Raw genomic sequence first — 60,948 nt, 5'->3', positions numbered from 1 at the left:
TCAAGGTGATGGTCAACGCGTGTGCAATTTGCAACAAAATTAAAAGGTAATGTATTCTGAGGCTATTTTTGAAGGTCATGTGCAATTTGCAAATTCCGTGATAGTTCGTGTATTTTTCGGCTATTAACCCTTCTTAAAAAAATTCAATCATATTTTATATTTATCTTTATATATATAATATGATGTGTTAATAGGTAAAAATGTCGAATCATCTTAATTTATATGTTAAAAATGTCTCATTTTATAACAATGACTAGACTCTTCAAATTGTTGGTAGTTGGTACTTAAAGTTTGAGGATCGAGTCGGTGTGAAATAAACCAAGGCTATGTTTTTATTTGTATTTAAGTACAAATATCTAATTTGTAATATAAATTTGTCTACTATCCGTATTTCATTGATTTTGGTTGACCGAATCTAATTTATTTTTGGATGTGGTTATGTAGATAATTTTATATTATTTATTTCTTAATCATTCCTCTATTTTTTATTATGTAACCATTTTTTTTGTTTCTTGTTACCCTAAAACTCGATAATAGTCAACCTTGTAAAGTTTTTGAAGCTTTCAATTTTTCTGTCGTTGATAATGGAAGAAGAAGGTAATGATTTTCGTTTTTTTTTTTATTCGCCTGTTGTAGGTTTTTATTTTTGTATAGTTTTTGCTTATTGTTTGTTTTATATTGTGATTTTACGTTGTTTTATATATATATATATATATATATATATATATATATATATATATCGGATCACTGACATGATGATAATTGATGATGAAATTATATGAAGCCATTTATGCTGCTCAGAACTACATCCAAAAATTTGAAGAGTTAATATATGTGAAAACTAGAAGAAGTTAATTTATGGAGTCATTTATTTGCTATTTTGTTCTTTTCCTTTTATGTGGATTTGATATGTTTGGAAATTGGAGGTATTGAATACACTTAGCCATTATAAAATATATGCCAAAAATATTTAAAGGGACATTTTAGTCATAAATAGTTTCCATAAAATTTCAAGGGTATTATGGCAGCCATAATTATGGCTCCATATAATTTCCCTTTTAATAATATTCGAAATGCAGAAAGTAAGTAATAAACCTTGAGTCATTTAATAAATGAGGCCTAACTCAAGTGGTAAAGCTGATATACTTAAAGTCTCTTCTTTGTGAGAGGTCTTGGGTTCAATCCCACCTACAAACGGTATAGTTCATTTCTTAAATTCTATTTAATTTTAATATTTTTTTTCCTTCTTATTTTTCTAAATCTGCAATCCCATATCGATTTTATTTAAAATTTTATCAAATGAAAATCTATATTATTTTTGGTGGTCCCCTACTACACTTTATACAAACCTCCTTAACTATTTATCAAAATTCGTGTCATCCAAAGTATATTGCAATTTTTATGAACGGTGGAAATATTAATTTTATTGAAGATATTACCTTGTACAATATTAAATTCTTTAAATTTTGATGCCTACTTCTTAGAAAATAAATAAATTTGTGAATTTGATTAGTCAAAACTCACTTTATCTTGATTTTGCTTCTTTACGAACTCACGGTTATACTTTTTTTATGTGTTTTCAAAATAAATTCTGGAATTTATAAAAAGAAAAAATAATTAAAAAATTAGATTGAGAAAATAATCCAAGAGTCAAATAAATATAGAAAATTAATACAACAAAAGAAATCATTGTTCTTAGGTGATTTTAATGATACTCTAGCACGTACGAACTATTACTACGAGGACTCTTTATTTTGTGATTTTTTGCCTTAAATAAAAATATTGCCTCCTAATTAGTACGAACTATTACTACGAGGACTCTTTGTTTTGTGATTTTTTGTCTTAAATAAAAATATTACCTCCTAATTAGTTAAAAGCACATTTAACCAATTAAGGTTCATCAGAAAATTAAAAAAACAAATACAATAACAAGTTTCCTTATATACTTTTTGTCCATGAAGGATGTTTCTATCATCATCGATTCATCATCATCATCTTATAATTGTTTTTAATAGAAATTAATTGTCCGACAATAATTATGTTTCGTCATCTTTCATTTTATTTTTACTATTAATGTGGGGGTATATATGTATATGTATAAAAAATTCTTATGAATTTCGTAAACCTATATAAGTGCGGCGTTGGTGAACATCGCCGGGCGGGTCGCTCGGGGTCATCTCGATGATCACGGTGGCGCTATGGATCCCCGTGTACGACCGGGTGGTGGTGCCGTCCGTGAGGAAGGTCACCAAGGTGGAAGGTGGCATCACCTTGCTCCAGAGGATGGGGATCGGGCTGGTGTTCTCCATCCTCTCGATGGTAGTGTCCGGCCTGGTCGAGCGGATGAGAAGGGCCTCTGCCCTAGCTCACGCTGGACCAGTCGGGACCACTACCCTAACGGTCTTCTGGCTGGCCCCGCAGCTGATGCTGATGGGGTTCGCCGAGGCATTCAATATCATTGGACAGATTGAGTTTTATAATAAAGAATTCCCGGAAAATATGACTAGTTTGGCAAACTCGTTGTTCTCGTGCACAATGGCGGGGGCGAGCTATATAAGTGCGGCGTTGGTGAACATCGTGCACCACACAACTGCCAAGCGCGCCCATCCCGATTGGTTGACCAAAGATATTAACCAGGGAAGGCTCGAGAACTTGTATGTCATGACTATTCTACCCTTCTCTTTCTCTCCTCTCTCTTTCTCATCTCCCTCTCTCTCCAGCGGCTGCGCGGCAGCGGCGCCAAGCTTGGAGAATTCGTCGGAGCTCTCGCGGCTTGGGCAGAATTCGTCGGAGTAGAGGATGAGGCGGCGGCGGTGGAGGAGATCCGGTCCTCTGAAATCGGCGGTGTGGAGGAGGGACTGGTCAGGTGGCGGAGGATGAGGCGGCGGCGGTGGATCTGATCTGATCGTTGCGCCGCCTCCTCCATCGACAGATCTGATCTCTACCTCATTCGATTTCAGCCATCGACAGATCTGATCTGATTTGTATTTATGCTGCACGTATGGTACTTATGGCACTAATAAGTGCACACTTCCCCTAGGGTTTAGATATTCCATTTAGGGTTTATATTATCCATTTGGGGTTTAGATGTTCCATTTAGGGTTTAGATTATCCATTTGTGTTTTATGCTTCATTTTGGCTACTTCAAAATTTTACTCATTAAATATCCTTATATATTCAATAATTTCCTTATACATTATTTAATTCTATTGGTTAACAGAACTTAACACTGTAAAATTTCAATCTCTAAACTAATCGTGCACTCTTATATAAAGAAAAATGTTATATTGTGGACACAAATTTTAATAAAATTTGAGTGAAATTTTTAGTGGATTTAAAATTTCACTTTTAATATGAGTAGAGTTGTATGAATCTTATTACTATAAACATAAGTGACAAATTTTTTATGGTCGAACTAAAAGGAAAATTATAGTAATTTTTTTTGGACAAAGAAAGTAAATGCAAAAATGAACCACAATTAAATATTAATTTCGCCTCAATTCAAAAGGTTATAATGTTAAGATTTCTCACTTGAAGTGTCTTATTTCTTTTGAATACGATAATTTAGTTGTAGGTTAATTAAATTATTAAGTGATATTGTGTAAAGTTAAAAAAAAATGGAAGAAAAACAAAACAGTTGAAATGAGACGGAATTAGCTATTTATAATAAAATAAGAGAGAAAAATTACTTTTTTTAGGATAGGAGAGATAAATAATTTTTTTTAAATAAGAAAAAATATAATTATATATGATCACAATAGCATATCATGTAAATAATGACTTATACAAGATTGTTTATTACTCTCTTCATCCACAAAAATAATTTAGTTTTACAATGTCCACAAAAATTAATCTTTTTTTATTTTTGAAAACTTTATATCACATGATGAACTCTTATCTTATCTCTACTAAAAATATAATTAATTATTATTATGTCATGAACTTGGGTAATTCCGAGATTAAAGGAGAGGAAAGGGAAGTTGGGGAAGCTGTGATGTCGAGGAGAGAGACGGCGGCGGCGACAAAGGTTGGGAAGTCGGAGAAGAGTGAGAAGAAGAAAGGGGAAGAAACGAGTTTGACTATGCAAGGAAGAGGGACTAGTTCGTGTGAGGAAGATTTGACTGAAAAGGAGAACATCAAAAGTGGCTAAGACTATTTTTATCAATAACCTTCATCAACCCAACTTTTTAATAAAAAAATATTTCTCTCTCTTCCACATATACAACCTATAATTCAATCCAATTTTATAACTTTTTTACTTTATCAATAACCCACACCAACCTAAATATAATTTATTCTTTTATTATTTTTTATTATACTTTTTGATGACAAAATGCCAAATGGCATAACCTCATTTGACAAATGAGATTATCAAATAAGTCGGTCATTGCCCAAAACTTATGACCGGTTATGGGGTTTAGAATATTTTATTATTACTTTTGCAATCATTCATTTTGTTTTATTTGATGACCCGTCGGTGAGGTCATTAGTAAATGTAGTCTAAGAGAGCAATGGTCCAAATGCAAGATCTGGTGACATGTGGCAGTGGCACACTTGTTACCATTTATTCTTATTTGATTTTCAGTACTTATATTTTTGCATTTAGCAACTTTAGTCCAAAGTGTACTAGCATGAAATGAAAAACCTAAGCAATGAAATTATCTTTTCTCTCTTTCGCCTCCTCCCAAATTCTATCTTACTTCTCTGTTCTCTCGATCTTTTATCCAAAATTCCTTCAAATCACATTATAATTTTCAGAAAATTACAAGTAATAGCCTAGATCTATTACATACTTACTTAAGTGAAACTATATATATATTCGATCGTAATAAATTCAACTATTTAAACAAAAATTCATCTTGTTCTTTGCTATGTCTTTTTTGGGGAGGAATATGGCACACAGAGAGAGAGAGAAAAAATAAGACTTTTGTACTTGCTGGTGGAGGAGGTGAGAACAATTGTTTTCTTTTCAAGAATCTACTTTTGGGATCGTCTGCATTTTTACCGCTTGTGGGTTTTCAGGCGTATCAAAGACTTTAATTTCTTGCTGCTTTTTCTGAAAAATTTAACTTCCCCTATACGCAATTCTCTTCGTTCCAGTCAGATCAGACTATCTTTACTCATGGCAACACCAAATATCCCAAAGATTACTGAGGAGCTTTGGGTGTCAGAAATTACTTCTGTAAAATCCCATGCTTGTTTGCTGCTATCTCTCATTATCTCAATACGTTACTCTCTAATTTTACTCTGAAACTCTTATGCTGGTTACAGAGAAATGGAATTGAATTCATCAATGCCTTCCTCGAGCCTTATTGATCAACAAGTGGTAAGTGTGCCAAACTCTGTTTTCTTATAATTATTTTTGCTTATTTAGTTTATCAATTTATTGATAGTGTATTTCGGTATATGTATTTGTTTTTGTATTGGAATTTTGTTGTTCAGTTTTGACATTTTTAAGCGTAATGACTTGCTTTGTGAGAAATAGAAGGAAATTGTTTAAAAAAAGTTAATCCATCGGCAGCTGATAGTTGTGACATTTTCTGGAGGAATGTGTTAATAGTATTATTTAGTCCTAAATTTGAAAGAGTGTGCATCTTCTGTCTTAATTGTATTGCACTACTTGCCTTCTTTTCTGGTAGTTATGGGATAAATATATGTGCACTTGGATCTTCTAATTTTGTTATTTGACTGATTATCTCTCCAAATGATTTCGTGCTAATTCTAGGGTAAGTTGTAAGTCGCTTCTGGTCATCACTCATCAGCCACGGCCAACACTCGATCTCGTTGTTGTGGGCTGCTATCTCTCAACACATTACTTTCCTACTTGAAATTACATCTTAGAAAGTTGGTCTTTTTGAGTGCACAGTTAAAGTAGTAATGGATTTGTGGCAGTCTTATGGTCACTGTGATCGACTAAGTGCGTTTCCCGACTCCTTAATCCTTATGATTCTTTCACTGTTGGAGACGCGGTATGTTGTTAGGACAACACTACTGTCCAAACGTTGGAGAGATCTTTGGACCACTGTGCCCCGCTTGAAATTTGTACGTGATAATCAACATTTTATTTGTGGTGTTCTTGCAAATTGGAGAGGTGCAAAGATCGTGAGCTTCTACATTTCTTTGATTATTTATTCGGCTCGTGCAAGTGATCTTGATTCGTGGCTGCTTTTTGCGGTCGAAAAACAAGTAGAAGAGCTATACGTAGATTTTGGGACCAATGTCCGTTACCGACCACCTCAGCGTTTGTATTCATGCTCATCCATTACAGAATTACACCTTGCTTGTTCTTTGTTGGAGATTGAGGGGAGTGTGCAGTGGAATCGTCTCAAGAGTTTATTTATTGAAGTTCCGAATTCCTCGTGTGCTGATGCCATGAACAAAATTCTCTTGGGTGCCCCTCACTTGGAAAAGATGATATTGTCTATTGGTAAAATTACTGAAAACTTCAGTATCCGATCTACTAGTTTGAAGAAGCTCATAATCCACAACCGCCATTGGCGGGTTGATGTTGACATAATGGCATTGCTGAGAATTTGGGCCCCTAATCTCTTAACTCTACGAATTTGGAGAGCAAATGTTGTTAATGGTGGTAGTTGTTTGTTTAATGTTCCATCTTTGACTAGAGCTTCTTTTAGTCGATTTTGTGAGGTGTATGATCCCCCTCTTGAAACGTTTTATTACCTCCTCCGAAGCATCTGCCATGTTAAGAAGCTCAAATTATCGGCTTTGATCCTTAAGGTTTGATTTCTTATTCCCATTATTGGCTTATGATATGATTAATACAATTAAAAAGTTGAACTGGACTAGTTAGTGCAATTTAACTTTCGTGCTCTGCTTTTGTTATTAATTTGCATGTTGTACCTGCAGTTGCTTCTCGCCTCGAAGAAGAAAGATATGGTTGTTCAATTTCCGAATGCTGAGTATCTAAGACACCAGGGCATGGATGCACGTGGTCATCTTGATCTTCTAGAGCTTCTTGATCTTCTTGAGATGTTTCCTAAGCTGAAGATGTTATTTATTTTTCAATTCCGGGTTAGTTTCTCTTTTATTCACTTATATGGTATATTTATCATGCACTTGAAGCTCTTTCTACTTAGCTGCTTCTCTTGCTTTAATTCAATTTTGGGGGTTGGGGGTTTTTGGATTAATAACATCTTCGTGAGTAATTAAATTCATTTCTTTCATAGCTTTTGCAGGATTTTAATCCCATTGTTGAGACGACATTCCCCCGTCCCTCGCTGCTCCATCTAAATACAATTGTGATTATTTGGTCCGCAAAAGACCCCTCAATAATTCCATTTATTGAAATTCTCTTGCAAAATGCTCCCTTTCTTCACACGCTCGTGCTTCGTCTTATAAAGTCTGAAGATGATCGTCGCTCCTTTTTAATGGTAGAAGAGAAGGTGCGAAGCATGCCAAGATCCTCCCCAGCTGCTGAGGTTGTTGTGGTTGAGCTCAATTAATCAAAGAGGTTATTAGAAAGGAAGTCACATTTGTTCTTATGTAGTTGTTTATTTTATGTACTTGTTTCTTGTTTGCTTTATTGTGTATGCTATGGCATGTTTTTAAGTAGCAACATAATTAACTATTTTGACGCAATTTGCTATAAATTAGTTTTCAGTTTATCTTTACTTCGTTATGTTGATTTGTGCATAAATGAGCAGCCCACACTTTAGCTCGTCTAGCAAAAGCTATTAATGATAGTATTGCGTGGTATAAGAATTAGCCCTCCTTCTCCTAGCTCTTTGACATTGAAAACTCTAATTCTAGTTAATTATTCTGGTTTAATTTGTTTCCAGATATAAACATAAAATGTATCGACATATATAAGGTTTATATAAGATCAAACAAATCTATTACTCCCTCCGTCCCACTCCAATAGACTCATTTGAGTCTATTGGGCACGGAGATTAAGAAAACTTACTAAAACTCCAATAGACTCATTTTTTTTTGACACAGAGATTAAGAAAACTTACTTTTTAGTAGGAAAGTGGTGTGGTTCACACCAATTAAGTACAACTTTTTTATCCAAAAAAGAAAGTGAGCTTATTGAAGTGAGACATTCCAAAAAGGAAAATGAGCTTATTGGAATGGGACGGAGGGAGTATATAAAAGATGAGTTTTTTTCCTCCATTTTTTCCCTTTCTTTTTCTCTCTTCTTCCACAAAATTTTTCACTATTTTTTTCTTTTTCCTTTTTTATATTGAATAGTTATTTTCTAAACGTCATCAAATTTGATCATGAAAAAATAATCAATATGCAGTATAGTATAAAAATCATCAAAAATAAATTTAGAATGAATAAGTTATGAAAGATTTTAAATATTTTATTTGCTTTCTCTTTATTAAAAATTTATAACTTTTTATTTATATTTGTGTATAAAATTACTATTTATTATGATGAATAATATATGCATAATGTAAATTTTTATTATTGAATAATTTTTAAATTTATTTAATACCTATAATTATCATTACACTTTTTATAAATTGAAAATTTACATTTTTAAATTCAAGATTTTATTAAGTAATTGATGTGAATTATTATATTTTATTAAAAGATAATATTTTGATTTTTTTTTATTATTTATTTAAATTTATCGTTAAATTTTGACGTCCGTCGTGCATCGCACTAATGGGCGTATACTAGTTGTATTTTAAAATACAGATATGAGTAACTTCTAAACTCGAGAGATTGGGACCCAAATTCTAAGAATATCCTTATTTACAAAAGAAACGTGAGGATTAACGAGTCCGGTGACTCATTGAGTCGATTTCAACATGAACGAGTCTGCGTGATGCATGGAGTCGATTTCAACATGAGTCGATTGGAATACTAGTGAACCGAAAAAGGTAACTTTAACATGATCTCACATAAATTTTTTTGGTCAATTTCATCGTAATAAAGTATACAAGTTTCGTTTTATTCGAAACATGAAAAAATGTTGCTTCTTTTCCGTTATCCCATAATATAGTATGTACTATTATGTACCACTGTTATTATGTTATAATTTTTAATTATTTTTTTATTTAATTTAAATTTATTATGCTTTAAAATAATATAAAAATAATTATCAAGGGTTCACTCGTCTACTTAGGGTTTATAATTATTTTTTTATATTTATTTAAATTAATAATAGATTATTTGGGTTCATTAATTCAAAGTTAGAGTATATAATTTTGTAAATTTCAATTTTTTAGTGATAAGTATTTATTAGAGTTTATAATATAATAATAAAATTTATTTTTACAAAAAATAATTATAAAATGAAAAAATTAAAAATGATACATACTATAGTATGGGACAGATGATCTCATCTGATTTAACAAGAGAAATTAAATGTTGCGAGGAAATGGAATGGGAGAGAAATGCGCTTGGGAAGTGTAGAGAAAATGCGTTGATATTGTCATATTGTGTGCCTACAAGTGAGAAAATGCGACTAATTTAGACGGTATTTGGGTGAGTTTATAAATTCTTTCAAACCGTTTGATAAAATAAATTTTAAAAAATTTATAAATTATAAAAATAAGTTTCCAAAAAATAATTTTTTTTTATATAAATTATAGTATTAAAGGACCTTTGACATTAGACATTAACCTCTTACCACTTGGCCAACACACGCACACAAAAATAAGTTACTCTATTCTAATTTATTTTCTTATTAACCGATAAGCAACACCCATTTTACAAAAATAAATTAATTAGTATAATTTTTTATTTTCATCACTATCATTTTAATTTCATTTTTCTTTGATTTTGTCGCTGTAATTAAAATTTTTATCTATAGCTTATAAATTCAATTATTTTAATTCAATAAATTATAAAAATTATTTATAAATTTTAAGGGGTTATAAACTCTTTAAAATAAATTTAAGCCAAATACCCTATCAACAAAATGAAAGATAGATAAATTCGCTTGAAATAAGTTGGTAGGAGTTGGGAATTCAATGAAGTCGATGAGAAAATCTTTGTGAAATTAAATTCAATCAAATTTGTACCTGAAATGCCTTAAAAAAATTACACCTAAAAAATTAACTGCAAATCTGAATTATTCCCATGTGTGTACCCAAACAATTAGTTAAATAATGAAATGAATATATAATGTAGTTGTTTAAGAAAGTTGATAATTTTGATAGATAATTTTGAATAATTGGATAGTTTTTAGTATATATTACCACCAAAAGTAACTTCTACATACTTCCACATTAAAATTTGAAGACATCAATTTCGTCATATTATATATATATATATATAGAAAAATCAATTAAATAAAAAAAATCATTTAAATAACATATTTTAAAGAAAAGAAAATACAAATATTGATGTTTGATATAGTATATATTAAATTAAATATTTTATTATTAATTAAATTATGTAAATATAAAAAAAATCAAAACAATAAAATAGTAGAAAGATAATATGAAAAAAAAAAGTAAAACCTTCACAATTAAATCCAATAGAAATTAATAGGTATGAATTTGAGCGGTATAAATCCATAGTTCCAACCACCGAGACAGATTCATTTAGAGAAAAAGATGCTTTTGAATTTCTGAAAACGTAGATTTTTGAAGAAGAAAAATCCAGTTATACACGTAATAAATAATGAAATAATTAAATAATTTATTTTCTGAAAACGGACTTTTGTTAGCCAATGCAGTACTATAAATTGAATTCTTTTTCTCCCCTTTCAGAAAACCCTAGCTCCTCCCCCAATTATCTTCTTAACTTCTTCTCCTTTTCTCTTTCCTTCTCACAATGGCTTCCTCGCACTTTCCTCGGATTCCCGACAGCTACGATCGACTCAGTGAGTTACCCGATTCCTTAATACTTTCGATTCTTTCGTTGTTGCCGTCGACGAGAGATGTTGTTAGGACAACCATTCTGTCGAAACGCTGGAAAGATCTGTGGACCACCGTCCCCTGCCTTGTGTTCAGAAACGAAAATCCAGAGTTTATTTGTGGGGTTGTTGCACAATGGCGAGGTGCCAAGCTCCTGAGGTTTCATCTCCGCTGTTGGGATTCTTTATCTACTAGTAGCGACGTTGAATCGTGGCTGCTTTTTGCGGTGGAGAAACAAGTGGAAGAGCTAACTTTATATACCAATTATATCCCATACTACCGACCTCAGAGTTTGTATTCATGCTCCTCCATTACAACACTACACCTTCAATATTGTTCCTTGGAAATCGAGGGGAGCGTGCAGTTGAATCAACTCGAGACTTTATCAATTCTTGCTCCGTTTCCCTCGTGGGCTGACGGCATAAACAAAATTCTCTTGGGCGCCCCTCGCTTGGAAAATATGAGTTTGAGTTCCGTTGAAATTGATGGAAACTTCAATATCACATCTCGCAGTTTGGAGACGCTCATAATCCGCTATGCTAAAATAAAGGGAGTGATCACGATTTCGGCTCCTAATCTTTTGACTTTACGAATTCACGTATACACTTATAATGGTGCTAGTTTTCTGTGCAATGTCCCTTCTTTGACTGAAGCTTGTTTCGAGAAATATTATGGTGCGGATGATCGGCATTTTGATCCTTTTTATCAACTTTTGAGAAGCGTCTGCCATGTCAAGAAGGTCACATTAACGTTGTTGAACATTAAGGTTTGATTTCTTGTTCGCATTAATATAATGAAAGAGTCGAATTGGACAAATTATGCATATTCATGTCTTTATATATAAATTCCGCTTCTCTTTTCATAGTACTATTTCATTTTCTATGCACTAGCTAGCTTAGTAACATGAATTGGTGATCTCCTCATGTTGTATTGTATCTGCAGTTGCTTCTCTCCCTGAAGAAGAAGAAAGATATGGTTGTTCTGTTTCCAAATGCTGAGGTTCTAAAACACACAAGCTTAACAAATGCTGAGGTTCTAAAACACACAAGCTTAAGCAATCATGTTGGTCTTCTTGATGTCCTTGATCTTCTTGAGTTGTTCCCAAAGTTGAAGATGTTAAGTTTTCATCGACTACAACAGGTTTCTCTTTTATTCACTTTTAAGAATAAAGTCATATCCTAAAAGGAAAATTAATACACTCTGTGTCGACGTGGAATAAGCCAATATTATGTTTACCATATTAATTTCTCTTTTTTCTTTTTTTGAGGTAAACCATAATACTATTAATTTCTAAGCTTCCTCTTTTGCTTTTCTTAGTCATTTTATTCAGTTTGGCTTGACATCTTTTTTAGTACTAAATTAATTTCCTTTATAGGGGTTGAAGGATTTTAATACCATCAATGCTGAGACGGCATTCCCCATCTCCTCACTGATTCATCTAAAGAGAGTTGATATGACTTGGGATGCAGACGACCCCTCAATTATTCCATTTATAGAGATTCTCCTGGAAAACGCACCCTCTCTCGACGAGATGGTGTTTCGTCTTAGAAAGTGTAGAGATGCTCGTAAGGTGTTGTTGATGGTAGAAGAGAAGGTGCGAGGAATGCCAAGATCCTCCCCAACTGCAAAGGTTATTATATTGGAAAAATTATCTATTAATCAAACGAGGCTTTAAGGATGTGAGGTTATGTTGATTTGATATACGTGTTGTGTTACTCACTTTGCTTCTTTACTTTATTTGACTAGCTCTCTCTATTTCGTTTGGAATTTCGCATTATTAATTGTTTTTATTGTGTACGTACGTATGTTATATATGTTTTTATGCAGCATCCCAGCTGCTGTTCATAGCATAATTTATTTGCTATTGACTCAATTTACCATATAGTTCTTTTTAATTTGTATTAACTTCATTGTGTTTGATATGTATATATATATGTATGGTATCTTCACTTCTAGTTAAGCCTTGTCATGTGCTCATAAATTAGGTTTACTCTAGACCTCATTGTTCACATACAGAAGTTCGCACTGAATACTTTTGTCAATAAGTAAAAAAAAAATCCATTGAATTGAATGATTTTAGTTATCGTGCAAGAATAAAATGTTATCAAGATATAATTAGTAAAAAGTTATATAGATTCAACTAGATAATCCACTCAAAAGAATTTAGTAGAATGATATTTATCCACTAATACACACAAATGACTAAATGGGAGTGAATTTCATAGAATGATATTTGTCCACCAATGCACCATTTCACACGAGATTTGTAAAAAAAAAATAGTTTGAAAAATGGAAGAATGGACATCTATCTATATCTATATCTATACTATATTAAAACAGCAGTTTTCAATTAGAAATTGATTTCAAATCAATTTGAAATTGATTTCAATGGCAATTTTGAAAATACTTTTAATATGAAGGTTATAAATATATTATTCACGTCCCATTCATTTCACACGTTCACTAATTAAACCAAATCTATTATCTATTAATTAATTAGACAAAAAACCATTAAAATGAATTTATACAATCCCACGTTCACTAATTAAACCAAATCTATTATCTATTAATTAATTAGACAAAAAACCATTCAAATGAATTTATACAATCCACGGTCAACTGAACAAATAAACTACTAATATGTTGTTATAAAATAAAATTAAATAAAAAGTAGTTATAATAAAATTAAAAGTTTATGTTTAAACTATAATTTTCTTTTTATTTTTCATCTCTTTAACTTATTATTTGTTGTTTTATTTCTTACCAAAATTGTGAAATTCGATTAATTATAAAATATTTAATATGCATATCAAATTAAAGATCACGATAAGAGTTTTAATTTGATATGTTTTATGTAAATATTTGATTTAAAATGTAAAAATTAAATTTGTTTAAATATTAAAATTTTATAATTTTCTCTCGCATTTCTCATCTTTTTGAGAAAAAAAATATATTTTTAATTTTTTTATTAGTATTTTTTTAAACTTTTTTTGCTTTCATAATATCAAATTTTATAATTGTAAATTCTTATTATTTTTAAATTTTTTAATATTCAATTCAAATATATTTAGTTAAAATTAAATTTTATTATATTTATGAGTATGATAATTAAATTAGTATTAATTTTTATATAAATATAAAAAATAAAAAATATTTTCCCGTGCATTGCACGGGATGCAAATGCTAGTTATATTAAAAAGGGAGTTTTCAATTTTAAATTAATTTCAAAATTGAGTGGCAAATTTGTGATTATAATAAAATTAATGGTTTATTTATAAGTTATACATCTTTTTTTTCTTTAACTTCTTATTTTTCTATTTTATTTCTTTTCTAAAATTGTGAAATTCGACTAATTATAAAATATTTGATATGCATATCAAATTAAAGATTATCACGAATTTCATAATTTTTAGGAAAAAAATAAAATAGAAAAATAAGAAATTAAAGAAAAAGAAAATAAAAAATATATATATTATAAATAAATCTTAATTTTTACTATAATCACAAATTTGCCACTCAATTATGAAATTGATTTTCAATTGAATGTTGACTTTTCAATATATTATAGATAAGATCAAACCAAGTCAAGAGACTAGAAGCCCAAATTCTATGGGCATGTTAGGTTCACCTAATAAAAGCCCATGATTTACTGAAGCTCGTGTTCGGTTGATAGTATCAGATCCATAACTTAATTCAAGATATTATTCATGATGATTAGTCTCCAGTTTTTTAGTAGGAGCCTCGCCCCTTCGATTAATTTAATCATTCTCGTTGGTTACTGTTTTGCCCTTCACTTTTTTGGTATAAATTAGTGCAATGTATGAAATAATTGTACATTTGTGAATGTTTTATTTGCATTATGATCTGAGTATTTACTACTCATTATTAGGCTTTGAATAAATTGCATTTCTTTCTAAAATATAAATTCATGCGTGTTGATTAAATTATGTATATGACATTTTGGAGGATATTTTATTAATTGTGTGATAGAGTTGTGATAATACGAAACTCTAATTGCTTTTTACTTGAACTGTTAAGAGCATCCGCATTGGGGTTACATGATAGCCTACTTTATAAGGGGAGACCACATGGTGTAAAGATGCTGCAGTGGGGTTACATGATAGCTTACATGATAGTTTTAGTTTTGATTTTTATGCTTTTTACTTAAATTTAATTGCTCAAATTTAAATAACACATTTTACTAATAATTAAAATTTCATTAAAATAAAAAACCAAAAAATTACATTAAAAAATTAAAAACATAATTTAAATTACATAAATTAAAATCCTAGTCTAGATAAGTCCACGACGCTTGAGCATTTCTTGAACCATGTGCTCGTGGGCCATCATTTGTGCATCGCTCATATGCGTCGTATCCAGACTGAGGAGTTGCATATCGGGCTCCCTCTCCTTGAGCTCGTTCTTTTTGGCATACTCGGCGGTGATTTTTTTCAAGTTATGGTCGGACCGCTCCAATGCCTCTTTGTACTCCGATGATTGCTCGGAGCTTGACGCCTTCCCCTTCCCCTTCACTTTCACCGCCTTCGCCGCCTTGTTCCCAATCGACCGGGCAGACGAGATCTCCTCGCCCGACGCCGAGCTGGTGAAGGCGCCCTCCTCTGTCGTCTTTGGCCTCTTGGAGGAATGCACGTCTCCCTCGAGGTACATCGACTTGAACTTGTGATTGTTCCGGAGAATTTTCCACTTATTCCAGTAGTTGAAGGAGGCGTTATTTGCGCTCCGACTTTTGAAAAGAGTTTGGGCCTTGTCCTAGAGCATATCGTCAGAATGGCCGGACGACCACCGGCTGCGCGCCTCCACCCAAATACTCTCCCACAGCCGCACCTCTTGGGCCACTCGGGTCCAGTGCCCTTGAATCTGGCGGTGCTTGAGGTTGGCGCCGATGATGGGGTTGACACGGGCGACGATCCTCTTCCAGTAATCGTACCCCTTTTGATTTGTCCCACGGATGGCGTCGTTTGTCTCCTCCATCCAAATTTGGACGATGATGTCCGTCTCCTCAGGGGTGTAGGTATGACGGACAGTCTTTCCTCCGTCATCCTCCGCCCACTCCTCCTCCGCCACCGACGCCTGCCTGTCTTGCCGGATCTTGTGGGCGACTTCTTTCATCCAGCTACCTTTCTTCGGTTTGGCGGCACTATGGGCTGCCGAAGGCATCTCCTCGCCGGATGGAGATGATATTCGTCGGATAGATCGGGACACCAATTTAGGTCATAGTAAGCTGGGTTGTGTGGATCCATGGAAGGTGTAGAGAGATGATGAAAAAAGAAGTGAGGAAGATGAAGAAAATGGTGGAAGAAAGAAAGTGAGGAAGAAGAAGAAGAAAAAGAGAATAAAAAGAAGAGGAAAAATAAAAATAAAAAAATCGATCAACAAAACACGCAAAACGAGGCAGTCAAATTCAATTTCTCATTTTTTTTAAATGGCGCGTGTTTTACACGCGCCAAGATTAACGGTCGAAAAGGGCTACACGATAGAACATATAGCCCTCGTGTAACAATGGGCTGCATCGGTTACACGATAGCAGCCTTACACGAGTAAGCCGCTATCGTGTAACCGATGCGGATGCTCTAAACAAATTCTCATTCCATAATAGGAAATAAATAAGATAAAAAAAAATATTGTAGTAATAATTTGTAACAACAATTTTAAACTAACATATATATATATGCTCTTTTTTAAAACAGATGTTTTAGGGGTGTATTAGTAAATTTGCAAACCAAACATGTGTTCAATTATATAAGCGTTAACCATCCAACCAAACATCTTTTTTTGGCCAAGATTCAATCATGACTTACCCATATTATATCTCCCTATTATTTTGTTTAAGGCACCGAACACCACCTATGAATATCCATGTTTACAAAAGAAATGTAAGGGTAGTTGGAACACTAGTGAACCCAAAAAGGTGACTTCAGCATAATCTCCCATTAAAAATTTGATCAATATTGTCGTGAATCGTATATTTTGGGTTCACGAAAAAAAAAATTCTACTTATCCTTTTCTTAATTCACCAAAAGTAGTTTCATTTATTTTTGGAATCTTCACATCATATCTGATCTCCTATATTTAACTATAAATTGAACTTTTATTCTATTTTTTTTATCTAATAATATATTTTTATTCTACTTTTTTTTATTTATTTTTGTACTAATATTGTCCCTACAAATTATAAATTTATTATACTTATAACAATTTTATTGAAACTCGTGTTCATTCTCTAATATAATTATATTTCATGAACAAAGAAAGTAATAAAGTACTCCTATATACTAGTTTAGCTTGATTCGAAACATGAAAATAAATGTTTTTTTCCCCTTTCCCCTTGTCCTATTGAACAAGAGAAATTAAAATGTCGCGAGGAGATCATGAAACGAGAGAGAAATGCGCTCGGGAAGTATAGAAAAATGTGCTGATATTGTGCCTACAACTTAGGGTGTGTTTACTTTGATGGATAAATTTGTCCATGGAAAATGATGGATAACAATAATTTGTACCTTGAAATGTCTCCTTTCTTTTCCCACATTTGACACAAGAGCATTTTTTCTTCCTTATTTTCACTTCAAGGATGGATAATATTATCACACAGAAAATGGATGGATAATATTATCCACCCTTGAAGTGAAAATAAAGAAGGAAAAATGTTTTTATGTCAAATGTTGGAAAAGAAAGGAGACATTTAAAGGCATAAATTTTTGTTATCCATCATTTTTCATGGATAAATTTATCCATCAAAGTAAACGCAGCCTTATAGAAAATGCAGTGGGGATAAAAAGAGATAAATAAATGCGCCTGAAACTTAGGTTGGTGTAGAAGTTAGGAATTCAATGAAGTTGGTGGAAAAATCGTTATCAAATTAAATTCAATCAAATTTGTACCTAAAATGCCAAAAAAAAAAGTTGGACCTGAAAAATGTATTGCAAATCTGAATTATTCTCATACGTGTACCCATACAATTAATTATAACAAAATGAATATACAATATAGGTGTTCGAGAAAGTGGATAATTTTGATAGATTGTTTTGAATAATTAATTGGGTGGTTTTATACAGTGTTAAAGTACCAAATTTCCCCCTTCGGTGGCAACTCTATCGTCTATAGAACCATATAATCAGGATCAGAGTTGTTTACTACCTCAATATGATAAAATCGCATCATATATCCCCTTGCTACTTAACGAAGCTTAACACCATTAGAATTTTTTTTTATTATTTTTATTTTTTAATTAAGGTGGACCCCAGTTCGTTTGAGTTTCATTAATCGAAAAGCAAAAAAAATGAAATCGTTTAAATCTTTTAATTAATTAAAACTGAAATGACATAATTGACACCTAAATGGATAAAACTAATTAAATAATTATAATTATAGAAAAATCGTTTAAATCAAATATTTTAAAGAAAAGAAAAATCGAAATGATGATGTTTGAAATTAAAAAAAAAAAAAAAACACTTGGGATTGGCTTTAATAAAATGATCAACGAAAATAATTTGAGGTGGTCTTGTATACAATCGAGTTGCACCTACATCTAGACCATGACCCGTACTCTGATCCGAACTCGCATCCTGACTTGAACTGTATAAATAATATTATTATGGGTGTAGATCAATTCGATTGTACGGTACACACGATTGTACACAAGTTTTTATAAAACATAATTAAAAAACAAAGATAAAAAATTAAAATGGAATATTGAATTAAACATTACAAAACAGATTAAAGAAAATTTTAAAAATTGATTTATTGAAAAATTAAGAAATAGAAGTGTGAGAAATATTTTAAATTTTAAAGTGTTTTTTTTTGAAAAATTTAATTTTAAACTTTAAGTCACAATAACTTTCACATTCTAAATCTAGTATATATTAAATTAAATATTTTATTATTAATTAAATTATATAAATTAAAAAGAAAAAAAAAATAGTGATAAGGAGTAATATGTGCAGAGCAGAGAAATGACATAAATCAGAGAGACGGGCTTCACCAGCGGAACGGATGCATCAGAGAAGTGGACTATGCCAGAGGAACCACCTTTGTCAGAGGAACCACCTTCGCCAGAGAAACGAACTTCACCAGAGTAACGGGCTCTCGCAGAGGAGTCAGAGGAATGGACCTTATCAAAGGAACGACCTGCACCAGAGAAGCCGCTCTCGCCAGAGGAATCACCAGAAACGCGGGAGATTTTCCCGCGTGAGAGCAATTGTACTATTATGCCCTTGACCATGCAAGGCGCATGTTCCAGCGATGAATTTACCATTTTACCCTTTACGTGTAAGCTATAAATAGCTACCTACGTGCACTTTGTAATCTGACGTTATCTCTCTTAGCAATACAACAGTACTCAGTCTTCGAACTCTCAATTTCACTTTCTTCTCTCGACTTTCGACAACAATAGGTATAGTTCATTGTTTCACCCTAATTCACCGATAAAATCCATCTCCGTTTAATCATACTTCACCAAATAGAAAGATAAAATTAGAAAAAAAATTGAAAGATAAAATGAGAGAAAGCAAAACCTTCACCACAATTAAATCTGAGTGAAAATTTAAAATGTTCATTTCCTTATCTTTTTTTGTAAAAATGCTCTCTCTTATCATACAAAGCATTCTATGCCCTATTCTTTAAATACCCCTTGATTTGATGGGTTTGCTTAGTTTTTTGTGAAAGTCTTACACATTTGACCGATTTGACAGCCATCGGCCATAAAAGTCAACGATTTGACAGCTATCAGTCAAGAGTACATATGATCGGGGGTGGCTAACACATGATTTTACCGGCCGGCCGGACACATGATGTTTTCACCGGCCGAACACATGATTTTATCGGTCGGATCATGTGTCCGACCGATAAAAACATGTGTCCGGCCGGTAAAATCATGTGTCTGGCCGACCGGACACATGATCTAGCCACCCCCGGTCATATATACTCTTGACTGATAGCTGTCAAATCGTTGACTTTTATGATCGATGGCTGCCAAATCGGTCAAATGTGTAAGACTTTCATAAAAATTCAAGCAAACCCATCAACATCGAAAGGTAAATTAGGCGATTCACATAATTAGGGCATAGAATACTTTGTATTATAAGAGATGACATTTTTATAAAAAAACTTAAGGAAGTGGGCATTTTTGCCTATTAACTCATTAAATCCGATAGAAATTAATTGGTTGGAATTTGAGTGGTATAAATTTATAATCCCAACTACCCTAATAAAAAAAAAAGGAGGTAAAGGACATTTAAAGCAGGATGGAATAGCTATAGTTCAGAAATGATGAAAGCCTAAAACCGAAGACAGCATATTTCTGCAAAAGATGCTTTCGAATATCTGAAAAAGTAGATTTTTGAAGAAGAAAAATCTAGTTCTACACGTAACAAATATTGAAAAATAATTAAATAATTTATTTCGAACTTTCTGACTTTTGGACTTTACTGAAAGGTAAGAATTTTTTTTCTTCAAGAATTTGCGTTTGAGGTAAGTCTGCATTTTCACCCTAGTGGGTTTTCTCTTCATTCCGAAAATCACTTTCATTTCTTGCGCTTTCAGAAAACAAAACAGAAAAATTACTTCATTTTCTTGTTCCTTTGGAGAGTGGAGTCCTTTTCTCTTTCCTTCCTCACAATGGCTTGCTCTCACTTTCCTCAGCTTCATGGTTACGAACATAACGAGGTTTCCGATAGCCTCGATCGACTGAGTGAGTTACCCGATTCCATAATCCTTTTAATTCTTTCGTTGTTGTCGTCGACGAGAGATGCTGTTAGAACAACCATTCTGTCGAATCGCTGGAAAGATCTGTGGACCACCGTCCCCTGCCTTCACTTCGAAGAGGAAAATCCAGAGTTTATTTATGGGGTTGTTGCACGATGGAGAGGTGCCAAGATTCAGAGATTCTACCTTTTGTTCTTGTTGGATGATGATCAGGTGCCTTGCCCTACTAGTAGCGATCTTGAATCGTGGCTGCATTTTGCGGTGGAGAAACAAGTGGAAGAGCTATATGCGTATACCCATATCCCATACTGCCCACCTCAGAGTTTGTATTCATGCTCCTCCATTACAACACTACACCTTCAATATTGTTCCTTGGAAATCGAGGGGAATGTGCAGTTGAATCAACTCGTCACTTTATCAGTTTACATTCCAGATTTCTCGTGGGTTGAAGTCATAAACAAACTTCTCTCGGGTGCCCCTCGCTTGGAAAATATGACTTTGAGTGCGATTGCAAGTAATTTAAATTTCAACATCATATCTCTCAGTTTGAAGACGCTCATAATCGAAAACTCTGAAATAAACGGAGTGCTCGCGATTTCGGCTCCTAATCTCTTGACTTTACGAATTGGCGCATGCATTTATAATGGTGCTAATCTTTTGTTCCATGTCCCATCTTTGACTGAAGCTTGTTTTGAAGGATGGGGTGATGATGTGTATGATCCGCCCCTTGAAACGTTTTATCAACTTTTGCGCAGCATCTGCCATGCTAAGAAGTTCACATTAACGTTGTTGAACATTAAGGTTTGATTTCTTGTTCGCATTAATATAATGGAAGAGTCGAATTGGACAAATTATGCATATTCATGTCTTTATATATAAATTCCGCTTCTCTTTTCATAGTATTTCATTTTCTATGCACTAGCTAGTGCAATTAATTAACTTTGGTGTGGTGTTTGATCTAATTAAGCTTATTTTACCTAATGTATCTATATTGTTGTGTTGTCTTAGTAACTTGAATTGGTGATCTCCTCATGTTGTATTGTATCTGCAGTTGCTTCTCTCCCTGAAGAAGAAGAAAGATATGGTTGTTCGGTTTCCAAATGCTGAGGTTCTAAAATATGAAAGCTGGAACTATATTGATCTTCTTGATCTCCTTGATCTTCTTGAGTTGTTTCCAAAGCTGAAAATGTTAAGTTTTCATCGAAACCGCCAGGTTTCTCTTTTATTCACGCTCTTTTAAGTACTCCCGTAGTCCATTAGGACTCTCGTATATTGTTGTCTGCACGTACGAGTTTGAGTTTTACTAAAATGATTAGTAGATGTCTTTTTAGGTGGATAAATAGTCTTACCATGTAGGATAATGAGTTATTGAAATTGAATTATAAGAATGGATTGTGAGTTAGGGTGGTGTTTATTAGTGTTTGTAACGTTGAATTATAAGAATAAAGTCATTCTTTGAAGGAAATTGATACAGTCGTTGCGGATGTTCTATAAGGCAATTATGTTTATGGTGTGTTTTCGAATTTGCAGTATTTTAAGCCCATCGCTGAGAAGACGACATTCCCCAGTTGCTCACTGCTCCATCTAGACAGAGTTCATATGACTTGGCCTGCACGCGACCCCTCAATAATTCCATTTATACAGATTCTCCTCCAAAATTCTCCCTCGCTCAACAAGTTGGTGTTTCGTCTTAAAAAGTATAGAAATAATCGCGGGGTGGTGTTGATGGTAGAAGAGAAGGTGCGAAGCATGCCAAGATCCTCCCCAACTGCTGAGGTTACTATAATCGATTGTTGATCAATTAATTAAAGCTAGGTTATTAGGATGTGAGTGCTTGCTTTTATGTAGTTGTGTATGTTATGTTTATGCAGAATCTTATCCGTGCTGCTCTGTTCATAGCATGATTAGGCAGTTTGTCATATACTCCTAGTTGTTTTCAATTTATCTCTACTTCATTGTGTTGATGTGTATGATATCTTCACTTCCACTAAAGCCTCTTCATATAACCAATTCGATGAACTAAATATAAGAGGTAAAATAGTTTAATCACAAAATGTTTTTAGTTGTGTGTGTGTTATGTTTTTATATATGCAGCATGCCTGCTGCTGTTCATAGCATAATTCACTCACTATTTTGACACAGTTTGACGTATAGTTGTTTCCAATTTATCTTTACTTCATTGTCTTGATGTGTGTATATGCATGATATCTTCACTTCTAGTTAAGCCTAGACATATAATCAATTCAATGAAATAAATATAAGAGGTAAAATTTGGTTCAAAGTTCAAATATAAGAGGTATAACCACAAAAACAGTACTGAGGGACAAAGTTTAACAACCTACAATCTAAGCACAAATTTGGTTCAAAATGTCATACATTCCATATTGGCAACTACTTTGTCGACAACAACAATGGACAATCAAAGCACAATACATGCAAAACAATGAACAACGGTGGCGGTTATGGTCGTCGTGAGGGCGGCAGCGGCAGATATGGTGGTCGCAACGGTGGATATAGTGGTGGCGACCGTGCTTACTCCAGGAACAGTGGATCTGATGGAAACTAGAGGGAATAGTTATTAGGTGTTACTCCCTCCGTCCCACTCTAATAGCCCAATTTTCCTTTTTGGGACGTCCACTAGAATAGTCATGTTTCTATGTTTGATAATAATTTTATACTACAAACAATGTGACCTCACTCACATTTACATACTTTTACACTTAAAAAACAAGTTTCTTAATCTCAGTGCCGAAAAGAAACAGGAATATTCTACTGGTACAGAGGGAGTGATTTTGTCCTTGGGTCTTTGGTTACTTGTTGCGGTGTTGCGCTATGAGTGACATAACTAGTTTGTTGCCCGTCGAATTTCGACATAATTAATTATTATATATAAATTTTGTTAATAGTTTTAAGTATAAATTTGATAATTATGTAATGTGCAAATTATGAAATTTATTTATGTATTCGTATTTGTCTCGAACTTAATAAAAAATAATTTTACAATTTTTCTCAATCCATATTAATAATAATAATTTCCACTAATTATCAGAATATATTTAAATTTATTAAATATCTAAATAATCAAATACAAGTTGTTATAATAGTTAGTTATCCATCTCAATAAAAATTAAGAACATTTCAAAATAAACATTAACAATAAATAGTAAATAATAAAAGATTAATAAATAGATAAAATTTGACGTTAGCATATAGATAAAATTTTATTTAGATACTAAAATTAGTGAAGTCTCCCACAAAAAAATATCTATATGTGTGTGTTAATAATAAAAAGTACAAATAATAAAATCATCGGCAAAAACAAAATTAAAAAACAAAGACATGGAAAATTGAATTAAAAATTACTAAACAAGATTAAAGAAAACTTTTAAAACTAATTTATTGAAAAAGTAAGAAATATTTAAATTTTAAACTTTAAGCCACAATAACATTCTAAATCTAGTATATATTGAATTAAATATTTTATTACTATTAATTAATTTATATATATATATAAAAGAAAAACAAAAAAAAAATAGAAAGATAAAATGCGAAAAAGTAAAACCTTCACCACAATTTAAATCGGATAGTAACTGGTTGGAATTTGAGTGGTATAAATTCATTCATAATAAAAAGTAGGATGGAATAGCTATAGTTCAGTAATGATGAAAGCCTAATTTTTAAATTGAAGACCGCATATTTCTGGAAAAGATGATTTGGAATATCTGAAAAAGTAGATTTTAGAAGAAGAAAAATCTAGTTCTACACGTAATAAATAATGAAAATTAATTAAATAATTTATTTTGAACTTTCAGAATTTTGGACTTTATCGGAAGGTGAGAAAAATTTTTCTTTTCAAGGATTTACTTTTGAAATCGTCTGTATTTTCACCCTTTGTGGGTTTTCTCTTCATTTCATGAGATTTCAGAAAAAAAAAAAAAAAATCAAGTACTTCATTTCCGTGTTCCTTTGGAGAGTGAAGTCCTTTTCTCTCTCCTTCCTCACAATGGCTTCCTCGCACTTTCCACGGCTTCATCTCTCCGAACGCAACGATGTTTCCGACAGCTACGATCGACTGAGTGAGTTACCCGATTCCTTATTACTTTTGATTCTTTCGTTTTTGTTTTCGACGAGATTTGCTGTTAGGACAACCATTCTCTCCAAACGCTGGAAAGATCTGTGGACCACCGTCCCCTGCCTTCACTTCGATGACGAAAATCCAGAGTTTATTTATGGGGTTATTGCACAATGGAGAGGTGCCAAGATTCAGAGATTCTACCTTTCTTTGTCTGATGAGGTGCCTCTGCCTCCTACGAGTAGCGATATCGAATCGTGGCTGCTTTTTGCGGCGGAGAAACAAGTGGAAGAGCTCCATGTGTATTTGGGATTTGATATGCCTTCCTGCTGCCCACCTCAGAGTTTGTTTTCATGCTCCTCCATTACAACACTACACCTTGAAGATTGTTCGTTTAAAATCGAGGGGAGTGTGCAGTTGAATCAACTCGTGACTTTATCAGTCTTTTACATTCTAGATTCCTCGTGGGTTGAAGCCATAAACAAAATTCTCTCGGGCACCCCTCGCTTGGAAAATATGAGTTTGACTGCTGTTGCAACTGATGGAAACTTCAATATCCTATCTAGCAGTTTGAAGACGCTCATAATCGAGGATGCTAAAATAAAGGGGGTGCTCACGATTTGGGCTCCTAATCTTTTGACTTTAGAAATTCGCAAATCCTTTTCTAATGGTGCTAGTATTTGGTGCCATGTCCCATCTTTGACTGAAGCTTGTTTTGTTGACCATAACAATCGTGTTGGTGATTGGCCTCTTGAACCGTGTTATCAACTATTGAGAAGCATCTGCCATGTTAAGAAGGTCACTTTATCGTCGTTATTGCACATTAAGGTTTGATTTCTTGTGCCATGTCTTTATATATAAATTTCGCTTCTCTTTTCATATGCTAGTGCAATTTTAACTTTGGTGTGGTATTTGATCTAATTAAGCTTATTTTACCTAATAATTAGTTAGTAATATTGTTGTGTTGTCTTAGTAACTTGAATTGGTGATCTCCTCATGTTGTATTGTACCTGCAGATGCTTCTCTCCCTGAAGAAGAAGAAAGATATGGTTGTTCGGTTTCCAAATGCTGAGGTTCTAAAATATGAAAGCTGGAACTATATTGATCCTCTTGATCTCCTTGATCTTCTTGAGTTGTTTCCAAAGCTGATGATGTTAAGTTTTCATCAAACACGCATGCAGGTTTCTCTTTTATTCGCGCTCTTTTAAGTACTTTCGCACATTCTTGTCATTTTTAGATGTCGTTTTTACCATATAGGATAATGAGTTATTGAAACTGAATTATAAGAATAAAGTAATTCTAAGAATTTGCAGGATTCTAATCCCATCGCTGAGACGACATTCCCCAGTTGCTTACTGCTCCATCTAAAGAGAGTTGATATGACTTGGCCTGCACGCGACCCCTCAATAATTCCATTTATAGAGATTCTCCTGCAAAATTCTCCCTCGCTTGAGAAGATGGTGTTTCGTCTTATAAAGTGTAGATGTAATCGTGAGATGTTGTTGATCAAAGAGAAGGTGCCAAGCATGCCAAGATCCTCCCCAACTGCTGAGGTTATTATAATCTATTGTTGATCAATAAATTAAAGCGAGGTTATTAGGATGTGAGTGCTTGCTTTTATGTAGTTGTGTTGTTAATTTGATGTACCTTTGTGTTGTTAATTTGATGTGTTGTTTATTAGGCTAACTATTTCGTTTCGATTATTCCCATTATTTGTTTTTAGTTGTGCATGTTATGTTTTTATGCAGACTGCTGCTCTGTTCATAGCATGATTCGCCTACTATTTTGAGGCAGTTTGCCATATAGTTGTTTTCAATTTATCTATATACTTCATTGTGTTGATGTATATATAGATATCAACGTAAGCCTCTTCGTATAACCAATTCAATGAAATAAATATAGAGGAAAAATAGTTTAATCACAAAAACAGTTTTAGGGACAAGTGTGGCATTCCTCGTTGAGGCGAATGAATCACCTTTCTGCAATAATATTAATCAATCAACAAGATGCATAGAATTAATCCAAATCAAAATCAAAATCCATATAACAATCGAATTAAAACACACCTAAGCACATTGAAGTTCAGCAGTAAAAAATTAGATAAGATTAGGGATGTCAATCGGGCCAGTCCACCAGATTTTCGGGCTAGTCCTATCGGATTCAGGATTAATCGGGTGTGGGCTAATCGGGCTGAAGATTTTTTCGGGTTATAAATCTTCAACCCTAACCCTAAACGTTCGGGTTTCGGGCTAGCTCACCTGGCTAATCAAGTTAAAGGCATAAAACTAAAATTATCATTTGTATTTTATTATTCTTAATGATCTAATGTATAATGAATAAAATATAAATAGATATTAAAGATATAAATTATATAGCAAAGCATGAAATGCAAAAATATACATATTCAAGATTACATAATATATAAAATACGTTTTTTTTAGACTATATAAAATAAGTTAATAACAATAAAATGTTCAACTTTGTTAGAAAAATAAAAATAAAATATTCAACAATAGTTTGAAATTAAAAAAAAAAAAACTCTCAAACCCTAAAAGCCTAAACTCTAATGTATTTTAGAATTCAATTTTAAAAAAAAAAAAAAACAGTAGCCCAACGGGCTGGCCCGTTTCAACCCGCCAGCCCGAACAGGCTAGCCCGATTAGCCCGATTTATAATCGGGTTGCGATTTTTCAACCATAACCCTCTAATTTTGTCGAGTTATTCGGGTCGGCCCACGGGTTTCGGATTGGATTAACATCCCTCGATAAGATCATAAGAGGATACAGAATTATAACAAATTTATAAAAGATATGAATTTAATTGGATATACCGTAAATAACATAATCACAAAGATTTGTTAACAAATATAATCGGATGCATAGAATTAATCCAAATCAAAATCAAAATCCATATAACAATCGAATTAAAAGACACCTAAGCACATTGAAGTTCAGCACTAAAAAATTAGATAAGATCATAAGAGGATACAGAATTATAACAAACTTATAAAAGATATGAATCTAATTGGATATACCGTAAATAACATAATCACAAAGATTTGTTAACAAATATAATCGGATATGGAAAAGATTATAATCATCATTTTAACCTTTACATAAATAAATAATAAAAAAATCACAAAATATTTTAAACATAGGATTCAATAAATCTACGCATAAGAATGAATCCAAGATTTCACTAAATATATGTGATCTCATCAGATCGCTCACATATATAACTACTTTATTTCCTTGTTCCTTTGAAATTTGGAGTCCTTCGCTCTTTCCTTCCTCGCAATGGCTTGCTCCCACTTTCCTCAGCTTCATGGTTCCGAACATAACGAGGTTTCCGATAAGCTCGATCGACTGAGTGAGTTGCCCGATTCCTTAATCCTTTCGATTCTTTCGTGCTTGTGGTCGACGAGAGATGTTGTTAGGACAACCATTCTGTCGAAACGCTGGAAAGATCTGTGGACCACAGTCCCCTGCCTTGAGTTCGATGACGAAAATCAAGAGTTTATTAGTGGGGTTCTTGCACAATGGAGAGGTGCCAAGATTGAGAGATTTTGCTTCCTTTGTTTGTCTGATGAGGTGCCTCCTCCTACCAGGAGCGATGTTGAATCGTGGCTGCTTTTTGCGATGGAGAAGCAAGTGGAAGATCTACATATATATACCAATGTCCCATACTGCCCACCTCAGAGTTTGTATTCATGCTCCTCCATTACAACACTCGACCTTCAATATTGTTCCTTGGAAATCGATGGGAGTGTGCAGTGGAATCAACTCAAGAATTTATCAATTCAAAATCCGTATTCCTTGTCTGCTGACGCCATAAGCAAACTTCTCTCCGGTGCCCCTCACTTGGAATATTTGACTTTGACTACGCTTGATATTGATGGAAACTTCGATATCGTCTCTCCCAGATTGAAGACGCTCCTAATCGAAGAGGCTGGAATATATGGAGAGCTCACGATTCGGGCGCCTAATCTCTTGACTTTAGAAATTCTCGCATCCATTTACAATGGTTCCAGTGTTTTGTGCCATGTCCCATCTTTGACTAAAGCTTGTATTGAAGCTCGTGATTGGGATGCGTATGATCCGCCTCCTGAAATGTATGATCCGCCTCTTGAAACGTTTTATCAGCTTTTAAGATGCATCTGCCATGTTAAGAAGGTTGAATTATCCGAGTTGAGCACTGAGGTTTGATTTCTTATCCGCATTAATACAATAAAGGAGTCAGAATTGGACAAATAGTGCATATTCATGTCTTTAATATGTGTATAGATAAATTCTGCTTCTCTTTTCATAGTATTTCATTTTCTATGCACTAGCTAGTGCAATATAACTTTGGTTTGGTATTTGATCTAATTAAGCTTATTTTACCTAATTTATTAGTTAGCTATAATGTCGTGTTGTCTTAGTAACTTGAATTGGTGATCTCCTCATGTTGTATTGTATCTGCAGTTGCTTCTCACCATGAAGAATAAAGATATGGTTGTTGGGTTTCCAAATGCGGAGGTTCTAAATCACACAGGCTTACTACGATATATTGGCCTTCTTCATTTCCTTGATCTTCTTGAGTTGTTTCCAAAGCTGAAGATGTTAAGTTTTCATCAAACACAGGCTTACCAGGTTTCTCTTTTATTCACTTCGTTTTCCATAATTGATTAAAGCTCTTTTAAGTACTCCCTCAGTCCATTACGAGTATCTCTAATTGTTGTTGTCTGCACGAGTTTGAGTTTTACTTAAATGATTGTTTGATGTGTTTTTAGCGGTTAAATAGTCTTACTATGTAGAATAATGAGCTATTGAAATTGAATTATAAGAGCGTGAGTTGGGGTGGTTTTTATTAGTGTTTGTAACGTTGAACAGTAAGAATAAAGTCACATCTTAAAAAGAAAATTGATACGCTCTTTGTGGATTAGTGTTTCCAAGATTTTCATGATCTTCCAAATTAGATCCTAATTTTGTGAGATTATGTTTATTCAAAATTAAATCTTCCCCAAAAATCGTTGATATCTCGGCCCCTCTCAAATCTTCTCAAAACAATGAAAAATCTTGGGCCCTCTTATCTCCAATTTCTTCACCAAAACATTGGACGCCAACTGTTAAACGAATTTTGTATAAAGTTTCCCAAGATTTTCATGATCTTTCAAATTAAATCCTTTTTTTGTGGGATTTTTGAATCAACTACGACTTCAACCTTAGGAATTAACTCCTATTTTTGTGGAATTTTTGAATCAACTACAAAATCATAGTGTAAATATCGATTTTAATTTTGTATAAAATGAGATAACAAACTCCTATGGATCTGATTTCTTCCAAATTCAAAAAACCCTAAAAAACCCATACAGATTCGAAATAAAATATTTCATGTTATAGGGTTTCCTCCTTATTTATACTCCATTTATCTGATTCCTTTTCACGTCGTTCCTGTTCTTCTCATTTACTCTTTGTTCTTCTCATTTCTTCATTGTTTTCAACGCATCTCACAAATGGCCATCGAAAAAAACAATGCCTAACAAGAAAAAGAAGAAATCATCCTAAGTGAAAACACCCAAATCCACCAACAAAACACCAACACCTCTGAAAATCGGTTCATCCAAAAAACTTTTTCCAAACACCCCATCTCCTTGAACCAAGTCAAACAATTCCCCCAATTGCATTATTATCGGTTTTGGCGGTTCTTATGAGACACTATATAGGAACATGCGTACCGAACACCACAAACTAAAGGCTGAGATATATCAGCTATTTAGTTGTCTTATGCGCGTGGGCGGGTCTGCGAAGAAGTACCTTCATGATATTTGCATGGAGGATAAATCTCTTGATTCTCTGTTTGACATCCTTATGAGAATCTATAGGGATAGCCTGCAGAATGTGGAGTTTGTGGGAGGTAGCTCCAAGCAAGCGGCAGCAGTATCCCTCCACGATTCATAAAGCGAGAAGTTTGGTTTATGTTTTTTTTTCCCCAACATTTTGTGTAGAATTATTTTGTTGAATCTTATTTGTTTAGAATTATTTGTTTAAAATTAATACGATTCAACAAATAATTAAACCTAAACAAATAAGACTCAACAAAATAATTCTAAACAAAATGTTGGGAAAAAAAAAATATAAACCAAACTTAAAGATTAAAAACTATCCCGACGTCTCGCTTTCTGAATCGTCGAGGGATACTGCTTCCGCTTGCTTGGAGCTACCTCCCACAAACTCCATATTCTGCAGGCTATCCTTATAGATTCTCATAAGGATGTCAAACAGAGAATAATCAAGAGGTTTATCTTCCATGCAAATATCATGAAGGTACTCCTTCGCAGACCCGCCCACGCGCAAAAGACAACTAAATAGTTGATATATCTCAGCCTTTAGTTTGTGGTGTTCGGTACGCATATTCCTATATAGTGTCTCATAAATACCGCCAGAACCGATAATAATGCAATCGGGGGAATTGTTTGACTTGGTTGAAGGAGATGGGGTGTTTGGAAAAAGCTTTTTGGATGAACCAATTTTTAGGGGTGTTGGTGGATTTGGGTGTTTTCACTTTGGACGATTTCTTCTTTTTTCCTTGTCAGGCATTGGTTTTTTTTTATGGCCATTTGTGAGATGCGTTGAAAACAATGAAGAAATGAGAATAACAAAGAGTAAATGAAAAGAACAGGAATGACGTGAAAATGAATCAGATAAATGGAATATAAATATGGAGGAAACCCTACAATGTGAAATATTTTTATTTCGAATTTGTATGGGTTTTTTAGGGTTTTTGAATTTGGAAGAAATCCGATTCATAAATATAGGTGTTTGTTATCTCATTTTATACAAAATTAAAATCGATATTTAATCATTTCGTTTACCATAATTGAATATTAAAGCTCTTTTAAGTACTCCCTTAGTCCATTACGAGTATCTTTCATTTTTGTTGTTTGCACGAGTTTGAGTTTTACTTAAATGATTGTTTGAAGTGTTTTTAGTGGTTAAATAGTGTTACCATGTAGAATGGAGTTATAAGAATGGAGTGTGAGTTAGGGTGGTTTTTATTAGTCTTTGTAACGTTGAAATATATATAAGAATAAAGTCATATCCTAAAAAGAAAATTGATACACTACTCTTTGTGGACGATTCAATAACGCAATTACGTTTATGGTGTGTTTTCGACTTGGTAGTTTCCTTAATTTGTACCCATTTCAAAATTTTGAATTTTGATTCAGATCTATTATTTGAATTTCGAATAATTTGCTCACTCTTAAATTGTGCCACACTCTTGGTCCTCGACAAAGTGATTAATAATTAAGGAGTAGATGTAGATTAGTCTTTTATCAATATCCTAACTCTTTCGAAGCTTTTCTTTTACTTTCCTTATTCATTATAATTCGATTTTTGGGGTGCAGGATTTTAGATTAACAACATCCTCTTGAGTACTAAATTAATTTCTTTCATATACTTTTCAGGATTTTAATCCCATTGTTGTGACGCCATTTCCCTGTCCCTCAGTGCTCCATCTAAATACAGTTGAGATTTCTTGGTCTGCAGAAGACCCCTCAATAATTCCATTTATAGAATTTATCTTGCAAAATGCTCCCTTGCTCCACAAACTTGTGTTTTCTCTTTTACCGTTAAGTTGTAATCGTAAGCGTTTCCTAATGATAGAAGAGAAGGTGCAAAGTATGCCAAGATCCTCCCCAACTGCTGAGGTTATTATAGTAAGGAAGTAGCATTTGTTCTAATTATTTACTTGTTTCTCAGCTTGCTTTACTATGTATGGTATGTTTTTAAGCAACATCATCTCCCTGCTGATGTTCATAGCATAATTAACTATTTTGATGCAGTTTGCCATGAATTAGTTTTCTATTTATCTTTGCTTCGTTGTGTTGATGTGTGTATAAATGAGCAGCCCACACTTTAGCTGGTCTAGCAAAAGCTGTTAATTGAGACTGTAAACTCTAATTATAGTTAATTATTCTAGTTTAATTGGTTTCCAATTATAATAAGAGAACGTAAATGTATATCTATCTATATATTATATGAAAACACCAGTTGTATATTTCCCGGCAATATTTATAAAATCAGTTATTCATCACGTTGATCATTAAAATAAGTGTTAATTAATACCATCAGCCCATGTTCTGTCCATTAATTCTTTAGAACTTTGTTATGCATTTTCTCTACCTTTTATACACGTCCACTCCAAATCTGTGTAAACTGCATGTGACAACACATGGTAGCAGCTAAATGGAATTTCATAAAACACTTGCAAAATCTTGGATACCCAATAGGTGAATCAAAAGCAAAGAGAAGGCTATTTGCTTCTGTTTTATTCTCAGGAATGACCAATTGGATTAAAAAATGTCTTTCTCTCTCTAATCCTCTATTTTATTATTCTTTATAATATTAATCATCATCGTATCACAATATATAACTACTCTGTTGTTGCAATTTTACGTGACCTTTCGAGAGTTGCAATGAAAACACGAATATAATAAATCACAAAACAAATGTATGTGGATAATCAAATAAAATCATTTTTCTTTGAGTTGATTATTAATAAACTTGGATCATCATTGATTTGAATAGAAACTTGTGTAATGATAATGAAGAGCCGTGTTTTTTCAAAGAAACACGGACGATGGAAAACAAATAAGATAAGAGGAGAGAGAATTACAACAAATTTATAAAAGATATGAATCTAATTGAATATACCCTAAATAAAATAATGACGAAGATTCGGTAACAAATATAATCGGATATGGAAAAAAATTTAATTACCAATTTAAACTACATAAATAAATAATGAAAAAAATCACAAAATATTCTAACCACAGGATTCATTTAAATTAAAAGAACCCTAAATACTCAAATATCCTACTTTCATCAATGTAAATAATGAAAAATAATTAAATAATTTATTTTCAAAACATAATACTCATTCCGTCTTACTTTTGGAGTTTATTATGGGAAGGTGATAACTTTTTTTTTCATTCTTAAGAATTTTGCTTTTGAGATCGTCTGAATTTTCATTTTTTGTGGGTTTTTCCTTTTCTAAGAATATACTTTTCAGAGGCCTATAATTTGGGTGTATTTTTCGTAATTCTTGGTGCTTGCTACTTTTTCAGAAATCATTAACTTCCCCTATATATACCCCTTGCTTCATTCCAAAATCACTTGTAAAAAAGTAGCAGATCTTTTCACATTTGAAATTTGGAGTCCTTTTCTCTTTCCTTCCTCACTTTGAACAATGGCTTCCTCGCACTTTCTTCAGCTTCATGGTTCCGATGTTTCCGACAGCCTCGATCGACTGAGTGAGTTGCCCGATTCCTTAATCCTTTCGATTCTTTCGTTGTTGTCATCGACGAGAGATGTTGTTAGGACAACCGTTCTCTCCAAACGCTGGAAAGATCTGTGGACCACCGTCCCCTACCTTGAGCTCGATGACGAAAATCCAGAGTTTATTTGTGGGGTTGTTTCACAATGGAGAGGTGCCAAGATTCAGAGATTCTACCTTTGTTTGTCGCCTCCTCCTACTAGTACCGATCTTGATTCGTGGCTGCTTTTTGCGGTGGAGAAACAATTGGGAGAGCTACATCTATATGCCGATATCCCATACTGCCCACCTCAGAGTTTGTATTCATGCTCCTCCATTACAACACTCCACCTTCATGATTGTTCCTTGGAAATCGAGGGGAGTGTGCAGTTGAATCAACTCGTGACTTTATCAGTTCATCACATTCGAAATTCCTCGTGGGTTGAAGCCATAAACAAACTTCTCTTGGGTGCCCCTCGCTTGGAAAATATGAGTTTGAGTGTGCCTGAAATTAATGGAAACTTCAACATCGTATCTCTCAGTTTGAAGACGCTCATAATCGAAGAGGCTGAAATAAAGGGAGTGCTCGCGATTTCGGCTCCTAATCTCTTGACTTTACGAATTCACGCCTCCATTTTTAATGGTGCTAGGTTTTTGTGCCATGTCCCATCTTTGACTGAAGCTTGTTTTGTAGCATGGGGATTGGGTTCTTCTGCTGTGTATGATCCGCCCCTTGAAACGTTTTATCAACTTTTGAGAAGTATCTGCCATGTTAAGAAGGTCGATTCATCATTGTTGAACATTAAGGTTTGATTTCTTATTAAGCTTATTTTACCTAATGTATTAGTTAGCTATATTAATGTTGTGTTGTGTTAGTAACTTGATTTGGTGATCACCTCATGTTGTATTGTATCTGCAGTTGCTTCTCTCCCTGAAGAAGAAGAAGAAAGATATGGTTGTTCGGTTTCCAAATGCTGAGGTTCTAAAACACACAAGCATGGGCCGCCAATACAATGTTCTTCTTGATCTCGTTGATGTTCTTGATCTTCTTGAGTTGTTTCCAGAGCTGAAGATGTTAAGTTTTCATCAAATACACCAGGTTTCTCTTTTAAATTGTGCCACACTATCAATTGCTTCCTCTTCTTCTTCTTTTTTTAGTCATTTAATTCGATTTTTGGGGGTGAGGTCTTTGCCTTTGGATTGACATCTTAAGTTTTTAGTACTAAATTAATTTCCTTGATATAATTTGCAGGAATATTTTAATTCCATCGCTGAGACGACATTCCCCAATTGCTCACTGCTCCATCTAGAGAGAGTTGATATGACTTGGTCTGCACACGACCCCTCAATAATTCCATTTATACAGATTCTCCTGCAAATTTCTCCCTCGCTCGAGAAGATGGTGTTTCGTCTTAGAAAGTGTAGAGATAACCTTGAGGAGGTGTTGATGGTCGAAGAGAAGGTGCGAAGCATGCCAAGATCCTCCCCAACTGCTGAGGTTATTATAATCGATTGTTGATCAATAAATTAAAGCGAGGTTATTAGGATGTGAGTGCTTCCTTTTATGCAGCTGTCTTGTAAATTTGATGTGCTTTGCTTCTTTACTTTATTCGACTGAATATTTCATTTCGATTATTTGTTTTTAATTGTGTATGTTATGTTTTTATGCATCATCTTATAGAGGAAAAATAACCAATTCGATTAAATAAATATAGAGGAAAAGTAGTTTAATCACAAAAACAGTATTAGGGATAAGTCTAAGCACAAATTTGGTTCAAAATGCCATGTAGTCCATATTGACAACTTCTACAATGAACAATCAAAACACAAATAATTACAACTACATAGATAGCAAATGTCACTTCCCCACAAAAGCATATATACTCAAATTCATCAATCTTGGATCATAATCACCTCCACAGTTGGAGAGGATCTTGGCAATCTCAACACCTTCTCTTGTGCTAAGATCAAAGGCTGATCAAGATCAATACTTCTCTTGTGCTAAGAAAGTTTCAATCACTCGAAATATTGAGGCATCGTTTACAGACCACATAATCTCAACCCTCTTGAGTTAGAAAAGTGTAGCATTCCTTGTTGAGGCGAATGAATCACCTTTCTGCAATAATATTAATCAATCAACAAGATGCATAGAATTAATCCAAACCAAAATCCATACAACAATCGAATTAGAAGGCACCTGAGCACATTGAAGTTGAGCAGTAAAAAACATGAGCATAGGGCACATCTCAAGAACATCAAGCATCTCGTCGGCCGGCTCATCGGGGAAGAGATGCAGAGACATCATTCATGTTCATAAACAGAAGAAACAGCAGCCACACACAAAACATCGATCGCATTAATCAATTAGCGATGCACAGAGTCTTCAAACTAGTAGATTGGATCGCAAATCTTCCACCAATTTCCCTAATGCACAAATTCAGCTCTTCCAATCGAGGGGCGCCGCAGAGAATTCGGTTAATCGCGTATGCACTCAACGAATTTGAACCTACAATCGTTAAGCTCTTGAGTTGATCCCACTGCACATTATTCCCCTCGATTTGCAGCCTCAAATGAGAAAGTGATAGTTTCCGAAAGGAGGAGCATGAATAGAAGCGCTGAGGTGGGGAGTATGGAGTAGCAGAAGCACCGATTCTGAGAAACCCCAAATCTATAGATAGCTCTTCCACTTGCTTTGCGATCGCAGGTGTTGGACTCTGCAACTGCAACCTCGTTGTGTTCTGAATCATCAAGTTGAGGAAACTGCGAGTAAGCCATTATTGGACTCAAAGCTCAAACTATCTTTATTTATATAACAATATATTCTTGGAATTGAAATAGAGCCAGGAAGAAATGTAAAGTGTGAGAAAAGAGTGATAGCTAATTAGCTATGCAGACAGACAGGACGCTCCGGCTAGTTAATTTAAAAATTACTTTAAATAGGAAAAAAAATCAATTTATTAATTATTAGTTTAAAAATAAAAAAAATAGTTATTTTATCATATTGTTTACATTGTGTAATTATTTATTTTTATTTTTTATAATTTTTGTATGTTTTTAAAAATAAAATTAAAACAAAAAATTCTAAAAATTAAAAAATATATATATAATATATAAAAATGTAGTAAAATAACAATATTTTATTGAGTAAATTTTGAAAATAGCCACTTTTATATAGTAAAAATAAATTTTAACCACTAATATAAAAACTTAAAAAAATACTCACATTTACCATTTTACCCTTACATATAAATTTTTTACAAATACACACGAATTCACAACCAAAATAAATTTTGGTTGTGAATTCAAGCTTTAAAACCCGAATTCACAACTGAATAACAAGTATTGGTTGTGAATTCAAGTTTTAAAGTTTGAATTCACAACTATAAATAGTGTTAGTTGTGAATTCGCGTGAATTCACAACCAACACTATTTCTAGTTATGAATTCACAACCAACAAAACTTGAATTCACAACCAACACTATTTAAAGTTGTGAATTCACAACCAATAAAACTTGAATTCACAACCAATACTATTTCTAATTGCGAATTCACAACCAACGTTGAAAATTTAGTTGTGAATTCAAGAACATTTGTACAAAATTGCGTGATTTTCATCAATTTCTTCATTACTTGTAATTTTTTATTATTAAAATCAAATTGAATTCAATTTTTCTTCAAATAATCTAACTTCCGTGTTGAAATCAACATAAAAGAATATCAAATATAATTAAAAAAAATCAATTTTTTCCCACTAATTCACTGATCCATCAACTCGAAGAAATTGTTGGTCAAGTCAATCTGCAACAATTCGTTGATCCTCTAATTCACCAAATTCACCAAAACCCCCCTCAAATTCAACAATTTTAAAATAAGTCACATGGAAATTATACACATTCGCCCCATTCGTTAAGTAAACTGGAAATTGATGGCAGAGGAAGATCGACGGCAGCGCATGCGTTTCTCGCCGGCCGTCGCAGGAGAGAGAGAGCGAGAGAGAGTGGAGAGAGAGAGAAGAGAAAGAGCGAGGCGGCGGCGACCGCGATGCGGGCGAACGACGCGGCGGAGACGTCGAACTTGTGAGCGTCGAGATCTGATCGCCGAGCTTCTGATTGTCAGCAATGGTGAGGCTCGAGATCTGATCGCCGAGATCGATGACCTTTTCTGGAGCCTCGACCGCGGCGAGGGGGCGGACGGCGGCGGAGGTGCGTGTAGACAGAGGAAGAAGGTGAGAGAGACGCCGAGATTGGAGATGAAGAGAGGAACGCACGGCGGCAACGCCGATGTCGCCATGGCCGCCCTCGGCTGCCACCGTCGTGCTCCAGTCGATCCGCTGCCTCAATCGTCTCTGAGAGAGAGAGCGCTGGTGGGAGGACGAATGAGATAAAGAGAGAGGAGAGAGCGTGTAGAGAGAGAGAGAGAAATGAGAGAATGAGAGGAGGCTAGGGTTTGCTCATTTATATAGAAGGGTAATTTAGTCCTTTAACACAAAAGTGGTATTTTTTATGTTTTTATTTGAGTGAGTAAAATTTATTTTTTACTATATAAAAGTGGGTACTCTTATATATTAACACTATTTTATTTATAATATAAATTAATAAATCAAGCTTTTTTCTATCGTACTTCTCCATTTTCTATGTTCATGAAACATTTTTTTTATTTCTTTTAATTTCGTCTGTCCAAAAAATATTTTCTTACTCTATTTTTGAAAATAATTTTATTAATTATCATCTTTAGAATTCTCATCTATTTACGTATTTTTCTTTAGCTTTGGGAAAGGGGGAGTGATGGGATTTTGATCTCTAGACCTCACTATTCGTAGACATGAGTCGTACCGCTTGGTGTTATCTTTGGGACTATTTACGTATATTATTACTATTATTATCAATAATATAATGACCAATTTTAAAAATAATTCCGTTAACAAATGTACATACCGGCTTAGGCCATCCACTATGCTAGGAAGTTAGAAGGTAGTTGGAGGATAGTACCATAGTGGGGGCTTAAAATTTGGGGTAGCAAAAAATTGAGGTAGCAATGTTGCTACAAGGTTCCTTGTGTCATAAATGGGTCCTATGCTAATTTTTTATAATTTTGGTATGTTATTGTTTTAATTTTTTCTTTCTCTTTTTGCTTCTTTCTTTTTGTGCAGGCTTTTTATTTATTTTGTTTCAGTTTTTAGTTTTTTTTACCTTTATTTTAAAATTCTAAACCCTTTTCTATTTTGCTTTTGAGTTGCCTTTTGTTATTTATTTTTCTGAGTTTCTATTCTTTTTCTCGTTAATTATTTTAATTTTTTTTATTTTTTTTTATTTTACAATTTTAGGTTCTGTTTTATTTTCCTTTTCATTTTTTAGCATAACTATAATTTGATTTGATTTTTTGTGTGCTGAATGAATTTGATTTTCAATAATATACGTGTTTTGATTTTTTTGACATAATTATATTAATTTTTAAATTATATTTCATCATTTAAAAATTTAATTTATTTGTGTAATTACATAAATTTTATTTAAGTAAAATATTATACAAAAAATAAAATACATAAATAATATATATATATATATGTGTGTGTGTGTGTATAGTGATAAATATAATAATAATGATAGTGGGGTCATGAATGGTTAAATATGAGGTAGGGGCACAGTAAATAAAATATGAGGTAATTGAAAAATGAGGTAGTTGTTGAAGTGGCACACATGTGATACCATTATTGGGGGATGCTCTTATATAAAGGAGATGTTTCATGAGACTATAGCTACTGACGGTGATATGTAGATTTAATGAATCAAAGAACATTTCCTTTGGAAATTCAAAATATCTGAAAAACTAGATTCTTGAAGAAGAAAAATCTAGCTTTGCACGTTATATCTCATATTTAGGGCTCGTTTGGTTTTCAGTAAATGATTATGTAGGATAATTTGTAACCATGATATTTAGTGTGGATAATGACAGGTTATTAATACTGAATTGGTGTTTGCTATCATAGCTAAATACAAAATATTCTGATTTAAGTTAATCCTAATGGGAGGTGGTATTATTAATTCTAAGAAATCTGGATTAATAATACTGGGTCGTGGGATTAAACCAGATCATCCGTATTATTACTAAATAATACTCCCTCCGTCCCATTATTGATGGCACGTATTCCTCTTTGGGCCGTCCCAGGTTACATGGTCTGTTTCCCTTTTAGGCTAAAATTAGGCCATAATTAAGAGCTTAATCACCCCAACATAAAACTCTAATCCAAACCCTAAATTCACTTCTTCCCAGATTTTTTTCTCTCTCAGATTACCGCACTCATCTCTCTCTCTCTCTCTCAGATTTCTTTCCCCTTATTTCTTCTCTGCCTCACGCCGCTAGCCTCCCTCACGTCGCCCCGCCAGCCACCGCCCAGCTGCGCCTCCCCTCTCCTCTTTTCCTCGCAGCGCCTCGACCTCCCACCTCTCCCTCGAGCCGCCGCCGCCTCCTTCACTCTCATCCGTCCGCCGTCCATCCCATCCGCCAGATCCAGCCGCCGTTCACTCTCACACCACCGCCTCCCTCTTAATCTTCGGCGAACTGCAACTAGAAGCCGCCTCCGCCGCCTCCCCCTTCAAACCTTAACCCCCAAAGTTTTGCGCCGCCTTTTCCAAACCCTAGCTCTCGTTCTATCTGTCTGATACTTTCTTCTCTGCCTCCCTTCACTGTTCTCATCATCTTCAATTTCGATTTAATTTGATGTTTCTTCAATTATGTTTTAATGTTTTTTTATTAAGTATCTTGTTTCTTGGTGATTGATGGTAGATTGATCTCATTTTTGTTTATTCATATTTGTTGCTTTGTTGATTGGGAGGGGGGAAGATGTTTTTTGGTGGAGGGAGACGAAGAATTTGGGTCAGAATCTTGATCTTGTTGAGACGAAGAATTTGGGGCAGATGTTGAGCCTCTGTTGATCTTGTTGCAGCAGTAAAATTTTGAGGCCAAAAATTTGCAGCAAAAGATTGTGTTGCTTTTGATAATTTTGCAGTAAAAAATTGTGTTCTTTTGATCTTGTTGCACCAGAAAGAACCACCGAAAATTTTGAATAAAATTTTAATTAATCTCTTGATGAAACACCTTTCTCCTTAATGAAAAACCTTTCTCCCTAATTTTGTTGTTCTTAATCTTCGTGTCGAAAATGTATAGGCCATAAATACTGGGACGGAGTGAGTACCAAATATTAAACTGATCTATACTAAATTAGCTAATACAGTGTATTAGTCAATATCAAACGCTCCCTTAGATTATTATTCTCTCCCTTGGAATAATAGAGTTGCAAAAAATGGTCTTTTACTTTCATACTTTTGGAGTTTATGGGAAGGTGGTAACTTTTTTTATCTTTTTAAGAATTTACTTTTGAGATCGTCTGCATTTTCATCTTTTGGGGGTTTTCTTTTTTCTGAATTCTTGGTGCTTGCTACTTTTCAGAAATCATTAACTTCTCCTATACGCCTTGCTTCATTCCAAAAATCACTTCTAATAAAGTAGCAGATCTTTTACACTTTTGGAGTTCTTTTCTCTTTCCTTCCTAACTTTTGAGCTTTCCTTCCTCACAATGGCTTCTTCGCACTTTCCTCGGATTCGTCTTTCCGAACATAACGAGGTTTCCGATAGCCTCGATCGACTGAGTGAGTTGCCCGATTCCTTAATCCTTTCGATTCTTTCGTTGTTGTCGTCGACGAGAGATGTTGTTAGGACAACCATTCTCTCCAAACGCTGGAAAGATCTCTGGACCACCGTCCCCTGCCTTGAGTTCGAAGACGAAAATCCTGAGTTTATTTGTAGGGTTCTTGCACAATGGCGAGGTGCCAAGATTTGGATATTCTACCTTTCTTTGTCTGATGAGGTGCCTCATCTGCCTCCTCCTACTAGTAGCGATGTTGAATCGTGGCTGCTTTTTGCGGTGGAGAAACAAGTGGAAGCGCACATGTATGTGTTCATATCCCATACTGCCCACCTCAGAGTTTGTATTCATGCCCCTCCATTACAACACTACACCTTCAATATTGTTCCTTGGAAATCAAGGGGTCTGTGCAGTTGAATCAACTCAAGATTTTATCAATTCAAAATTCGGATTCTTTGTCTGCTGACGCCATAAACAAACTTCTCTCGGGTGCCCCTCGCTTGGAATATTTTAATTTGACTAGGCTTGATATTGATGGAAACTTCGATATCGTCTCTCCCACATTGAAGACGCTCATAATCGAAGAGGCTGGAATAAATGGAGAGCTCACGATTCGGGCGCCTAAATGGATGGGACATGGCACAAAAAACTAGCACCACTGTAAATGGATGTGTGAATTTCTAAAGTCAAGAGATTAGGCGCCCGAATCGTGAGCTCTCCATTTATTCCAGCCTCTTCGATTATGAGCGTCTTCAATGTGGGAGAGACGATATCGAAGTTTCCATCAATATCAAGCCTAGTCAAATTAAAATATTCCAAGCGAGGGGCACCCGAGAGAAGTTTGTTTATGGCGTCAGCAGACAAAGAATCCGAATTTTGAATTGATAAAATCTTGAGTTAATTCAACTGCACAGACCCCTCGATTTCCAAGGAACAATATTGAAGGTGTAGTGTTGTAATGGAGGGGCATGAATACAAACTCTGAGGTGGGCAGTATGGGATATGAACACATACATGTAGCGCTTCCACTTGTTTCTCCACCGCAAAAAGCAGCCACAATTCAACATCGCTACTAGTAGGAGGAGGCAGATCAGGCACCTCATCAGACAAAGAATCATCAGACAAAGAAAGGTATAATATCCAAATCTTGGCACCTCGCCATTGTGCAAGAACCCTACAAATAAACTCAGGATTTTCGTCTTCGAACTCAAGGCAGGGGACGGTGGTCCAGAGATCTTTCCAGCGTTTGGAGAGAATGGTTGTCCTAACAACATCTCTCGTCGACGACAACAACGAAAGAATCGAAAGGATTAAGGAATCGGGCAACTCACTCAGTCGATCGAGGCTATCGGAAACCTCGTTATGTTCCAAAAGACGAATCCGAGGAAGCCATTGTGAGGAAGGAAAGCTCAAAAGTTAGGAAGGAAAGAGAAAAGGACTCCAAAAGTGTAAAAGATCTGCTACTTTATTAGAAGTGATTTTTGGAATGAAGCAAGGCGTATAGGAGAAGTTAATGATTTCTGAAAAGTAGCAAGCACCAAGAATTCAGAAAAAAGAAAACCCCCAAAAGATGAAAATGCAGACGATCTCAAAAGTAAATTCTTAAAAAGATAAAAAAGTTACCACCTTCCCATAAACTCCAAAAGTATGAAAGTAAAAGACCATTTTTTTGCAACTCTATTATTCCAAGGGAGAGAATAATAATCTAAGGGCGCGCTTGATATTGGCTAATACATTGTATTAGCTAATTTAGTATAGATCAGTTTAGTATTTGGTATTATTTAGTAATAATACGGATGATTTGGTTTAATCCCACGACCCAGTATTATTAATCCAGATTTCTTAGAATTAATAATACCACTTCCACTGAAGCCTCTTCATATTTGGTTCAAAATGCCATACAGTCCATATCGACAACTACTACAATGAACAATCAAAACACAAATAAGTACAACTACATAGATAGCAAATGTTAACTTCCCCACAAAAGCATATATACTAAAATTCATCAATCTTGGATCGTAATGTTTTTAGTTGTGTGCGTTACGTTTTTATGCAGCATGCATGCTACTGTTCATAGCATAATTCACTTATTATTTTGACGCAGTTTGACGTATAGTTGTTTCCAATTTATCTTTAGTCTTGATGTGTATATATGTATGATATCTTCACTTCCAGTTAAGCCTCAGACATATAATCGATTCGATGAAATAAATATACGACGTAAAATTTGGTTCAAAGTTCAAATATAAGAGGTAAAATCACAAAAACATTACCAGGGACAAAGTTCAACAACCTACAATCCAAAAGCGCAACTTTGGTTCAAAATGTCATACATTCCATATTGGCAACTACTTAGACAACAGCTACAATGAACATCAAAACACAATACATGCCATACATACACAAACAACTACAATCAAAATATAAATAGTAGAACTACATAGATAGCAAATGTTACTTCCCCACAAAAGCATATACTAAAAATCATCAATCTTGGATAATAATTACCTCCACAGTTGGAGAGGATCTCGGCATTCTCAGCACCTTCTCATGTGCCAAGATCAAGGGCTCACCACCATCAACTCCAGTCCCCCTCACTCGAAGAACCATCTTTTCTAGCATGTAAGCATTCTCCAAAATAGTTTCAATCACTCGAAATACTGAGGCATCGTTTACAGACCACCTAATCTCAACCCTCTTGAGAGAGACAAGTGTAGCATTCCTCGTTGAGGCAAATGAATCACCTTTCTGCAATATTAATATTAATCAATCAACAAGATGCATAGAATTAATCCAAACCAAAATCCATACAACAATCGAATTAGAAGGCACCTGAGCACATTGAAGTTGAGCAGTAAAAAACATGAGCATAGGGCACATCTCAAGAACATCAAGCATCTCGTCGGCCGGCTCATCGGGGAAGAGATGCAGAGACTTCACATTTGGGAACTCCACCAACACATCATTCATCTTCATAAACAGAAGAAACTGCAGCCACACACACAACATCGATCACATTAATCAATTAGCGACATGAATCATAATATGAATGAATTAAATCAGACCTTAATGCACCAATTCGACAGTGTGAGGCTCTCAACATGGCGGACGCTTTGAAAGACACGATTAAACATTTGAATACGCGAGAGGTCGCTGGGATCCATATCGTCCCCACACCAGAAGAAGCTAAGAACTGCGTTGCTCAAAGACGGGACATTCAACAAGCACCTTCCGTAGCATCGGCTTAAAATCACCAAACTTGAGAGATTGGGAGCATCGATTACGAGAATCGAACCTAAATACACTTCGACGATCTCGAAACAATCATCTTGCCTGCCGATGCACAGAGTCTTCAAACTAGTAGATTGGATCGTGAATCTTCCACCAATTTCCCTAATGCACAAATTCAGCTCTTCCAATCGAGGGGCGCCGCAGAGAATTCGGTTAATCGCGTATGCACTCAATGAATTTGAACCTACAATTGTTAAGCTCTTGAGTTGACCCCACTGCACATTATTCCCCTCGATTTGCAGCCTCAAATGAGAAAGGGATAATTTGCGAAAGGAGGAGCATGAATAGAAGCGCTGAGGTGGGGAGTATGGAGTAGCAGAAGCACCGATTCTGAGAAGCCCCAAATGTATAGATAGCTCTTCCACTTGCTTTGCGATGGCGAAAAGAAGCCACGAATTAAGGTCGTTAGCACGAGGGAGAAAATTAGTGAAAGCTATGGTGAGTTTGAGAAAATTGGGGCCTCTCCATTGCGTGAGAGCACCGTAAATAAACCTTGGTAAATTATTCCGGAAGGCAAGGCAGGGGACGGTGGCCCACCGATTTTTCCATCTTTTGGAGAGGAAGGTTGTGCTAACAACATCTCGCGATTCCAACAACGAAAAAATCGTGAAGATTAAGGAGTCGGGTAACTCACTGAGTCGATCGACGTCGTTGGACTCTGCAACTGCAACCTCGTTACGTTCTGAACCATCAACCATTTTTGAACTCAAAGCTCAAACTATCTTTGTTTCGTAACAAAATATTCTTGGAATTGAAATAGACTATAAGTCAGGAAAAATGTGATAGCTATGCAGCCACGACGCTGCGCGGCTAGTTAAATTAAAAACTTTTTAAATTGGAAAAAAAATTATTTTATTTAATTATTAGTTTTAAAATGAAAAATATTTAATTATTTTATTTACATATCTATTTTTTTATAATTTTTTTATGTTTTTAAAAATAAAATAAAATAATTAATAAAAATTACTCTCTCTGTCCCGTTAGGCTTATTTCATTTATTTTCGGCACGATTATTAAGAAGAGTTAATTAGTGTAGTAAAGTATAAATGTGTGAGGCCATATTATTTATAGTGTAAAATTATTATCAAAAATAAAAATAGGACAATATCAATAGGACAACTCAAAACGAAAAATAGGACAAGATCAATTGGACTAAAAAAGTATATAAAAATATAGGACATTGGACGATGAAGCGCAGTCTGTTGGTAAGACGCTTCCCCTCCAACCAATAGGTCGGGGGTTCGAGTCACCCTAGGAGCTAGAGCATGAGTGGGTTTTTTTCCTTTCTTTGGTTGTAACAAATTTTAAAAAAAATAAATAAAAATATAGTAAATTAGTTTTTTATTTAAAAATAAATTAAATAAATCAAGCTTTTCTCTATTTTAGTGATACTCTCTACGTTCTGGAAATATATTCTTATTTCTTTTCGTCCAAAAAATATTTTCTTACTCTATTTTTTAAAATAATTTTATTAATTATCATCTCTAGAATTCTCATCTATTTTACATATAAAATCAAAACAATACAATTACCACTTTCAAAAATAATTCCGTTAAATATCACTATTCTCCACTTATCAAATTGAAATGTCTTGTACAAAGGAGATGTTTCATGAAATAAGGAATTATAGGTACTGACGGTGATATGTAGATTTAATGAATGAAGAACATTTAAAGAAAGATTGCGGAATAGCTATAGCTCTGAAACTCTAAAAATGAAGACCCCATATTTTTGAAAAAGATGCTTTGAAAATTCAAAATATCTGAAAAACTAGATTCTTGAAGAAGAAAATTATAGTTTTGCACGTCAATGTTTATTTATGATTATTGTGGCTTCTCAATGGTTAAATGTTTGAAAACGATATATGACATGTATTATGAGTAGTTAGAAGAACATATTACCATTTTAATTTTATTTCATTAACTCTTTAATTTTCAAATAAGAACATTTTACTAAGATTAAAATTGCCATATTATATTAATTAAAATAAAATTATAATGGGAGAAGAAAAAGTGTGTGATGTAAAAATGGAATATGAAATAGATGTATTTATAAAAGGGAATGAATTTTTTTTTTTTTTGAAAAATAAAAAGGGGGAAGAGCCCTTTCTGTGTTTCTACCAATGGTGAGATAAAAAAAATTAATAGTAATAAAAAATCAAACACATAGTTTGTGTTTGATTTTTCTGCAAAACTTAACTTACCTTAGTTTGTTCTACTTCTTAGAGCACCCGCAACGCGGGTACTCGAGTGGGTACTCGAGGAGAGGGAGGGCGTCGAGGAGCGCGATGCGGGGGGGAGCTCCTCGAGGAGTTCTCGAGTTATCTGGTAGCCTCGAGAAGGCGCGTGCTCTGCACGCGCCAAAAATTAAAAAAAAAAATCTTTTTCAACGGCTTTTTCGATCGTTTTTCAAATTTTTTTTTCTTCCCCAACGGCTCTTTCGTCCGTTTGCATCCATTTTCCTTTTTTTTTATCTTCTTTTCTCTCTATAAATAATACTTCTCCCTCATTCATTCATCACAAGTCACTTTCATTCATCACAACTCACTCCTTCTTCCTCCTACAATTTTTCTTGCAAAATATTATATTCGTCTTCCAAAAATGTCGTCACGTGAACATGATTCTTGATCCGATTCCGACGAAGTCGCTGAAAAGTTCATGGAGTTGGTTAAGTTGCAGAAACAACTGCTTCAATCATACTGCCCCCAACCGGCGCCGGAGCCGGCGCGTGCGAAACATCCCTAATCATACGTCCACCGTGATCGTGAAGAGGCCCATGTACGTCTTATGCAAGACTACTTTGTCGACAATCCAACGTACGACCCTACTTTTTTTCGGCGTCGATTTCGCATGCAGAAGGAGCTGTTCTTGCGCATCGTCGAGGCTGTTCAAGGTGAAGATATTTTCTTCCATATGAGCACTGATGCACTCGGTCGAGATTCTCTTTCTCCTTTGCAGAAATGCATGTCGGCTATCCGCCAATTAGCCACCGGGGTTAGTGCGGATGTGTTCGATGAGTATCTCAAAATGGCGGACTCAACCGATCGTGTATGCCTAAAGAAGTTCTGCAAGCCGGTCATACGGGCTTTTGGAGCCCATTACTTGCGCCGTCCAACGGCAACTGACGTGCAATGCCTTCTTCATATGCACGAGGCGAGACATGGTTTTCCCGGGATGCTCGGGAGCTTAAACTGCATGCATTGGGCGAGGAAGAACTGCCCAAAGGCGTGGCACGGCGCATACACACGCGGGGATCAGGGAGAGCCCACTTTGATATTGGAGGCCGTTGCCTCTTTCGATTTGTGAATTTGGCATGCCTTCTTCGGCGTCGCTGGTTCAAACAACGACATCAATGTGCAGTGGCGGAGCCATAATTTTTTGGGGGGGGGGGGTTGAACTGTTACGGGGGTTGGGGGGCGGTAGCCCCCGAAATTTTTTTTTTTGGGGCATTCAATACATTTTTTACTAAAATACAAATATAATAATAATAATAATAACAACATTTTCATAGATAATATAGTTCAAAACATTTACTAAAATTTTTTTTGGGGGCATTCAATACATTTTAGACATTTTTTTACTAAAATACAAATATAATAATAATAATAACAACATTTTCATAGATAATATAGTTCAAAACATTTATTAAAATTTTTTTTGGGGGCATTCAATACATTTTAGACATTTTTTACTAAAATACAAATATAATAATAATAATAACAACAACATTTTCATAGATAATATAGTTCAAAACATTTACTAAAATTTTTTTTGGGGGCATTCAATACATTTAGACATTTTTTACTAAAATACAAATATAATAATAATAACATTTTCATAGATAATATATTTCAACATTTACTAAAAAATTTTTTGGAGGCATTCAATACATTTTAGACATTTTTTACTAAAATACAAATATAATAACAATAATAACAACATTTTTAGACATATTATAAAAAAAAAAAAAAAAAAAAAAAAAAAAAAAAAAAAAAAATTCAAAATTTGGGGGGGGGGGGCTCTAGCCCCCCCCTTGCCCCCCTGGCTACGCCCCTGTCAATGTGCTGAATCAGTCTCCTCTCTTCTCCGACGTGTTAGGAGGAACTGCGGCGCCGGTGGTCTTTCATGCCAACCAGCGCGAATACCGGATGGGCTACTATTTGTGTGACGGCATATATCCGGAGTGGCGTTGCTTCGTGAAGAGTCCATCAATGGCAACCAATCCGAATGAGGCAAGGTTCAAGAAGATGCAAGAATCAGCACGGAAGGATGTGGAACGCGCCTTCGGAGTCCTTCAAGCTCGGTGGGGAATCATTCGAAGTCCGGCGCGCAATTGGTAAGTAGAGCACCTGAAGGACATCATGTTGTGTTGCATCATTCTCCACAACATGATTGTGGAGCACGAAGGTGAAGCGGCTGCCAACTGGAGAGATGATGACGGGGCGTCTAGCAGTGGTTCGACGGAGAGTGCTGGACAAACACCAGTGTCCTTCGAGGAATATGTGCGAAGGGATAGCCTTCTTCGAGATAGACAACTACATGCTCAGCTTCGATATGATTTGATTGAGCACCTTTGGGCACGTTTCGGACCTCTAGGGCCAGAGTAGTTAATTTTTATGAATTATTTTTATTTTATTTAAGTTTTATGTAATATTTAGGATTTTATAATTAATGCAATTTAAATTTGAAATAAATTGTGTTATTAAAATTATGCAATAAAATTTAAATGAAAAACATAAAATCAAAACTAATATTATCAAGTAGGCTATCAAGGAACTCCAATGCAGCACTACCTACTCAATAACACAAACACTATCAAGTAGGCTATCAAGGAACCTCATTGTGGATGCTCTTACTTCGTTCTAGTTCCATTACCAAAGAGTGTACTAATTACTCTATAAACTCTCTTGCTTGTGTGCTGCTCTCTCTCATTTCAAAAATTCGGCATAAATAGGACAAATTGAGCCCGAAAAATTAATTTGTCCTGCAATTGCAAGCCCGAAAAATTTTGTCCTATATTTGCAAAATGACCAAATTACGGGCCTAAACACACGAGAGAGAAAATAGAATTTTTTTAAAATTTTTAATCTTTAAATAAATACTAGTATATAACTTTTACAATTCAAATCAAATATTTACATAAAATATGTCAAATTAAAACTCTTAATGTGATCTTTAATTTGACATGCATATTACATATTTTATAATTAGTAGAATTTTACAATTTTAGAAAGAAATAAAATAAAATAATTAAAAGATAAAAAAATTAAAAAATAGTATAGTTTTATTAATAAACCTTGAATTTTATTATAACTCCAAATTTCCCACTCAAATTGAAATCTTGTCTTTTTAAGGGTTATTTTATTTCCTTTTTTCTTCCCCTATATTTTCTTTTAGAAAGGATGTCGGCATTTGTTTGTCCTTTTATCGACTATTATATCTATCTATTCCTATATATTTTGGTTATTCGCATCGTTTGTTTAGGTTGTGTATGTTATGTCTTCAAGCAGCATTCCTGCTAATGTTATGAGCATAATTAACTTTCAATTTATGTTTATTTCAGTGTGTGATTGTGTTCGTAAATTAGCAGCCCACGCTTTGATGAGAATTATAAACTTTGATTCTCGTTTATTAATCGACTTTGTCTTCCATCTAAAAAAACAAAAGCAGAATATTTTCTGAATACATATAAGTTTTGTGTAAGATAAAGGAAATTAATTTTGTGTTGGTAATACAAATGTTATACTGGCTTCTGAAAGAACTTGAAAATTTAGAATATTACTCCCTCACTTGCTAATTCTCGTGTGAAATGCCAACTTAGAACAAATGATTATGATAGTATATATAAAAAAGATGGAACAAGTGATTCTATCTTAGCTTATATAATCACGATGAATGGTGGAGTTTGATAATAGGACAGTCAAACAATTCCGCCTAAAAAAAGAATATTTAAACAATTTGTGAGATTGATTGATATAATTCATAATTGAAGGAAATAAGGTTTTTAATTATTATGGAAAGATTATGGGCAATCTTTTCCTCTATAGTTATATCATGGATAATTATGTAAAACGTAAATTCAAATAAATAAAATTATTTTTTAAGGTTTGAAAATATGTAAAATGACTAAAAAGTTCAATTATGTGCGCACATATTATGTCCGTTTAGCAATACTCTTTACTAAAATTAAAATTGCCACATTGTATTAATTAAAATCAAATTATAATAAGAGAAGAAAAAGTGTGAGGTAAAAATGGAATATGAAATAGGTGTATTTATAAAAGGGAATGATTTTTTTTTTTTTAAGAGGGGGGAAGAGCCCTTTCTATGTTTACCAATGGTCAGATAAAAAAAATCGATAATAAAAAATCAAACACAAGTACATACTTACTGTATTTCCGAAGATTAATAAAATTAAAACTTTTGGATATTGTGGGTAGGTGAGAACAGTTTTGAGATCTCTCCATTTTCATCTTTCCTTGTCTTTCTCCAAGACTTTCAAGTCTTGCTGCTTTTTCTGCAAAACTTAACTTACCCCATACGCCTGTTGCTTGTGCTCTGCTATCTCTCATCTCAATGCATACACTTTCCAAATTTACTCGTAAACTCTTATATTCTTCACAGATAAATGGAATTGAATCAATCAATGTCTTCCTCGACCCTTTCTGACCAACAAGCGGTAAGTGTGACAAACTCTGTTTTCTTATATGAGTAATTGTTTTTTTCTATTTCGGTATTTATTTGTTTTTGTAATGGAATGTTGTTGTTCAGTTTTGGCATTTTTAAGCGTACTGACTTGCTTTGGGTAAATAAGAAGGAAATTGGTTGAAGAAAGTTAAAATCCATCAGCTGGAAGAATGAGTTAATATTTTTGAAAGAATGTGCATCTTCGGTCTTAATGTATATATATATAATATACATATACTAGCTTGCCTTCTTTTTAATTTTGGTATATATATGTGCATTTGGATCTTCTAATTTTGTTATTCCTCTGATTATTTATCCAAATGGTTTTGTGCTTGTTGTAGGGTAAGATGTAAGTTGCTTCTTCTGGTGATTATTTTTCCTTCTTTTTTTTCTTCTCTTTCTTCTTTCACCATTTTTTTCTACTATTTTTATCCCTACTCTGTTATATAATTTAATTCTTTTCTAAACATCGTTAAATTTAATTAATGAATAAATATTTAATATGCATCTTAAATTTAATTCTTTTCTTAGTATTTTGCCTATAAATAAAGACATATATTCTCATTATTGATTCATTCGGGCTGATCGAACCGACCGAACGATCAACTCTGTACAATGTAATCTCTCCCAAAAACATCCCAAAAACCTTGTAGATGTAGGCTTACAATCGAACCACATAAATCTCTGTATTCTTATTACTTTCTTTTATACTCCCTCCGTCCATGAAAAAGAGTCCTACTTACCCCATTTTTTTTGTCCATGAAAAAGAGTTCCATTTAACTTTTTGAACCATCACATCATACTTTTTCTCTTACATTTAACTATAAATTGTACTTTTATTCCACTTTTTAATTAAAAATGTACTTTTATTCTACCTTTTTGTACTAATAATACCCCTACAAATTATACTTTTATCTCACTTACACCTACTTTAACAACTTTCTTAAAACCCGAGCCGAACCCCAAATGAGACTCTTTTTCATGGACGGAGGGAGTATGTGTTATTTTTGGGCACAAAAAATTTATATTAATAATTCACATAATAATAAAAATGAATGCGTGAAAAAGCTAACAGAAAAGTAAATTACAAGTATATTTGTAAAGAATTTTACATTTAAATTCAAATTTTATTTTTTTATGAGTTCCTTACAAAAAATTACCCTACAAAAAAATTGAAATCAAAATCACCTATTAAATAAAGTAAGTATGAAATAAAAAGTTACGCCATATAATACCTATGAGAAATTTATTATAAAAATGAAAATAAATTTTCATTTAAATAAAAATAGAGAAATACATTATATAAAAATTCGAGTGGGGCCCAGTGCCCTGGAACCCCCTAGCTATGTCACTGGCTATATAGCCCATAGGTCAGAAACGATGAAGCCCTAAAAACGTAGACATGCTTTGGAAAACTAAGATATCTTAAAAAGTAGATTTTTGAAGAATAAAAATCTACAAGTTCTAGACTTCTAGATATAGGTACCCAAAGTTGAAATTTTAGCTCACTGGCGGACTCTACGTCAAGTGCTAGGAGCCTTGGACTAGGAATATAAGATTGGCAATTTCTCTACCTAGGAATATAGGATTGGTAATTTCTCGATTATAAATTTATTTGAATTTAATTATTTAATAAATTAAATTATATTTCATCTCTTTTTGAAGTTCAGCTCGAATTTTCAGAAATTTGTTAAAATAGGTGTAAGTGAGATAAATGTACAATTTGTAGGGATAATATTAGTACAAAAAATTAGAATAAAAATACATTTTTAATTAAAAATTGAAATAAAAGTGTAATTCATAGTTAAATGTAAGAGAAAAGTTATGATGTGATAATTCAAAAAATTAAATGAGTCTCTTTTTTATGGACAAAAAATAGGGTAAATAGGACTCTTTTCCATAAATAGAGGGAACGAAAAAATGTTCCCACATACTCCTCCGTCTCTATTCTTTCCATTTTAATAGGTCAATTTACATTTTTTTTAAAGATAATAGGTCGATTTACTTATATTCTTTTTATCTTTGAACAAAATTTCATATATATTTTAATAATTAATTATTAATATGTGATAATTTCATTATTAACAACACTTTTAACGTGGATGATTTTTTTAATCACAATATAATTCTATATTTCTTTCATCCATAAAAAATACTACTCCCCTCGTTCACAATTTAATGCCCCACTTTATAGTCAATGCGAAAACTAAGAAAACTAAAAATAATAGTTGACTAAAGTGATAAAGGTGCTGTAAGTAAGTCCACTATTGATAAAGTGTAGTAAATATAGAATATAAAAATGATAAAAATATTTTAAGGTGGATGCACTAGTGACAAGGGATTGTAAATTTGTAAATATAGGAAAATAAGGAAAACAAAAAAGTACAAAAAGTATAATAGAATTTTAATTTATGGATAAAAATTTAAGGGCAAGTAGGATTTTAAATTGTGGACGGAGAAAATAGTAGTTTATTTTTTTTGCCATTTTAGAATTGAATGACCACAAAAATTAATCTATTTTTAATTTCATTAACTTTCCATTACATGATATTCTATTTTCTCTAACTCATAATATAATCAATAATCAATTTAATAATTTTAATTAACACACTAAAATGTTAGCGTCTAACCTAAATTGTGAAGTGTCGTAAGCTTATAAGAGCATATCCAACCTAAAAACTCTAAATTATTCACCAACGGTCAATTCAAAAAAAAAATAATAATAATCGAACACAACTACATACTCAGTTCTGTCCTCAATCTATCTTCCTTTTTTTTATATTCATTTTCAATATATTTGCTTAATTTATTTTTAAAAATAATTTACTAACAATTATTCTTATAATTTTATTTTTTTGTGAAAACTATTTTACAAAGATTAAAATTCGTGTCACCTTCTTTTTTTTTTAATTAATTACATAAGCAAATAAATAAAATCAATAACCAAAAATCAATAATCGCGTGACAAAGAACTCGAATCCATAATCTTTAATCTTGAATATTAACCTCCTGCCATTAGGCCAACATAAACACACACCATGTCACCTCCTTCTAAAATAAAGTTTGAGGGACAAAGATTTATTTCCGAAGATTGATAAATAAATAAAATAAATTAAAATAAGTCTTTTGGATTTTCTGGGAGGTGAGAACAGTTGTTTTCATTCCAAGAACAAGAATCTACTTTTGAGATCTCTGCATTTTCATCCTTTGTTATCTTATCCAATACTTCAAAAAGTTAACTTACCCCATACACCTTACATCCTTCTACTTCCATTACCATTTACCAAAGAGTGTACTTGGTGTTTAACGAAACCAACACCTAAACTATAAGACATAAAGTGTAGACTATACCTAGTAACGTCGATCGGAAAGAGTAATAATCGGAGAATTGAACACAAGAGCAAAATGTAGCTGTTGTATTTAAGAGCAAATGATAACGTGAAAATAATACACGAGCACGAAGCCTATTTATAGATTACAATTGAGGGTAAAAGGGTAAAATCGATGCTAGTGCATGCGTTTGACATGATTGAAGGGTATATCAGGAATTTCAACTTCACGCGGGAAAATCCTCCGCGTCTTTGGCGATCCTTCTGAAAGAGGCGATCTCTCTGGCACGGATGACTTCCCTGGAGTGGAGGACTTCTCTGATGTGGATGACTTCTCTGGCATGGAGGACTTCTCTGACGAAGATGACTCCTCTGGCGAAAGATGACTTCTCTGGCATGGAGGACTTCTCTGACGAAGATGACTCCTCTGGCGAAGGATGACTCCTCTGGTGATGGTGACTTCTCTGCTGGGGGTGACTTCTCTGGTAAGTGTATCTCTTCCGCCATATTCGTCCCGCTCGCGGGGTCGATTCCGCTGATTTATACTCTTTCCCTACTCGGCACATATTACTCCTCATCAGTACTAATAATTACTGTGGGGTTTTGGTGGGTATCGGAAATTACTCTGTAAACTCTGTTGCTTGTGCTCTGCTCTGCTCTCTCTCATCTCAATACATTTACTTTCCAACTTTACTCGGAAATTCTTATATTCTTCGCAGAGAAATGGAGCTGAATGAATCAATGTCTTCCTCGAGCCTTTCTGATCAACAAGTGGTAAGTGTGACAAATTCTGTTTTCTAATTCGAGTAATTATTTTTGTGGGTTTCCGTATGTATTTGTTTTTAAACGTAGTGACTTGCTTTGGGTTAAAAAGGAGGAAATTGTTTGGAGAAAGTTAAAATCCATATACTCATTGTCATAATGCACCATACTTCTTACAACAAAAAAACATAAAAAAAAAAGTAGATATGGATTTATAGCGCGTGTTGCCCACCATAATACCAAAATATCAGTTTGATTATTTACATTACCAAACATCAAAATAAGAATTATGCAACTTCAAGATGCTGCCAAGTAGTTAATTCCATTGCTGGTTTCACCAACGTCGCCTTCAGATATCTGTGATGGCAATATGTGCATTAAATCCAAAATGTGCTTGAAAAACGTAGTCATAGGTATAATTTAAATTTACTACTATGATTTTATATTACTTCGGTTAGGAATAGATGCCGCTTCTGACTGTCGTAGAATCGCATCTGGCATTCCTCAATTGGACACTGCATAATAATAGGTTATACACAAATTATGCTTCGAATTCAGATGTTCCACACAGTGAGTGATATTAACGAGGTATGAGTTTTGAACCTTTGTTGATTTAGTCAGATACTGGTGTTCATCCAGGCATGATTCACCAATAACGTGTCCGTAAGGCAAGCAACTAATAAAAAACATACACAAAGGAAAGCAATTGAATTGAAGTATACAATTAACCTATGTTAGAACATTACGTTATCAAAATATTTTATGTGAATCACTTACTATAGGGAATGCAATTTGCTGCTGTTGGCCCGTGTAGCACATAAAGTGCAGACCAAATCACCATCTTCCCCAATTGGATCATTCTGATCCAGATCATAAATTTGATGTTGTTTGAGATTGAGGCTTTTGGTTTTCAAGTCAGTCGGGCCGTGGAATTCGGCGATATCAATCATGTCTTTAATAACCATTAGAGCATCGCCAACCATTGTATAGTGCTGGCATTTGATTAGGGGTTCATCACAGACAGACCTCCTTAGCTGTGAATCAATATTAATGACGGTTTTTAAACAATTGGGCTTGATGAAATATACTTTGGATTTATATAAAACAAATGAAATCTAGAAAAAGAACCCGCGGAGATATTATGTCCGCCAAACTTGATTGTTCACAAGGAATTCTACAGTTGGGACACTTCAAATAAATAAAAAATAATTATGATAAGCGTGTGAAATTTTATGTTTTGAAACAATTTGAAGAAAAAATAAATAGACAACTAAAAGAGAAACATACATATTATTTTTCCGCAATAGCGATCCATCTTGCGATGCAATGATGGCCAAATAAATGACCAAAGGGTAAGCACCTGCAGAACACAACAATAACATCGACGTTGAGAACCCTAACCTAATATCATACTTTTTTGTTCAACAAAAAATTGAAATACCGTAGCCTGTGTGTCCCATTAGCAAACGTCCATTTGGCGCAGAAGGCGCAACCTATCGTTATTTTGTTATCAGAACTTCTGTCTGTGAACCCCACACTTGGCCGGAGAGAATCGTGTTGGCGAAAATGTAAGTCAGCTGCAATGCTGTGCCATCTCTTGAACTCCTTCAGTAAGAACAAGGCATATTCCGGATCCACCACTTTCGATCAATATAGATCGATTATTAACTTCGCAACATCTTTGATTTCAGATATTTTACTCTCAAATTGACATCCGTAGTTGTTGTCCGCCATTGGAGTGCACTAAGACTTGAGAGTAAGGAAGTTTTGATGAAATAATTTGAAAATAGAGTTTTTCATATATCGACAACTGCTTCTTTTTAATTTTTTCAGTTTTCTGAATGAATAAGGTCAGAGTCAAACTTTCGTGAGAGTATATTATTGTAATTTTTGTTTCAAATGCTAATATATTACTTGGAATTAACACAAAACAATATCACTAAGAACTCCCTGTTATTCATTTTTTTTTAATACTCCCTCTCGTTTTATATTACTTGGAATTAACACATTTGTTTCAAATGCTAATATATTACTTGGAATTAGGTTAGGGTTCTCAACGTCGATGTTATTGTTGTGTTCTGCGGGTGCTTACCATGTGGTAATTTATTTGGCCATCATTGCATCGCAAGATGGATCGCTACTGCGAAAAAACAATATTTATGTTTTCTCTTTTAGTTGTCTATTTATTTTTTGTTCAAATTGTTTCAAAATATAAAGTTTCATACGCTTATCATAATTATTTTTTATTAGAACGAGAGGGAGTATTAAAAAAAATGAATGGCATGGAGTTCTTAGTGATGTTGTTTAGTGTTAATTCCAAGTAATATATTAGCATTTGAAATAAAAATTAAAATAATGGACTCTCCCGAAAGTTTGACTCTTACCTTATTCATTCAGAAAATTGAAAAAATTAAAAAGAAGCAGTTGTCGATATATGAAAAACCCTATTTTCAAATTATTTCATCAAAACTTCCTTACTCTCAAGTCTTAGTGCACTCCAATGGCGGACAACAACTACGGATGTCAATTTGTGAGTAAAATGTCTGAAATCAAAGATGTTGCGAAGTTAATAATCGATCTATATTGATCGAAAGTTGTGGATCCGGAATATGTCTTGTTCTTACTGAAGGAGTTCAAGAGATGACACAACATTGCAGCTGACTTACATTTTCGCCAACACGATACTCTCCGGCCAAGTGTGGGGTTCACAGACAGAAGTTCTGATAACAAAATATCGATAGGTTGCGCCTTCTGCGCCAAATGGACGTTTGCTAATGGGACACACAGGCTACGGTATTTCAATTTTTTGTTAAACAAAAAAGTATGATATTAGGTTAGGGTTCTCAACGTCGATGTTATTGTTGTGTTCTGCAGGTGCTTACCATGTGGTCATTTATTTGGCCATCATTGCATCGCAAAATGGATCGCTACTGTGGAAAAACAATATGTATGTTTCTCTTTTAGTTGTCTATTTATTTTTTTCAAATTGTTTCAAAACATAAAGTTTCACACGCTTATTATAATTATTTTTTATTTATTTGAAGTGTCCTAACTGTAGAATTCCTTGTGAACAATCAAGTTTGGCGGACATAATATCTCCGCAGGTTCTTTTTCTAGATTTCATTTGTTTTATATAAATCCAAAGTATATTTCATCAAGCCCAATTGTTTAAAAACCGTCATTAATATTGATTCACAGCTAAGGAGGTCTGTCTGTGATGAACCCCTAATCAAATGCCAGCACTATACAATGATTAACGATGCTCTAATGGTTATTAAAGACATGATTGATATCACCGAATTCCACGGCTCGACTGACTTGAAAGCCAAAAGCTTCAATCTCAAACAACATCAAATTTATGATTTGGATCACAATGATCCAATTGGGGAAGATGGTGATTTGATCTGCACTTTATGTGCTACACGGGCCAACAGCAGCAAATTGCATTCCCTATAGTAAGTGATTCTCATAAAATATTTTGATAACGTAATGTTCTAACATGGGTTAATTGTGTACTTCAATTCAATTGCTTTCCTTTGTGTATGTTTTTGATTAGTTGCTTGCCTTGCGGACATGTTATTGGTGAATCATGCCTGGATGAACACCAGTATCTGGCTAAATCAGCAAAGGTTCAAAACTCATACCTCGTTAAGGAACAATAAGGAAGGTCAATGTTTTCAACTGACACACGTTTGGGCCGTGTTAACTCTCATCTACCAACTGTGTATCGTATTGAATGCCGGTCATTTCGGAGAGACGCGTGCATTCATGAACCCTAACTCATATTTATTAATATGCGCCTAGTTGTTTTGACAGGCACTGCCACACTTTGCAAAAATCTACCCTTTCAACTTTTTCCTCTCACCACTTTCGTCCCAAAAAATGGCTCAGACTCAGCAATACCTCGGTGCATGGACCGACGCAGAAAGAAGCGAAGTGATCAAAAGGCTTCATTACAGAACCGACGACGTAGACAAAGATATGTCGGACCCGCAGGAAGTGCGGCTCATGCTCGACGAAATAGAATCGTGCTTGGCTACCTTCACTCCTACTCAATTTCGCAGGACTCGCGACGAGATTCTGGGTAAAATAAAGGATTTCATCAAGACGTACAATAGGTTCGTCTCCTTCATTTCCAAACCTCATATCACCTACGATGTTGAGTCTAACCTCGTTCGCGTCGAATGAATCTACGACTACAACATGGTAAACACTCATTACTCAGTTCAGTTATGTTATTATTAAAAACACTCAGGGTAAAAACTATTGTTTCCTCTGTCGTCTCCTACAAATGCTTCTATGTTTATGACCAATAGTTTTTAATAATAACATAACTGAGTTTAGTAATGAGTGTTTACCCTGTTGTAGTCATAGATTCCTTCGACGCGAACGAGGTTGGACTCAACATCGTAGGTGATCTGGGTTTTGGAAATGAAGGAGACGAACCTGTTGTACGTCTTGATGAAATTCTTTATTTTACCCAGAATCTCGTCGCGAGCCCTGCGAAATTGAGTAGGAGTGAAGGTAGCCAAGCATGATTCTATTTCGTCGAGCATGAGCCGCACTTCCTGCGGGTCCGACGTATCTTTGTCTACGTCGCCGGTTCTGTAATGAAGCACTTTGATCACTTCGCTTCTTTCTGCGTCGGTCCATGCACCGAGGTATTGCTGAGTCTGAGCCATTTTTTGGGACGAAAGTGGTGAGAGGAAGAAGTTGAAAGGGTAGATTTTTGCAAAGTGTGGCAGTGCCTGTCAAAACAACTAGGCGCATATTAATAAATAGGAGTTAGGGTTCATAAATGCACGCGTCTCTCCGAAATGACCGGCATTCAATACGATACACAGTTGGTAGATGAGAGTTAACACGGCCCAAACGTGTGTCAGTTGAAAACATTGACCTTCCTTATTGTTGTTCCATAGCTGGAGGCATTCAATTAATGGGCGAGATATGGATCGACGGGTCTTAAAATGTGGGAGTTAATTATATTATTATGTCCATTAGTGGGGGACGGTTCCATCGATTTAAGCACCCCTTCGACAGATCTCCATTCTCTCTATTTAATTGCCAGACCACAATGCTTACAAAACATACTACCGCCGATTCTATTCGTGTTTTTAAACACATATCATAAAATGGCGATGCAAAACGGAAGATCTTGGTCAAAGACCGAGGAAGAAACCTTGTTGCACATCCTTCACTATCGTGCCACAGATTACGATGCAAATATAAACCTGATTTCATGAGCACCGTAATTGACGACATCGAATCTTCATTGGCCTGGATGGTCCACCCGTGCCTGCAAGCAACT

At 34.2% G+C, this 60,948-nt stretch overlaps 9 protein-coding genes across 13 annotated transcripts; 8 read left to right on the top strand and 1 right to left on the bottom strand.

The window, feature by feature from the left end:
- Nucleotides 1-2,181: 2,181 nt before the first annotated feature.
- Nucleotides 2,182-5,448, top strand: LOC130993074 (protein NRT1/ PTR FAMILY 2.13-like). Its single transcript, XM_057917796.1, has 3 exons — nucleotides 2,182-2,654; nucleotides 5,272-5,326; nucleotides 5,443-5,448. The coding sequence occupies exons 1-3, from the start codon at nucleotides 2,182-2,184 to the stop codon at nucleotides 5,446-5,448; spliced, it is 534 nt and encodes a 177-aa protein (XP_057773779.1).
- Nucleotides 4,648-7,635, top strand: LOC130991735 (F-box/LRR-repeat protein At3g26922-like). 4 transcript variants are annotated; one of them, XM_057916104.1, is made up of 5 exons: nucleotides 4,648-4,948; nucleotides 5,272-5,326; nucleotides 5,726-6,738; nucleotides 6,868-7,032; nucleotides 7,188-7,635. In XM_057916104.1, the coding sequence occupies exons 3-5, from the start codon at nucleotides 5,878-5,880 to the stop codon at nucleotides 7,461-7,463; spliced, it is 1,302 nt and encodes a 433-aa protein (XP_057772087.1). In that variant the 5' UTR covers nucleotides 4,648-4,948; nucleotides 5,272-5,326; nucleotides 5,726-5,877; the 3' UTR covers nucleotides 7,464-7,635. The 4 variants fall into 4 exon arrangements, with proteins under 4 accessions (XP_057772087.1, XP_057772086.1, XP_057772085.1 ...); XM_057916102.1 differs by having other exon boundaries at nucleotides 4,660-5,182; XM_057916103.1 differs by having other exon boundaries at nucleotides 4,648-5,326.
- Nucleotides 7,636-10,667: 3,032 nt separating this feature from the next.
- LOC130991731 (F-box/LRR-repeat protein At3g26922-like) lies at nucleotides 10,668-12,739 on the top strand. Of its 2 annotated transcripts, XM_057916097.1 has the most exons (4): nucleotides 10,668-11,604; nucleotides 11,781-11,837; nucleotides 11,871-11,978; nucleotides 12,214-12,739. In XM_057916097.1, exons 1-4 carry the CDS (start codon nucleotides 10,756-10,758, stop codon nucleotides 12,511-12,513), a joined length of 1,314 nt encoding a protein of 437 aa, XP_057772080.1. In that variant the 5' UTR covers nucleotides 10,668-10,755; the 3' UTR covers nucleotides 12,514-12,739. The 2 variants fall into 2 exon arrangements, with proteins under 2 accessions (XP_057772080.1, XP_057772079.1); XM_057916096.1 differs by having other exon boundaries at nucleotides 11,781-11,978.
- Nucleotides 12,740-20,336: 7,597 nt separating this feature from the next.
- Nucleotides 20,337-22,522, top strand: LOC130991734 (F-box/FBD/LRR-repeat protein At3g26920-like). Its single transcript, XM_057916101.1, has 3 exons — nucleotides 20,337-21,359; nucleotides 21,610-21,771; nucleotides 22,089-22,522. The coding sequence occupies exons 1-3, from the start codon at nucleotides 20,472-20,474 to the stop codon at nucleotides 22,353-22,355; spliced, it is 1,317 nt and encodes a 438-aa protein (XP_057772084.1). The 5' UTR covers nucleotides 20,337-20,471; the 3' UTR covers nucleotides 22,356-22,522.
- A 1,883-nt stretch (nucleotides 22,523-24,405) lies between these two features.
- LOC130991730 (putative F-box protein At1g49610) lies at nucleotides 24,406-26,316 on the top strand. Its single transcript, XM_057916095.1, has 3 exons — nucleotides 24,406-25,458; nucleotides 25,647-25,811; nucleotides 25,944-26,316. Exons 1-3 carry the CDS (start codon nucleotides 24,472-24,474, stop codon nucleotides 26,202-26,204), a joined length of 1,413 nt encoding a protein of 470 aa, XP_057772078.1. The 5' UTR covers nucleotides 24,406-24,471; the 3' UTR covers nucleotides 26,205-26,316.
- A 1,599-nt stretch (nucleotides 26,317-27,915) lies between these two features.
- LOC130991732 (putative F-box protein At1g49610) lies at nucleotides 27,916-32,477 on the top strand. The gene is made up of 3 exons (XM_057916098.1): nucleotides 27,916-28,829; nucleotides 29,094-29,261; nucleotides 32,078-32,477. Exons 1-3 carry the CDS (start codon nucleotides 27,927-27,929, stop codon nucleotides 32,339-32,341), a joined length of 1,335 nt encoding a protein of 444 aa, XP_057772081.1. The 5' UTR covers nucleotides 27,916-27,926; the 3' UTR covers nucleotides 32,342-32,477.
- Nucleotides 32,478-33,722: 1,245 nt separating this feature from the next.
- Nucleotides 33,723-35,473, top strand: LOC130991733 (F-box/LRR-repeat protein At3g26922-like). Its single transcript, XM_057916099.1, has 3 exons — nucleotides 33,723-34,734; nucleotides 34,847-35,026; nucleotides 35,180-35,473. The coding sequence occupies exons 1-3, from the start codon at nucleotides 33,862-33,864 to the stop codon at nucleotides 35,444-35,446; spliced, it is 1,320 nt and encodes a 439-aa protein (XP_057772082.1). The 5' UTR covers nucleotides 33,723-33,861; the 3' UTR covers nucleotides 35,447-35,473.
- Nucleotides 35,474-41,500: 6,027 nt separating this feature from the next.
- On the top strand, nucleotides 41,501-41,986 carry LOC130993073 (putative F-box protein At2g39415). The gene has a single exon (XM_057917794.1). The coding sequence runs from the start codon at nucleotides 41,501-41,503 to the stop codon at nucleotides 41,984-41,986; it is 486 nt and encodes a 161-aa protein (XP_057773777.1).
- Nucleotides 41,987-43,885: 1,899 nt separating this feature from the next.
- On the bottom strand, nucleotides 43,886-45,638 carry LOC130991729 (putative F-box/FBD/LRR-repeat protein At5g22670). Its single transcript, XM_057916094.1, has 3 exons — nucleotides 44,638-45,638; nucleotides 44,405-44,560; nucleotides 43,886-44,320 (listed from the first exon to the last, which is right to left on the bottom strand). The coding sequence occupies exons 1-3, from the start codon at nucleotides 45,559-45,561 to the stop codon at nucleotides 44,060-44,062; spliced, it is 1,341 nt and encodes a 446-aa protein (XP_057772077.1). The 5' UTR covers nucleotides 45,562-45,638; the 3' UTR covers nucleotides 43,886-44,059.
- Between the last annotated feature and the right edge of the window lie 15,310 nt (nucleotides 45,639-60,948).

The sequence above is a fragment of the Salvia miltiorrhiza genome, chromosome 7, assembly GCF_028751815.1.
Source record: "Salvia miltiorrhiza cultivar Shanhuang (shh) chromosome 7, IMPLAD_Smil_shh, whole genome shotgun sequence".
NCBI classification, from domain to species: Eukaryota; Viridiplantae; Streptophyta; class Magnoliopsida; order Lamiales; family Lamiaceae; genus Salvia; species Salvia miltiorrhiza.
Note: the sequence above shows the minus strand (reverse complement) of the source record. Positions and strands in the feature narration are given on the sequence as shown.

Excerpts from the sequence above, each read along its gene's own strand:
- LOC130991735 (XM_057916104.1), top strand. The coding sequence starts at position 5,878 with ATGGATTTGTGGCAGTCTTATGGTCACTGTGATCGACTAAGTGCGTTT. Across the intron at positions 6,739-6,867 it reads TATCGGCTTTGATCCTTAAG|TTGCTTCTCGCCTCGAAGAA; the intron begins GTTTGATTTCTT and ends TTGTACCTGCAG. Across the intron at positions 7,033-7,187 it reads TATTTATTTTTCAATTCCGG|CTTTTGCAGGATTTTAATCC; the intron begins GTTAGTTTCTCT and ends TTTCTTTCATAG.
- LOC130991733 (XM_057916099.1), top strand. The coding sequence starts at position 33,862 with ATGGCTTCCTCGCACTTTCTTCAGCTTCATGGTTCCGATGTTTCCGAC. Across the intron at positions 34,735-34,846 it reads CATCATTGTTGAACATTAAG|TTGCTTCTCTCCCTGAAGAA; the intron begins GTTTGATTTCTT and ends TTGTATCTGCAG. Across the intron at positions 35,027-35,179 it reads GTTTTCATCAAATACACCAG|GAATATTTTAATTCCATCGC; the intron begins GTTTCTCTTTTA and ends TATAATTTGCAG.
- LOC130991734 (XM_057916101.1), top strand. The coding sequence starts at position 20,472 with ATGGCTTGCTCTCACTTTCCTCAGCTTCATGGTTACGAACATAACGAG. Across the intron at positions 21,360-21,609 it reads TAACGTTGTTGAACATTAAG|TTGCTTCTCTCCCTGAAGAA; the intron begins GTTTGATTTCTT and ends TTGTATCTGCAG. Across the intron at positions 21,772-22,088 it reads GTTTTCATCGAAACCGCCAG|TATTTTAAGCCCATCGCTGA; the intron begins GTTTCTCTTTTA and ends TCGAATTTGCAG.
- LOC130991730 (XM_057916095.1), top strand. The coding sequence starts at position 24,472 with ATGAGATTTCAGAAAAAAAAAAAAAAAATCAAGTACTTCATTTCCGTG. Across the intron at positions 25,459-25,646 it reads CGTCGTTATTGCACATTAAG|ATGCTTCTCTCCCTGAAGAA; the intron begins GTTTGATTTCTT and ends TTGTACCTGCAG. Across the intron at positions 25,812-25,943 it reads TTCATCAAACACGCATGCAG|GATTCTAATCCCATCGCTGA; the intron begins GTTTCTCTTTTA and ends AAGAATTTGCAG.
- LOC130991729 (XM_057916094.1), bottom strand. The coding sequence starts at position 45,561 with ATGGTTGATGGTTCAGAACGTAACGAGGTTGCAGTTGCAGAGTCCAAC. Across the intron at positions 44,561-44,637 it reads TGTCGAATTGGTGCATTAAG|TTTCTTCTGTTTATGAAGAT; the intron begins GTCTGATTTAAT and ends GTGTGGCTGCAG. Across the intron at positions 44,321-44,404 it reads CTCAACTTCAATGTGCTCAG|AAAGGTGATTCATTTGCCTC; the intron begins GTGCCTTCTAAT and ends TTAATATTGCAG.
- LOC130993074 (XM_057917796.1), top strand. The coding sequence starts at position 2,182 with ATGATCACGGTGGCGCTATGGATCCCCGTGTACGACCGGGTGGTGGTG. Across the intron at positions 2,655-5,271 it reads CAGGGAAGGCTCGAGAACTT|AGAAATGGAATTGAATTCAT; the intron begins GTATGTCATGAC and ends TGCTGGTTACAG.
- LOC130991732 (XM_057916098.1), top strand. The coding sequence starts at position 27,927 with ATGGCTTGCTCCCACTTTCCTCAGCTTCATGGTTCCGAACATAACGAG. Across the intron at positions 28,830-29,093 it reads TATCCGAGTTGAGCACTGAG|TTGCTTCTCACCATGAAGAA; the intron begins GTTTGATTTCTT and ends TTGTATCTGCAG. Across the intron at positions 29,262-32,077 it reads ATCAAACACAGGCTTACCAG|GATTTTAATCCCATTGTTGT; the intron begins GTTTCTCTTTTA and ends TATACTTTTCAG.
- LOC130991731 (XM_057916096.1), top strand. The coding sequence starts at position 10,756 with ATGGCTTCCTCGCACTTTCCTCGGATTCCCGACAGCTACGATCGACTC. Across the intron at positions 11,605-11,780 it reads TAACGTTGTTGAACATTAAG|TTGCTTCTCTCCCTGAAGAA; the intron begins GTTTGATTTCTT and ends TTGTATCTGCAG. Across the intron at positions 11,979-12,213 it reads GTTTTCATCGACTACAACAG|GGGTTGAAGGATTTTAATAC; the intron begins GTTTCTCTTTTA and ends TTTCCTTTATAG.
- LOC130993073 (XM_057917794.1), top strand. The coding sequence starts at position 41,501 with ATGGCTTCTTCGCACTTTCCTCGGATTCGTCTTTCCGAACATAACGAG.